General features: G+C 43.2%; 1 protein-coding gene across 2 annotated transcripts; it reads right to left on the minus strand.

The window, feature by feature from the left end:
• Positions 1-227: 227 nt before the first annotated feature.
• Thbs1 (thrombospondin 1) lies at positions 228-15247 on the minus strand. Of its 2 annotated transcripts, none has more exons than XM_051183713.1 (22): positions 15025-15247; positions 14385-14479; positions 13662-14221; positions 12811-12886; positions 12355-12554; positions 12139-12261; positions 11338-11431; positions 10202-10375; positions 9514-9690; positions 9039-9212; positions 8636-8763; positions 8384-8536; positions 7843-8061; positions 7321-7428; positions 6637-6796; positions 6384-6502; positions 4666-4900; positions 4254-4481; positions 3805-4076; positions 3305-3402; positions 3060-3199; positions 228-2355 (listed from the first exon to the last, which is right to left on the minus strand). In XM_051183713.1, the coding sequence occupies exons 1-22, from the start codon at positions 15231-15233 to the stop codon at positions 2348-2350; spliced, it is 3750 nt and encodes a 1249-aa protein (XP_051039670.1). In that variant the 5' UTR covers positions 15234-15247; the 3' UTR covers positions 228-2347. The 2 variants fall into 2 exon arrangements, with proteins under 2 accessions (XP_051039670.1, XP_051039669.1); XM_051183712.1 differs by having other exon boundaries at positions 12355-12557.
• Between the last annotated feature and the right edge of the window lie 56842 nt (positions 15248-72089).

A 72089-nucleotide genomic window follows, 5' to 3' on the forward strand; every position in this document is an offset into this window, starting at 1 on the left:
CATTTGGGTCGTTTATATTTTAAGGGTTTCATGTGGCAGACCCATTCTTTTTTTTTTTTTTTTGTTTCTTCCAGAAATACAGCAAATGTGTTTCTGAGTCTAGTGTCTGTCAGCCATATAGGAACCATGAATGCTATTTCCTGTCATGCTGTATATGTATGATTGGTTAAGAATGGCTTTTGTGATAGCCAGACAGTAAAGAACAGAATAAACATGGACACAGTAAGTATAAATATAAATTTCCATATGTTTTATTGTTGTTCCTTGTACATAAGAAACAGTAATATACAAGTTACACTGTTTTAGAATGTAAAATGGATAAAAATGTGTACAAAAAAGCACATTCCTAGAAAAAAAGGGTATTGGCAAATAGTAAAAACTGGGGAGTAAAAAAAGCAAAAACAAAAAAACCCAAAGAAACAAACTAAAACAAGGAAAACCAACATTTTTTTTTTTCAATTCAGTGTGCAAACATATAAAAATAGAAATACTAACTCTACAGACAGTATTTCCTGATAAATTATTTAAATAGCATATCTACATAGTCTGAGATCTCTATTCCAATGGCAATGAGAAAATAATTTATAAAAATAAAGCAATGGTGTACAAGATGATAGGAAAAAAAAAAAAAACCCAGAACTGAGAAATCATATTTAACACTTCAAAGCTATTTCTTTATTGGGATCGTCTTCAGCAAAGGCTTTTTATGCTATATACAACACTGACTTTTTAGACACGACAGTAGTTTTAAGTTTATTGACGCTTAAACTCTTTCTTCTTGATCCAAAATTCTTTACCCAGTCACACAACAAATGAGGTAATATTTGTATATAAGTTCCACCTTTTTTCTCTTTTGGGAAAATAATAGTAATAATAAAAAAAGAAAGGTGATTATATTTTCTTCTCCCTGGAAATGGTTGCAAGAGGAGGCATGGACTAGCCTTAGAGTGTTGTGGCTTCCTTTACAAGGAGAAACGTGCAAATGGGCAGCCACCTAATTCCACTTGACAAGACAGAGAAAACAAAGTGGAAAAGCCAAAGGGGTCCAAATAATTCATCCCCAGCCCCAAAACGAAGAGCAGCAGCTTCTGTAGGCCTGGTTTTGGAGAGACTTGCTGGTCCACCTCAGCTACCTGCTCGCAAACATTTCCCATATGCAATCTAATTCCAGGTAGAACAGGGTTAATAAATAATCTGTATTTACAATCTTACAGTCATAAAAACTCACTATGAGGATGGTTCAGATAGTTCCACGCTTCCTACTTCAGTAACAATCCTTCAGAAAGGTCCTCCAGAATAGGGAGAAAGATATAAATATATTACATTGCTAAAGCGTTTGTTAAACAAAAAAAAAAAACAAAAAAAAAAAAAAAAAAAAAAAAAAAACAGAAGAGAATTGGAAAACTCCATGGTAACAGGAAAAAAAAAAAAAAAAAAAAAAAAAGAAACAAGGAAAAGGAATGTTTTAGTTAGGTTGATAGAAATTTTGTGCCTTTCTAACCATAAAATAAAGGCGCGCTGCCCCTCCTGCAGAGACAGCTAGAGCTCACTGAGATGGTCTCCTGTGCTGCTGCTACATCTGCACATAGTATGTGCAGAATAAACCAACAGTTCCAGCGTGACTGGCCAAGGGCAGCCAGCATGGCCTTACACTTCTGACCCCCACCCTGGCCACTGTAGGTGATGTGTGAGAAGCACCCAAAGGGAGGAAGTCCCTCCCTTTTCTCACTCAAGTGCCTGTATCAATGGTTGGGTTAACTCCCACAGGTCAGCATAAGGAAATGCAGCAAGTCTTTCTGTCCCCTGAAAATGATTTAGTACCGAACAAGTAACATCTCCTCCATGTTTTCTTCATACAATTGTCCCTTGGGTGTGCACCATCCCTAGCGCTTTGGCTCCTGCTATCCCCACTCCTGAGGATTTCTGTCAGGGGTGGCTGGGTGCTGAGTTCTAGTGGGTCCTTCTCCCTCTGACATGCCTGAAAATGCTTCCGAGAGTGCAGCTCCGAGATGGCCTCACAGGAGCCCTGACTCTGTGAGTAAGGCAGAGTGGAGTGGGCACCTTCCCAGTGGGAAGTAAATAGATGCGTTTGCTTTTTACAAAAGCAAACCAAAGTCATTCTGCATGTTCTTGGAGGATGCGTTCTCAACCATTAAGGGCCGAGGGTGCTGAGTCTGGGATTTGAAGACTGCATTTTTTTGAGGCAGGTCACATGCTCTTAGAAGTCTGCGCTATGCAAGAAGAGAAGCAAGGAAGGCAAGGAGAAATGATGCTGGCAGGGGTTTTCCTCTAGCCCTTGGTTCCAGAAGGTGCAATGCCAGCACTGGTTATGATTGACAGCTGATGCTTAGGAATCTGTCAAATAAACAAAGATGTACATAAATGAAAAGTTGTCAAACAGGCACACATCATCTTAGTATTAATCATCGGGCTAGCAACTCAGGGCTAACTCTCTAGCTTTGACAGGGACAGAATCCTGAGCCCTCCCTCCCCATCCACATCAGCATGTCTCCTGGCATCACCCTTCTTCAGGTCATGCTTAGGCAGCCTTGTTGGTGAGACTTTACTCTTGATGCCTCTGCCTTTGAGCTTGCAGACATCAGTCTCATCAAATATGTACTAAGCACTTATTCTATGCTAGGTCCAATGCTAGACTCCCAGTTTAAGTAATCAAGTGGTGAAGAAAATGGAGGCAATAAAACCAAGGTAATTACTGAAAACTGATACCCTTTCTGCTCTTGATCTTGGGATACCATGAGTCAAACCATAAGCCAAGTGTGAGATATAGAACTTTGAAGTGTTACCAGTAAGTTCTAATGTTTGTAGATATCTGCTACTGTCTGCCTCTGACCTGTGTTCATAGACCACTGGGCAAGCCCATATTCCTGATTATGATTCAGGATGCCATAGATATTACTCCCTGTTTAGTATGGTATCCTCAAAAGCAATATAGAAAGGACTCTCCCTAACATCGTCTTTAAATCAGACCCTCCAGTCACTGTCATCCTTACTGGTCTGTAGACATGGTAACTGTATGTGTTTCACACTGTTGCTCTTACCTCGACATTCATATTTCATGTCTGAGAAGAACACCATTTCTTGAGAGAAGACAAACAGGCCTAGTCTACCACCAGCGTAGGTTTTATCATAGATGGGTCCTGAGTCGGCCATGATTTTCTTTCCTTCATACATCACCACTCTTCACAGAAAAAAAGAAATCTCATTATGAGACTGTTACTTCCTGGTCTGATCCTTTGAGCCTATTTGGTGTGACTACAGTGAAATTTAATCACTAAGAGCTTACCTGATGTAACCTGTCTTTGGTCTGTGGCTGAGACGCCATCTGTAAGCAGTGAAATCCTTCCAGCCTATGTGACGAGGGTCATGCCACAGGGTGCGCACCTGAAGGAAAAGGACCAGAAAAGGTTGAAACATAGCTCCTTCTGAAGACTCACATTTCATTCCACAAGAAACTGCTTTAAAAGGCACCGAGTTGACCTGTATTTGGAGAAGGGGCAGTATGGAGTTTCCCCAAGGTATCTCTCATTTACTGTTCTTTTCAGTGATTATAAAGCAGAGAGAGGACAAGAAAAGTAGGGCTTTGTTTGAAGTGGTTGAAGCCACCTGAGGACTTAAAGGGGACCTGTTGGTCAGAGCCCACTCCCTTCTAGCACACTATAGTTTTGTACCATGGTTGGGGATGTTAGGAACTTGACAGCTAAGACTCCCCAGTGCATACTCTCTCCTGTACCCAACCCCCCAAGGGCCCATCAACTTTCCCTTCTAGATTATGTAGCTTTTTACCTGGCCAGGGGTGTTTCCTGTGTGCCATAGAGCATTCCGCAGGTGTTCACCAGGCCCTGTGGTGGAATTCACAACCTTTACAGACAGGCCCGAATATCCCTGAGCCCTTGTGGGGTTGGTGTCCCAGTAGGACTGGGTAACTTGTTTCCACATCACAACATAGAAGCGGCTGCTGGACTGGTAGCCGAACACAAAGCCAGCATAGTCATCGTCCCTCTCAGTGTTGATGAAGAAGGTACCACTGAAGTCCACGGCATTAAACTCATCATAACCTAGAAAGCAAGGCCAGAGTCAGATTAAAGCCTGTGGCTTTCATGGAGATCTCCACAATGTTCCCACACATCCTTATCTGGGAGCTTATAGGTCCTATCCACAGGTTCAATGGTTATAATTCATATTTGCCTCCTTCTGGTGTATTCTCCTCAGGAACTAAGGAGCTCACTACTCACCTACAGCAAGACCAGGATCACAGTTTACAGTCTGGACAAGTTCTTTGCCCTGATGGCGTACAACCCAGTTAGGGTCGTTTTGGGAGGTTCCTTTGGGGTCTAGAGGAATCATCTGGAACCTGCGGAAATCGGTTTCACTGATGTCAACATTCTCAGGACAGATGTCATCAATGTCTGGCACGTTGTCGTGGTCAAAGTCATCTTTGCAGGCATCGCCTCGGCCATCACCTAAGGTCAAAGAAGGCAGAAGTTCAGTGAAATTCAGAAATTCTATTATGAGTGACTAACAAATTCACCATCTTGTCAAAACTTGGTGTTTGTTACTTAGTCCTCTCAGATGCAATTTCTATTTCTTCTGTCTACACAGCTAAGGTGTCAGTTTTGCTGTTTAGTAGTGACCACAGTGACTCACCATCAGAGTCCTTCTGGTCAGGATTGGGCACCAGCCTGCAGTTGTCCCTGTCATCAGGAATGCCATCGTTGTCATCATCATGGTCACAGGCATCTCCTTTGCCATCTTTATCATGGTCAGCCTGGTTGGCATTAGGCACGTAGGGACAGTTGTCCATATTATTCTGATGGCCATCCTCATCAATGTCCTGATTGTTGTCACAGGTGTCCCCTATGAGGTCTGAGTCAGAGTCCAGCTGGAAGAGAGGCATCAATGGTGGGTGAATCAAATAGTACACACCAGGGTCAAAGGTAGCATCAATGCCCCGGGACAGGGAACATTCACCATGTTGTATATGGATAGTGGGGATCATTTTTACTTCTCTATTACTGCAGAAAAACCATCAAGTTTTAAAGAGGGTTTTGTCATGGTCCTTATTTTTACATGAATATTGAGGAGATAGTTAATTTTATTTTTAAATCACTCAATGGAATGCAGTGCTTATTGCCTATATTTTACATTAAGTGAAATACCCTGATGTACATTTTGTAATTTCCCATTGACATTAACAGCAAATTATTGACAGGTCAACTTCTACTACTTGAATCATGGCAGAGGTCTATCTATGCAGACTGCCAGCATAATACGGATGAGATTAATTACTTTTTTATTTTTGAGGCACTTGGCTTTCTACATCTATTCCATAAAGATTTCATCTGTTGGCCCAGATAAAGTCAAACTCTAAAATTTTTTCAAAACAGATTTTTCCAGAGTGCTTAGCATTCTGTATGTGTGAAGTGCTCAGGGGCTGTTCATATAAAAACTGGATATTTTCTTGCAGGTAGTTATATTCTTTGCTTTTGATATTTTTGTAGGATGTTTGATTTTGCTTATAAAATTTAATCTGAGGAACCAAAAACCCATTCAGTGAGGTTAAATGCTATTTAATTTCTCAAATGTGTGGCAGACCCAAACTCAGAGCAGGGCTCTCAATGCCAAGTGACCAGCAAAGACTACAGGGTACTCAGGGTTTCTTATGATAATGGCTTGAAGTCATCTTGCTTTGAGCATGATTCAAGTTCAACATTAAGAGAAACTTGAATTCTCATTTCTAAAATCCTTAAAAAGTTTTTCTGTTCAAATTTCTGATTGCTAAACCTTTCTGAACCATCATTTTAGGAAAAAGAAAGCTTGCTGTGCATTCCCCCTCTAGAAATGGTGCACCATGACACAAAGGGAAACTCTCTGGTCCTGGGAACATCTGTTGACACCCATCTGCACCACCAGGAGCACCTACAGTTTGCACTGCTGGGAGGAGCCTGTGAGGCTGGGTTCACTGGGAGACTGGGAGAAATCTGACTTTCACCAGCTTTGAGAAGTATTTTAGCTTCCTGATTTCTTACTGGACTCTGCTGCTAGCTATGACACAGGGGGCTTATTTTGCTTCTGGATACTGCCTTCCTCTGTTTTACATGTGTCAGATAAGACCAAAATTGTTGGTCTCAGTTCTTTATGTAGTTTATCTTAATGGTGGCAGCAAGCAAGACTGAGGCCACAGGGTTTCCACACTAAGCTCTAGGAGAGTTTGCCACAGGCTCATATCAGGCATGCATTGCAAATGGGGGCTCCTGGGAACCCCAGTAATGGGAGGGTTTGGAGTCAATTGAACTAACTGTTTTAGAGGCCCAGAAAGGGAGACACAATACCTCACTAAGAGACTCTGGAAGGAGTTCACCTACCTGGTCTGGATTGTGTTCCAGGGGGCAGTTGTCACACTGATCTCCAACCCCATCCATGTCAGTGTCCCTCTGGTCCACATTGTACACATACTGGCAGTTGTCTCGTTCATTGAGGATTCCTATGGAAGGGGTGTAGATGGGACCTGAGTCCTGCAGCCCCATATATCTCAACCAAATCACACATCAAGCCACTAAATAAACTGCGCATGTCTCTGTCTCTTCAGGCCGTCAAGCTAGGGAGGGAATGCCTTACCATCTCCATCGATGTCCACAGCACAGGCATCTCCCTCTCCGTTGTTGTCTGTGTCTGCTTGGTCAGGGTTGTGGTTGTATGGGCAGTTGTCACAGCGATCTCCCACGTCATCTCGGTCATAGTCATACTGGGCTGGGTTGTAATGGAAGGGGCAGTTGTCCTGCAAAGAGGAGAAATGGACATTCTATGATGCTGCCTGGGAGGTCAGCTGATACCTTCAGCTCTATACATAGTGTTATAAGCCCTCAAAGATCTGCAGTAGTTATCTTATATGGGTCAATATACTGAGTATTCATTGTAAGTAAAATAGCAAGACAGGATGACATGATGGATGAAAACTGGATTCTTTTGGTTATAATTAAAAGAGATACTGGATCTCAGCTATCATAAAAATACACTCACTGAGACATTATATCTGAATTGAATCTGGGGAACAGAATGTTATGTGTATTCACTGTAATTTCTCAAGTTGGGGGAGGCTGTGATGAAAAATGAAAATAACAATTCTTTAAGCAGCTTCTGTGTCCTCAAACTATGGGGACACAGTGCCAAGTTCCTGATTATCCCATACATCAGTTTGGTGTTTGTTTTTGCTATCACTCTGCAATACCCTCAGATCCTAGTCTTTTAGTCTGTCATTGTACCACAGCGATGAAGGAGGAACAGAGAGAATTTTGTCCTTACCCTATCGTCTGGGATTTTGTCGTTGTCATCATCGTCATCACAGGCGTCACCAATTCCATCTTTGTCATAGTCTTCCTGCCCTGAGTTGGGAAGGTTGGGGCAGTTGTCCTAAGAAAAGGAGACACACATGGCAGCTGTAGTTAGCATTCCCTTGCTTGTTGGCACATACACGAAGGACCACACTGGGATATCCTGATAGAACGCTTAGGTTTATGGCAAGGTGAAGCCACAGAAGGTATCTTGGGAGGTTAGTTTTGTGGAGTCCATACATGCTGGGACCATAAGTCATACTCCGCAAGGCACCAGTAGAACAGTCTTTTTGAACAGAACAATTGACTCTTTTGACAGATGTCAAAAGAGCCTGTCCCATTTGAGATCTTGGCACGAAATGACTCCATGTTAATGAGAGTCAATGCCCTACTGCATCTGGAAGGTTTAATCTGTTTTATTTGCAGTTTTTCAACACTCAGAATTCCTTGGCACATTCCCGAGAGGGAAGCCCACAAGGGAACTTGGCTGTACCTTTTTGCAGTGGTAAGTTGCGTTGGCCACACACACCAGGTCCTCATTAGGCCAGCCGTCCAGGTCCGTGTCCTCTCCGCAGATGATGCCATTGCCTGCATAGCCAGGCTTGCATTCACAGCGGTACATGGGGTCACTGTAGTGGCCCAGGTAGTTGCACTTGGCATTCTTGTTGCAGTCGTGTGTCCCGTCTGTGCAGGGGTTTCGTGGATTGCACACCTGAGGGTACAGCATCCCAATGCTATCATAGAACGTTCAAGAGTGCCAAGACACCATAGAGCCCAGATCCCTCCCGTCCTGAAGCAGACAGAGGTTTCGTTAGGAGAAAGGTGGTATTCCCCTGTCCCTTTCCATTCTCTCTGAGTATATCCAGGCTACCAGCAAATAATGTTTTACATTGAATTTTCTTGGAACTGCTCAGCTCCTTTCAGCACAGCATTCTCAAACATGTTGGCTGCCCAATGACACATCTAAGACTGTATATTCAGTCCTTTCTGTCAAGGACAGCCCTCCTCTACTCTGGCCTACTTCTCCACTGTACCTGTTTGTTGGCCATGGCATGCTCAACACCTCGGCCAAAGGGCTGTGAGCCAGTGAATCGTGGTGGGCAGGGAAGACAATTGTAGCCAGGGTCTGTGTTCTTACACCGATGCTCTCCGTTGTGATTGAAGCAGGCATCAGGTACTTCTTTGCACTATGGATGAAATGAGAATTTGCTTAACACTTGGCAAATGCCCTGGGTCACATTAGCTGTTTTCTCCATTCTGATAACTTAGAGCCATTGGTGGCTTACCTCATCGACATCTTTGCACTGGATGCCATTTCCACTGTAGCCAGGAGGACATGCACCACATTTCCAGCTACCATCAGGATAGCTAGTACACTTGGCACCAGCAAAGCAGGGATTGGACAGGCATCCATCTGAGATGAGGTAAGAGACAGGTAAATGGTTGGATCTAAGTTGCTGTTACTGCCGTGTGCTACTTAAAAATGATACAGAATAAGACTTTGTAGGGTCTCTGTTACTGGTAATGGCCCACCTACATCTTAGAGTAATCAGACTGCCAGGACCAATCAAACAAAGCTGGACGGCCCCCACCTTCCCCCCCCCCCCCCCCCCCCCCGTGAGTGCTGACTGTGGCATTCTTAAAACAGGCAATTCCCAGGGTCGTTTTGTTCCTGACTTCCCAGCTTACCAATTGGACAGTCCTGCTTGTTGCAAACTTGATTTTCAGTGACATCACCAACACAGTCTTTGCCACCGAACTGGGGTATGGGGTTGTTACAGAGTCGGCTGCGTCTCTGCACTCCTCCTCCACAGGTGACAGAGCAGATATCCCACAGTGACCAGGGACCCCAGCCTCCATTGACTGTAAGAAAACGACAGTTTTCAGGTGCCTTAGCTGTCCCAGAAGCTTGTCCTGAGCTTGTCAGAAATGCCTTCTAACCTGGCCCATGGGGAGAATGTTTAGGAACTGGGGATGGTTGGAATGGTTTTCTTTCTGGTTTTCACCAGAAGAAGCTGCAGAACATGCAGGATTTCTGTATGTTTGTTTCCCTAGTGAGTGATGTCCTATGCTTGACGGTTCACTGAACAGGAGGCCACAGATATGAGGCCACCAGCTGGGTAGAGCTAGCTCCCATGTGTCCCTGGGTCAGGCCCACACTTACTTGGGCAGGCTTCTTTCTTGCAGGCTTTGGTCTCCCGAGCTTCTCCTTCACAGGGCTTCCCATTCATCTGGGGGCTGGGAGAGTTGCAGAGCCGGATCCTTGTGATAACACCATCACCACAGGTCACAGAACAAGATGACCATGGGGACCAGTGACTCCAGCCACCATCCTGCTTAACTGAAAGGCAAATGTGATGGTCACAAATGGTGCTGCCTTGGAGGGGGCAAAAGTCTCAGACATCAATAATTCCAGCAAAGTGATAAATGGCAACTTAAACTAGTGGGCAGTAGAAACTATTGGCACATGCCAGTGTCGATGGAGAAGCTTTTCTAGCACAGAAAAGGTAAAGATGGTATTTAGCTGTCTGTGTGAGCTAATGTCAATTGCCCAACATTTATAGGTTGCTGGCCAAAAACTAAGCTCTAATTCTAATTGTTTCATGTGCATTATCTAGAGAAAATGCCCGATAAAATGTTATCAAGAATGGTTATTACTCCCATGTTATAGATGAGGAGGAGCCTTGGGGAGGGGGAGGGAAGGTCATGCTCAAGAGTGCAGAGGTGAGGAGTGATTGAGATCCAGAGCCCAAGCCTGGACCCTGTGTCCTCAGGCTCTTTGCTATGGAGCTGCTCTTGGCGATGAGCACTGAGAAGTGAGATGGCCACCCCTTGGTGGCCATGGCGCTTACATCTCTTGTCACACTCCTGGATGTGGCAGGTCCTTGTCTGTACTGAAGAGCCCTCACATCTGTTGTTGAGGCTGTCACAGGAGCGACCACGTTGCTGAATTCCATTGCCGCATGTTGCAGAGCAGGAAGTCCACTCAGACCAGGGGGACCAGCCGTCATCAGCAGAGTCACTGGCTGTGGGGAGAAATGGGGTCATTTGTCACCTAATGTCTAGGACAAACTGCTCTTTGGAGGGCTCTGTTTAGGGCCTTTCATTGCCAGAGGTTGCAAAGCAATAGGGTTTCTTTTTGACATCCTTCTTTTTTTTCCATACTCCTAGCTTTATGGAAGTATGGTTAACAAATACATAGGACTAGACCAGGTATAGACCAGGTACTCCCTTGGTCCATTTAGGTAAGTGATTTGAACCTATGATTTTTCACCTCATCACCTGGACTATTGGGTACAAGAAAAGCTCCTACAGGAAGTTTCAGTTTAGGACTGTGTGTGTATGTGTTGTGTGTGTTGTGTGTGTGTGTATGTAAAGAGCAACTGACACCCTGATTTCTTTCTGATCCATGATGAGTCACTTTTATGAGGTGTGCTTTCTGCATTAAAATGTCTCCTCAACAAAGTGATTACACTGGCAACAAGCCCCAGAGGCAGAATGTCACACAGCTATATAGTAGCTGATTTCTTTTATTACCCAGGAGCTTCAACAGATGCTAATCTCTTAGGCCTCCTAGCACTGCAGATAAAACAGGCATCTGTTCAAGCCTTGATCCAATGCCTACACCAGTTTCTATTACTTCTCTGGTGGACAATTTTCTCTAACCAAAAAGTTAATTTCTAAAAGCAAGCTACTGCCATATTCATCTCTTCTCACAGCATAACACCAGAATCTATAAACTCTATCAAGATCATTGCCTATGCCATAATCCAGATAGGTGGTTAAGATTTGGTCACCATGAAGGTTTGGGCTCTGTTCAATAGACCAATAGACTAGCTTCTAGTTACCCAAGTCTGTTTGCAAGAATCTGTCTGGAAATGTCTGATGGAGCTAGAAGGGGCTGGGCTCCAGTGATGTGTTGAGCTGTCAGGATGTCCCCAAACTGAGCTAGCGACTGAAGAATGGTTACTGAATTTTAGGAACTTACGCCAACACCGTGGGCAGCATTCACCATCAGGAACAGTGGCATTGGAGCAGGGCATGATGGGGCAGGACACCTTTTTGCAGATGGTAACTGAATTCTGCAAGGCAAATGAATGAGAGGAAAATATGTTACCAAGCATATTGCAGAGAGGAGCTTGCTGTGATGTTTCCATTATAAGCCATGACTCATGTCTCTGCTGGATCTGCCATCCTCGGCATCACATAGTTGCAGAGTTAATTCTCACTCCATGCTTTGGAATGTTCTTTTTAACTGCTACTCAGGCAGGTGTGGAAGTTACAGAACAACACAGTTGTATAAGGGAAATCAACAAACTGTGTAGCTCGTATCAGTATCTCAAATGTAGACACAACTTTATCATCACATACCGAAGAAAAATGGGAATTTGAACCAGTGGTTTGCATTTAAACTTTACTTTTCCTGATGAGGTGGAGATCTGAATAGTGTTACAAGAACCTCCTTGCCAGAGCTGAATACAAATCAGGGCTGGTCAGAAAAAAATGTTCTAAGCAGGTTTTATGTACCTGACATTCAATACTCAGTCTTTGAACTAAAGCGACTAAATTATTCCAGTGTTTAGTGAGATTTGTTCTCTTAGCTACTCTACCTGCTATATAATTAAGACTTTGATAAACTGACAGTTAAAAAGGAATTTGCAGGTGTCATAATTACATATTAAAGAAAAAAATCACATTGGTACAGGCATTTGGAAATGTGTGTGGTCATTTGAGTATCTCCTGAGACATATGCCACCAATTCTGATTGTAGTTTGTGAGTGTCCCCTACCTGGCAGTGGCACTCAGTGCAGCTGTCTACAGTCCATTCCTCATTGTTCCTGTACTGGACTCCATTGTGGAAGCAGAGGGGAGGCCGCCTCAGCTCACTGGCCAGCTCTCTGTTCTCTTCCGTCTGAAAGGGGAGAAGGCTCATGAGTGTCCAGTCTCCCATGGGACCACCTATGGTGATCCTCAAGGGCAGCAAATGGGAGCAGAGGCCACTGACCACTTTGCGGATGCTGTCCTGGAGTGTGGTCACGATGGTGCGCAGGCCCCTGAGTTCCAGGACCATGCTGGATAGTTCGTCACAAGAGAGGCCGCAGATGGCTTGCAGGTCCTTTGTTTTGTGCCCAATGTAGTTGGTGCGGATAGCAGGGCTGGAACCATTTACCACATTGTTGTCAAGGGTGAGGAGGACGTTGGTAGCTGCTAAGAAATAAGCAATAGGAAGACGTTACCAGCTGATCTCGCCAGCTCCTCTTCAGGTTGTAAAAGACATTTCATTTGGGATGAGGGATGAGTGTGGAGCTGGTGCATGCATGTGTGGAGGACCTTTTGAGGGTCACTTTTGTATACATCAACTATGTTCCCCTGGGATGTTGTGTACAAATAAATGTTGCTTGCATTTCTCAGGGTGTTTTGGTGGAATTTCCCCAAATCTCAGTGACACAGGGGTACTCACAGCTGGAGCAGCCTTTGTTCCTGAGAATGTCTTCTGGGGTGGTTCCAAAGACAAACCTCACATTCTGCAGCACCCCCTGTGGGTAGAGGACACACATTGTAGAATGCTAGCAGTGGGGGTGGGGGGGTGGGGCAGCCTGTCTCATTCAGCCTGGAAGAGCATGTGGTGAGTGCCCGGAAAGTTTAAAAGAACTGTTTTAAGACACCCTGCCAAAATATCACACAGACATACATTGCCAAACAACTTCAAAATCCCAATTGTGTTTTCTGCCAACTTGAGCATTTTACAAAGAATCCAGTTATCTAGTTATCAGACTGCTTGGGGTACACAGGAAATGGAATCTGATCCCAAGTCTGGAGGACAGGATACTCTAATACTCCCCAGTGTCAAAGAGTTAATGTGGGCGTTCAAAGCCACACTTGGGGGAGGGGAGGATGAGAAGAGAAAAAACAAGCTACAGCAGCACAGGCCCGACTGCTACTCCTACCTTGGATCCAGACTGGAAGCACCCAGAACACCCTGCCCAGGGACTCAAATGCTGACAAAGTATCCTTTTCCTGAGAGCATGTAAGTAATGTCTGATACAGGAACAGGCTGAGTATAATAGGGAAAACCGTTTCTTATCTCTCTGGATAGCGTAGGAAGCATGGTTCCCAGGCCCCTGCATCTTCTTATTAGAAGTGTAATTTCTCAGGTCCCTCACCTCACCTACCAAATCTGAAACCCTGAGGTTTGGGGTAGCAGTATGATTTAACCAGCCCTCTGGGGGGTGTCTGATGCCCCCTACGTTTGGGAATACTCTAGTCTACAGACATCTCCACATAGCTCTTGTGACAGGTAAGAAGATTTACCTGAAAATTGTCATTGACATCTCCCTTTGCAACCCGGAGCCTGGCAACACTGGCCAAATCCCTGGTAAATATGTTCTGGATGGGCACATCCAGCTCAGCGCTCTCCATCTTCTCACAGTCAATGTAGAGTTGGGCCCTGTCTTCTTGTACAAACAGAGTGATGCTCTTCCACTGGCCAGTGGCCAGGTGGGCTTCCTCCACTGACACCACTTGCTGCTTCCCTGGCAGGCTCAGACTCAGGTCCAGGGTGCCTGCTTTGCCATTGGAGACCACACTGAAGATCTGGCCAGTATGATCTTTCCGCTCCACAGCCAGGAGTGTGCCCCGAGTCTTCTTCATCTGCCTCAAGGAAGCCAGGAAGATGAAGCCTTTGTCAGCCCACACAGCATCCAGTAGGTCTTGGAACTTGTCATCAGGCACAGCGGGAATCAGGTTGGCATTTTCAATCCGGAAAGCTGGGCTGGACAGGTCAGGGCCCTTCACCAGTCTGCGGCCAGAGCCCTTGCGGGCAGCTCCGATGATTTCAAAGATGTCAAAGACACTGTTGTCTCCCCCAGACTCTGTAAGGTGGGAAAGGACAATCAGCTTTCTAGGCTGGGCTCCAGGGTGTAAGATCCTGGCTGGGAGGGGGCAGAGTGAGAGCTAAGTGATGAAGAGAGAGAGAGAGAGAGAGAGAGAGAGAGAGAGAGAGAGAGAGAGAGAGAGAGAGAATCGGACACTCACCTGGAATACGATTGCTGCCACACACATGCAACAGGAAAAGGACACCTAGTCCCCAGGCCAGCTCCATGGTGGAGCCTTTGTGCCCAGCACTCAGCCTGTAGCAAGAAGCAGAGGTGGTTAGAGTCAGAAACCAGGACAAAAGCAAGGTGGGAGGGCAGGTGTGTGTGTGTGTGTGTGTGTGTGTGTGTGTGTGTGTGTGTGTGTGCATCCGTCCTACTTGTGCTTCAAAGAAAGGCAAAAGGACTTACTTTCCAGAGAGCACCCAGTAAAAACTAAGAGCTCCAGAGGCAGGGGATTGTGTTGTTCCAGGATGAGGGGCATAACGTGATTTGGGGTTTTTCCTTGGGTCCTTTAGACAGGACTACAGAATGTATTTGGGGACATGGACGTTTGCAAGGTCAGAGGCAACCTAAAGACTACTTGAATGAGAAGTTCTTGAGGTGTTCAGGAGGTGTTTGCTATCCCTAAGGCTGGAGAGAACCAGCTCGGAAAAGTTCTTTCAAGCGGTTAGAACTGGGCATAATGAGGGACAGTTAGGGCAAGATCGAAGAGTAGGAAGATAGGGAGTTGCTCGACCATCTGCACCATAGGGGCCTGAGGTGGCTGGCCAGGTGCTTGGCAGCGACAATTGGTGGCTTACCTATGTGCACCCGGGCGCAGCAGCCGGGAGTGGTGGCAAAGGTGCAGCGAAGGACAAGGACACCGAGTCTGGTGGAGACGCTGAGGCGGCCGGTGCGCCCGGAGAGACAGTGGCGGGATCGGGTAGCTGTGTCGGGATTGCTTGCAGGAGTCCAATGAGGCCGGCTGACTCCGGGCAGTGGCTGGCTCGGCAGAGGAGCCCTGGACCATTTAAAGGGACGCTCACATTCTTGGGTATCGTCCTGGCCAATAGGAGTCGGGGCAGGAAGCGGCGGGGGGTGCGGGGTGTGTGTGACGACGACACGGGTTCCTCTCCCCGCCCCCCTTCCCCCCCCCCCCCGCGTGCAGTGAGCTGAAAGTGAAGGGGGAGACGCTGATCGGGTACAGGAGCCCTGGAACTTCTCAGAAAAATAGGTCTCCACCCACGCAGGCTTGGCATACTCAGACTTAGCGCTTAGGCTCTTGCGCCACGGGGGCTGGAAACACCCTGCTTGAGGGTTCCCAGACACGATGCTACTTTGGGGACCACCTGAGACCCTTTAAGGGGGCTTTCACTAAAGCCTGTCTCCTTGAATGCCTCAATGACGGAGAAAGTTGGAGATTGAGAATGTCTGGGTTTAAAAATAAAAGTGAAACGGTTAATGTGTCCGATCTCTTTAATAAAGAAGCTGCCTCTTGGGTCTATTCTGGTGGGGTGGGGGATCTCGCACCATCTGTGCTTTGCGCTCCACTCTTGTCCCGCAAGCCTGCCCTCCGCCTGATCCACTAAGGGTGGCAAGTGCGGAGTAGTCAGCGCCAGCAGCAGGATGGTGTGCCGAGGTCGCCTTTCCACTGCCCCAAGTCCAGAGTTCTCCAGTTCTATTGTGCTTCCTCAGATGGCCGCTTGGGGGCGGTAAATGTATTCTGATTTAGGGGATCTCGGCGGAGAGTTTCTAGTGGCTTCTTAAGGAAGCGAATTCCTTATGCCCAGCTCTCACAAGCCAAAACTGAAATTGTGTCTTGAAATGTTGTTTTGTGCCCACTCGTGTTTCTTAACGTGACTGGTTGGAGAATTTGCTGAACCGTCTGGCACTATTTACAGAACCGGCCCGTAGAATAATAAATTATTCTCCACTTATTATTTTATTCCCCATTTTTCTCCCTAAACGTTCTTTTCATTTCGGTTCCCGAAACCGAGGTCTGGGTTACATTTCTGTTGGTATACACATTTCCATGAGCAGGCTGCTGCCTGATGCTCCCGTCTCTGAAGTCTGGTCTTCATGCCACCGGTCCCAAGCCAAGATGACTCCAGCTTCCTGGAATTCCATTCATCTCTTTAGGAAGGGACGTCAGTGGTGATGCTTCCCCAGCTGTGGTCCTGTGTGAACAGGCTTGGCCCTCAGTTCAGGGACCCAGGTAAAGGCATTACCAAATAAGGATTTCAGCAGAGTCAGGACAGGGGCAGGGCGGGGGACCGTTGGGCTTCCCTCCCCTTATCAGTTATACCTGGCTCGATTCCCAGCTCTCGGAAACACCCACAACTTTATGCTCATCACACAGCAATTTCCACTTTCTTTCCTTGTGTGGGAGTGTTCTGTGACAAGGTGCCCGTGCCGTGTGCATGTACGCATGTACGCAGGAGGGGGCTTGCACAGTGTTACCTAGTTACCCAGGCTACACAGCAAGAGCCTCTTTTAGATAAGTGACTTCAGATAGTCAGAACGAGGAGTAAAACTTTCTACTGGATGATTAGTCAAGTTAGATTCTTGTCCTTGAAGTCACGGGCACTGACTCATCCGCACAATGAAGATTCTGGAATCAGCAGCCATGCTTGTTCTTCACTTCCGGTTCCCTTTGCTCTGTGAAAGGTGCTTATTTAAAATTTCCTGCTTAGCACTCCCCTAGGAACTAACTGTTCCTGGGGGGGGAGGGCAGGTGACAGTGTTGGGATCCTCTTCTCTCTTGATACTGTGCCACAGAGGTGAGTAGAAGAGATAGACGTTAAGATGTTTCTCTCTGTGTATAAACCCATCCACACATCCGTGCAGATGAACAGGAGCAAGCAAGTGCTGCCCCTTCAGGCCATATGCTACCCCTTCTGGCCATGTGCTGCCCAGACTGAGGGGTGTGGACAGCTCACATGCAGCTCAGCAATCCAAGACAGATTTTGACCTCCTCCATGCTTTTCAGACACTGCATCCTGGAAGAGCTTTGTTGTTAGAGAAAGCTGACAGTGGTCTAGGAGATGTTGAATATAAACACAGTCTTTCCCTAAACACAACATGGCAGGCAGTCAGCTGTCCTGGTGAAAACAAGGTTTCAGGGGATGAGGCTCCTAGGCAGCTGTTAGACTTTCACCTGTACCGGATCACCACATCAGAGATCCAGCCTACTCATGGGACACTGTAGAGAATCATGGGGAGAGGAAAGAGTTACCAACTTTCATATGTGGATACAGTGTATGTGTGCATTTGTCTGTGTGCCTCTCCCTCCCCATCTCCTCTGTGTGTGTGTGTCCTCAGTGAATTGATGTAACATGAATAAATAAAAGATCCAGAGCCTGATATTGGGGTTCAAAACTCAAGCTGAATGTCAGAAAAGCAATGCCACCAGCCACTAGCTCTCACCTCTAGCTCAGGCTGAAAGGGCTGCCTCTCCTCAGTGTGCCTAGAGAATGAATGTCTCTCTGAGACCTTGTTTCTGTCTTATATACTTCCCTAATGTTGTGATTAAAGGCATGAGCTATAATTCTTTTTTTGACTGATTCACTCTTGTGATGATCTGGGTGGCCTTGGACTCACAGAGATCTGTTTGTCTATCTCTTAATCTTGAGTCCTAGGATTAAAGGTATGTACCAACATCTTCTAGCTTCTGGCTACTGGGATTAAAGGAGTGTATCACCACAAGCTGATCTCTATAGTTTGAGGCTGTCTGCTTTTCTGAATCCTCAGTCAAGCTTTAATGAATCATAAATACTATATCACTGCAAGTAGAAGCACAAATGGCCCTCCTGCTTCTTTGTCTTACATTTATTATTCTCACTGCTTCTCTGCCCTTCCTGCTAGGTCTCATGGTCCCCTCCCATAGCTCCCTTACTACTGTCTCCCCTTTAAATCTAGATTCTGCATACTAAAGAAAATGTATCATTTGTCTTTGCAAGTCTGTCTTATTCCACTTAACATAATATCTGGTTCTGTCCATTTCCCTGCAAATGTTATAATTTCATTATTTTTAGAGCTGAATAAAATTCCCTTTGTGTACATATACTTCATTTCCTTTTTCCATTTGTCAGTTGATGGACCTCTAGCCTTTTTCCATATCTTAGCTATTAAAAAACATAATTTTGAACTACCAAATCTACCAACTCCACAGGCCAGGCTGCCTCTGGGTGCCTTTATGACACGTGCTTGTTATTTAATATGGTTTGCTCTTGTCTTCTGTTGTTTAGAACCATGATGCCATATCTGAGAGTGACTTCTTTCTTTCCTTCTGCCCCTACTTGACTAGAATCTCTTTTTACTCTGGTAGGGGACAGAAATAAAGACAGGTCACAGATTAAACCCTTCATAGCCTCTTCACCTGCTTTTTAAAATGTTGCTCTTTTTTTTGTTTGTTTAATATAAAACTTTCCAAGTAAGTTGCCTTATTCTCTCTTCTACTGTTGGCCTTAGAGCTGCAGATGGCTTTTACTCTTCAGGCAGACTTATGTGGTGGGAGGCAGTCTGGACTCCCGTTTCTAGTCGCCACGAAGGAAGGACTTCTTTATTTAACATAGCACTGGTCAACTCATTTGTAGAGTGCGATGTTAATATTCTGCCTGCAAATGGGAGTCCTAGGGAGCATCTTGGCTTTGTGCAAGAGTCGCACATTTGGCTGAAAGGTGTGAGTGTGTGTGTGTGTGTGTGTGTGTGTGTGTGTGTGAGAGAGAGAGAGAGAGAGAGAGAGAGAGAGAGAGAGAGAGAAGATGATGTCAAATGTCTTCCCTTATTGCTTTTCACCTTATTCTTTGAGACAAGGTCTTTCTTTGAACATGTGGCTCAGTAACCAGCTAGCCTGACTAGCCAGTAAATCCCTTATATCCTCTTGCTAGGATTATATCTGACTTTTTATGTGGGTCTCGGGGATGCAAATTTAGTCCCTCGTGCTTGCACAGCAAGGGCTTTGCTCACCAAGCCATTTCCCAGGCCAAGTTGAAGGTGACTTTTATTCATGGCCAGTTGGAATGTAAACTTGTCTCGGCACTATGGAAATCAGTAGGGGTGTTCTTTAAAAAACTAAAAATAGACCTACCATTTGAGTGGCTACACTGAACCCAAGCATTTACCCATAGGACTTCAAATCAACATGTGTAGGAGATGTTTACACATCAGCACTCCTTGCAAAACTCCACTGGAGTTACTGGTCTAACCCAAGTGTTCCCAAATAGAGAAAATGTGCTACATATGCACAGTGTCGATTTCTTCAGCCACAAAGAAGAACAAAGTTATGTCATTTATGGGAAACATGGATGCCACCAAAGGTAAGCCGATCAAGCAAGTGAAGGCAGTTTTGGAAAGACAGAGATGTTCTTTCTCATATGTGATTCCTAGGTCTTAGTTCATGCCATATACACAGTCATGTATGTATACATGTCATGAAATTTGAAGTGAAACTGCCTAGGAGAGAAAAGGGGAGAGGGAGGGGAATATGGAAGAAGATACTTGATTCCAACACGCACTTTCGTGAAAATGGCTATGTGCACTACATAGTACCATATGTATACAACCGTATACAACGACTATTTTAAAAAGAAGTATAGCTAAGCTGGCATACCAAGGAGAAGAATGTGAGTTCTCACTTGTTTTTCTTGCTGAGATTGAAAAGGCCTAGATCTTGTGATCCCCACAACAGCAGTGACTTTGGAATTATTCCCTGAGGTGAGGACTACACACTGGGAAGCCCCTGAGGTAAGATGTCAAGTGCTAGGTCGTTAGTCTGCATTCTCAGGACAGGTGTGTTCCTACCCAGTGACTTGGTGACTCACTGGGCTTCCTTCAGAGGTCCCTGATAAAGAAACTCATGGATTTGACTGAAACAGTGAAGTTCCCAGACCTTCCATGATGGAGTTTTGCTTTAGAGGCTGATTGAACACTGCCTCCTTTAAAGACTCGAACTTTCCTAAGGTTCGACTAGCTCCTTCACATCTGAAGTCTTCGCATGTACACTCCAGATTAGGCAATATTTCCAAATTTTCTGGCATTTTTCTTGGAAGAAAACGATGAGTGTCAGTAAAGGAATAAGACAAACAAACATAAAGAACAACCTGACCACCGCTTGGGTTGTGTGAACAATTCTAAAGATTGATTATGACATGGAGATTGGCATCCAAATGAAGTATGGGTGAAGTCCTCTGAAACGTGTGGACAGTGCCCAGATGGCTGAATTTTTGGGCCTGTGTTTACAAGGACATCAATCATCCAGGAGGTCGTTTTTCCCTTTTATTCTTTTTGTAAGACCATGCCAACTTGGATTTTGTAGAACCTGAGCCAAAAGAGCCATCACTGTTTCTAATTTAAGAGTGTATGGTTTTTTAAAAAAAGCTATTTGACTTTACTCTGACACTGATGTAACACGGCTGTTCCGAGGATGAGGAGGATGGGGAGCTTGGCTGTCTCTGGTTGCCCCATCTCTGATTTTCTTCTGTGTTCTTTCCTTTCTCGTTCACCTTTTCCCAGTCTCTCTCATCTCCTCTTTCTCATAATATCTCCTCTGTTTCTTTCCATCTTTCATTCCTCTAGCTCCCTCATCCGTCTGCTTGCACTTCTCCTTAGGATGTAGCCAGGATAAAATACAGTAATAGTTATAAAGAACTGAGTGACCTGGAATCCACTTGCTACAATTCCAAATTCTGACTTTTCCTCAGAATTCTAGCAATTTTCTTCATCCTTCTTTGTGCCAAGATCCTCAAGTAGTGGGCATGTGGATGAGTTCATCCTTCCCCTTTCTCTTGACAGGTGTTCATCCTCTCTGAGATGTAGCACCCAGTGCCATGGCCTTGCTGACTCTAATAGCTTGGGTTTTAGCTTGGGTAGAAGAATAAGTAGGAGTGAACTAGGATATTTACCACCAAGCTGATGAAATCTGAGTTTCAGGGCCCCCCACATGCCAAGACACCAGAGGGACCTTCATGAAGTTTTGCCAGAGTAAGACTTATAAACCAGAGAATTGAAAGGCAATGTTTGTCTGTATTGAGTGACTTCCTGTTCTCTTTCTCATTTGGTCATTAGTGCTAACACGACAGACACACATGTGAGCCTCCGTAAAGAGACATAGCAGAAAGACATTGCCATGTGGTTTGTGGTCACTTCTGTACGAAATGAAGAAATGACTAGCTTTCCTCATATGGGTCTCCCTGATGCCCACCAAAGTCTAAGCTGAAGATGAGAGGTCTGAGGCAGAACACCAATGGTCATGTCGTTCTGCCTGGCTGAATGTGGATGATGGAGGAGAAACCAAGTTTGAAATGCAGACGAGAGACCACAGCCTGGGGAGGAGGGCTACAGAAGTGTGCAGCACCAACACTTATTTATCCCCATTTCTTGTGGTATTGTTTTAGATGATGAAGATTCTTTCTGGGTTCAATAGCTAGAAGGACTGGAATGGATTTTTTAGGAGAAGCAGGGGTTGCTGGGATAAGAGAGTAAAGGAGATTCCTGGCTTTTATAGACTTTTAAAGGGATGCCTAACTACAGATAAGGCTGTGTGAACATACCTGGGGTTTCTACAAGCTAGGCACTTAGCAGGTTAGTGAAAGTGCAGATATGATACAAGGCTATATAGTTCAGAGGTTGCCTTGACTTGGGATGGGAGAGAAGGTGCAGAGGGCCCTGGCCAATCCCCCTTGCCATAGTAGCACATAGGGGCTAGTACTGCTATTTTGTTTTGAGTGTGTTGAGACTTGCCTTGTTTAAAGGAAACATGTAAGGAGTAAGGTTATTCCTCCTGCCACCTAGTCTTGACCTGCCACTGCGCCAGCCCCAATTAATCACAATAGAAACATCCATTTTACCTAATGTTAAATCCATAATTTGATATTTCTTGTGTAAAACAAAACCCTCTACCTCGAATCCTTCTTTGGAGATTGAAGAGGGATAGAGCTTTGGAAGTCTCCTGGAACCATGACTGAGGCAGAGGCGTCAAGCGGTGTTCAGGATAACACGCACAGAACCCCTGTCTTATGCCTTCCTGCAAGTGTTATAGGTGTGGAAATATAGACAATGCCAAGTGATACACACATGTAATCCAGCACTTTGGAGGGAAGCCTAGGCTACAAAGAGAGACCCTGTCTCACAAAGCTTCCAAAATAAATATAAGCAAATATAATCCCTCCAAACCAAACCCAACCAAAAAGAATAAAAATAAAACCAAACCAGACTGTGGTATCAGGAGCATGGTAGACATGGATATTTCTACAAGCATTAGACAATAAGAAAAGCTGTAGGGGAAAAATGTAATTTATCTGGGCTAATAACAACAGGAATTGTTTGCCACCGATACCTAATTACCATGATTACTATGTAACAGAATAATAATTAGGTACGCTGATTAATATCTCAAAGTGTCTTGTCTAAGTATTATTTGGCTATAACCTCACCCATTCTCTGTCTAACTTAATGGAGTGTGACCGCTGAGCCCCAACAAGTAACGTGGTAATTGGTGTGAAATGAAAGGAGTTCTGGCCGTACTGCCTGTGATGAGGATGTGTGACACTGCTCACTACCAATGAGAGCAGATGGGCGCCACACCTTTAGCAGCTCCACTGGACAGTTAGTTACCTTTGGGCTAATTACTTATCAATTTAGGAAGGTGTGGAGGATTGCATAGAGCCTGTGGGACAGGTTATTTCTCCGTTGTTGTATGCCAGCTCTTTTCCTGTTTGTGTGTATACACTTTAAAGGTTATGTGTTTATACACACAGCCACCATTTTTATCTCTTCCAAGCTCACCCAGCCTCTGGCTAAGTGGATCTGATCATTCACCAAGGCCTCACAAGGCAACATCTGTTGTTTTGAGGGTTCCAAGTGCATTTTGGAAGGATTGCTCTTCTTTCTCCCTCTTGCCGTCTGTGTCCAGAAAATGCTTCGAGGCCAGGGAAACAATTAACCAAAGCCAGTAATTACCTTTCTCCTGGTGGGGCATGGTGAACTGAGGCTTCCTGGCTACTGGAATTTGCTGTTGCCTGGTGTCTTCTTCATCGACAGATTTGCTGGTCACCAAGTACCATTTTTCCTGAGCTTGTGAGCTTTTATTAGATCAAAATTTCAGAAGCTTGACTCATGGTATCATGTGTGTGTTCACACACACACACACACACACACACACACACACACACACACACACACACAGAGAGAGAGACACACACACAGACACACAGACACACACACACACACACACACACACACACACACATACATTCTGAAATGCTCTATACTCCTTTCCTAAATATTTCTGTTAGCATAGAGCCTTCAGCCTATTAAGCTTGTAGTAGTCACTTGTGATTGAATGAGCAATCAGTGAATGAATGAATGAATGAATGAACGAACAAATACCCAAGATAACTTGTGTTAATAACACAAGTAAGTCTCAGAGCACCAGTAAACAAAGGAAAATGTTAAATTCTTTCCTGTTTTGATGTTCTTAATTATGGTAACCTATTCCCCTCAAATCAAACTCATCTTGAAACAATTTTAATTTCCAAAGAGAGGTGCCGTAGGAAACAGGGAGTTGAAAACCAGTTATCTGTGAAAATGCATGTAGTTCACTAAACATGCCACATTGGGGGGGGGTGGAGGTTTCCAAAACAATTTGTATTTTCTATGAGTAGTTTAGGTTTTAAACATGCACAAAACTAAAAGGAAGACTGAAACAAACCTCCAAAGAAAAATAAGGCTGAATGGCAAACATAGGAGTGAGTTACCCCAGATGACATCCACAGCAAGCCAGCATCTGTCCACCTGGAGCCAGATGAGACAGGAAGAGATCTAGTTCCCTTAGCCCTATCCTAACCCAGGGGACTTCCTTGGCTACATCTGATATAAAGCCTGGCTGAGTTGTTATCTGAAACAGTGATGAGGTAGCATAAGGTGTGACCTTCTAGTGATTCCCATGGGACTGGGGACCTGCTGAGGTGAAAGGTACCTAGGTGGCACAGCTCTGCTCCTCGGTGTGTGTTCTGCTTCCCCTCCCATATTGCTGGGTCCAAGGAGGAGCAGATCATTGCTCTTTCCTATGTTATAGTCTAAGATAGGTTGATTTAGAAATGACATTTAAATGCCAATGATCCTTACGCTGATAATTGTTTTGGAATGAATTCAAGGGTTATTGATGAACACCCTAAGGAGGCTGGGGGCTAACTCAGTCAGTAAAGTTCTTGCCTTATAAGCATGAGGGCTTGGATTGTTATTATACTTTTAAAAAATACGGCACAGTGGTATTTGCTTTCAACTCCGGGCTTGGGAAGCAGACAGAGGATAATCTTCGGAGACTGATGGCCTGTTGGCCTGGCCTTCTTGGTGAGCTGTAGGCCAGCCAGAGGCTCTGTCACAACAAAGCAGACAGTGCCTGAGGAACAATGCCTAAGCTTGTCTTCTGGTCTACACACACACACACACACACACACACACACACACACACACACACACGTGTGCACCATGCCCACAGGAACTCAAATGAATACGTTGACACTTGCACATGTGCAGGGGAAGCCATGCATACTAACCCATTGATCTCGGAAGAAGGTGTTGATTTAGATGTCCCATTTAGTACTGAGTACTCACAATCACGATTCTTAGCACTTTGGCCTGTTATGAGTCTCTGCACAAACCACTGCCAACTGCATAGAAAAGCTTCTTCAAGCAAGACTGAGAGCAGGCAGCATCTATGGCTACACACACAAATATTTAGAAGGCTAATTGATAACAAGTCCATTTAGCAAAACAGTAGTAGGTTTTGCTGGAGATTTTGCTTTTCATTTTTCTATAGACAGGGTCTTGAATAGGTCAGGTTTGCCTCAAATTCATTATTTAGCCAAGGATGACCTTGAACTTCTGACCCTCTTGCCACAACTTTCCAAGTGCTGTAATTACAGGTATGTGTTATGAGTAGTTTTTCCCTGCCGGTCTTGTCCCTCTGCCATGCCCCAAATAACACACAGAGATGCTGTATTAGATATAAATGCTGTTGGCCAGGTACTAATTTCTTATCGGCTAGCTCTGTCTTAAATATTAGCCCATTTCTATTAATCTAAGTATTTCCATGTGGGTGGTCTTATCTTACTGGAGAGAGGGGCTGGAATTCTGCTCTCTCCATCTTCCATCTTGGATCTCCTCCCTACTACTTCCTCTCTCCTCCTTGTCTCCTAGTCCTGCCTATCTTGCTTTCCTATTGGCCAACAGTGCTTTATTCATTAACCAATATGAGAATCATATTTACAGAATGAGATCTCCCATAAAGTATGTGCCATGATACACAGCTTAAATAAAATGGTTTTAAATATTAATTCTCTTAACTTAGTATGTATTTTGACTACTTATAAATCCAGCTTGTAGACCCGACTATAGATGGTAGAACCTAGGTAGTAATTTGAAATTATAACCATAAATTACCCAACTCAAATCATGCATATGTGAAGGTCATTGCATGTTATGGTTTGAATCTAAAATGGCCTCCGTGGGCTGTTTTACACTCTTGTGCTTACCTGGTGACACTGTTTTCTAAGGCTATGGAACCTTTAGGAGTTGGGCCTAGCCGGCAGAAGGAAGTCCTTGGGCCTTTGAAAGTCATATTATTATCACTGTTGCTTGCCCTGCACTTCTTGGTCTGTTGCGATGGGAACAACTTCTACCATACAACTCTGCTGTCCTGCGTTCTGGGCCTTCACAGGCCAAAAAGTCCTTTAAAGCCATGAGCCAAAGTGAGTTGGTTTTGCCTGATATTGTGGTCACAGGCATACAAAAGTAACCCATACCACTCCACATACCCCCTACAGTAAAGAAGAAAGGCAACTGCTTTATTTTAATATGTTTTAATATGTTTAGGAAAAGCACACAGCCTGAGCCCCTAGCCAGGAGCCTCTAGTACTCATTCATTCACAGGTTACAGGAAGCACAGCTGCAGTGTACCACCGCGATGCTGTTGGTAGAATTGTTTTGTGTTTATATGAATGCTCTGCAAGCCAATCTATATCAGCAGTGACTTCCTAGGCGCTCATTATAAAAAGGCTGAAAATGGAGATACAGGGTCATGTGGGTGTACTCCTTCCTTCCTTCCTTCCTTCCTTCCTTCCTTCCTTCCTTCCTTCCTTTCTTTCTTTCTTTCTTTCTTTCTTTCTTTCTTTCTTTCTTTCTTTCTTCATTACAGATAACTACACTGGTTCCTGAATATCATTCCCATCTAGAATTCACCTTTATGATTTCATGTCTCTGGTATGTCAACCACAGGGAGCCATCATAATGGAAAGCCTGATCTGTTTAGCATGGTGAAATTGAATGACTATTTTGTTCGTGTGTGGTAAATAGTTGATTATATAATATACTGGGTTTTGCAGAGAAACAGAAGTAATTGGGTATATAGACATCTGAGTGGGGATTTGCTATGGAAACTGGCTCTTACCATCGTGGAGACCAAGAAGTTCCATATATCATCTATGAGCTGAAAATCCAAAGAAGCAGATGGTGTCATCTATCCAGAGAGCAGGACCCTAAAAAGCAGGACTGCTGGTGGCAAGGTTTTCAGTCCAAGGCTGATAGCATGAGAGCCTGGTGGTTGTTCGCCTGAGTTCCTGAGTCTGAAGGCTCAAGAGCCTGAAGTTTTGACATTTGGAGGCAGGAGACTGACTGACAGACAGACAGACAGACATACAGACAGACAGACAGAGGAATGAATTGGCCTTCCATCTGTTCCTTCATCCTACTCAAACTGTCAGTGGTTTGGATGATGGGTGAGGGAAGATCTTTGTTCAGTCTACTGATTCAAATGAAATACCTTCACAGACATACTCAGGATTAATGATTTTCCAGCAATGAAATGTCTCTCAACTCAGTATAACTGACACATAATATATAGGAAATGCATTTGATCTCAAACATGGAAAGACTGAGTAATAACTTTGACTTTTGGCAGAACTAGAACTGCTTGGCCACCTGAATTACTCAGGAATGATCGGCATTCCTTGAGCAGCAGCCATCTCTCTTACTTGGTGTCATAAGACCAAACTTTTTAGAGTACAGATTACCCAAATTTTCTGAAATGTGTAAGATCTTCCGGAACTACAACTTCTTAGAGAATATTTGAATTTATACTTAAATTATTAACCATGCCACACACACTTGTGAATCTATATATGGAAATCAATCAAAAGAAAAATCATAGTAAATTTAATTAATGTAGGAGAAGAAGCAATTTATACATTTTTAAAAGCCAACCCTTAAATCAACTTTGATCCTTCTGGAAGGTGAGTATTATCATGTTAGAATCTACTTAATAGCCACATAGTCAATCTGGCCAATTAGGCCAACTCCTGTGCTTTCCAGAAACCTGTCACTAACAACTAAGGAAATCTACATGCTTATATTTATGGGTGTACACATGGATGTGTATGTTTTAGATTGTTGTGGGATATGCTTTGCTATCTGCCATGTTGCCAAGTTGTCCTCCTTTTAGGAAAATGTTAGGACAGAATTTCTAAGCCCTTTTGGAGATAAGCATTAGTTGATTTGGCCAGTAAAATGTGATTGGAAATGGCATGTGTCCTCTCAAAGGGCCATCAGAGCCTGCTGTGACCCACAGTGAATTGTGGCCTCAATGAGAGATGAGTTTTCATTGATCTAAACTTTTGAGGTTTTGGGGTTGCTTACTGAAAGCACCCACCATTCTTATGGCCCCATCCTACCATAACTGATAATAGCACCTGTAGATGTAGCCCTGGCCTGTTTGCCAGTGACTGTGGGCATGATGAGTACCAAGAGGCATTCAGAAAAACAGCTTTTATGATCGAAAGGCATAAGTAGTGCTGATTATAAATCCATCACTAAATCACTGGCTTATTGAGATCTAACAGAATAGAATGATCATCTATCTGGCAGTAGAGGACAGAATTATCAGTACAACTTTTGTGAGAATTTCTTCCATGGGAAACAATAAATTTATTGGGCCTCTGAACAGAGCATGGCCGAGGGAGTCCTGGTAGGAGCAGATTCTCTCTGGAAAGTCTTCTCTCAGCATGGATGATGGTTCCCTCAATAGTCACATAGTCAGAGGCCCCTTCAACTAACCTTTCCTAGCCTATATAATGCAGCCAGGAGAATTCCACACATGTGACGTGCCATCCTGCCAATATTAACCATGTCAGCAATTAAAATTTCATAAGCAGAATGCCATGCCTCATCCAGAAGGAAACATCTGTTGTATTTCTGTTCTCTTCTTCTACAATTACTCTTTTTAAAACAACATATCACACTGCTCTTCCTTCTTTCTCCTTATGATGGTTCTTGTACCTACTGGTTGAGAGATTCCATTATCTCAACATACTTCTAATGCATGTTTCCCCTCATAAGTACCCTTGTTTTGCTCATTAGAGACAGAGAGGTGCTGCTTAGGTTTAGGACATATGTCTGGACATTTTCAATGTCTACTCCCCTCTGTTTCTTGTTTACCAACACATTTTACTCTTTTCTCAGATCTTTGAATACTTTAAACTACTTGTTATCCAGTCCCTTTGAGTTGGAAATGCTCAGGATGTTCGCATACTGCTTTTGTGTTTTGTTTTCAGTCAGTTGTGCAGTAGAGTCTTTGAAGTTATACCATAGCATCCAGTTTTTATTGGAGGATGGTAGATTTTAGATGTGATTGGATGGCTATATGTTACAATTCAGGATAGAGTCTTTTAAAAATATAGATGCCCACACACTTACACTCCCCACAGCAAACTATTCTGAATTAGAGGAGTTTGCTGTTGGGCTATGAGTGTATGTATGATTGTAAAACTACTGTGGAGGCTAAAGGCATTTGCTGTGTAGTAATTCCTCTCACTTGAAATACGTCATCAATGAGGATCACTCCTTAAGACTCAGGAAGTAAACAACTCAGAAGTCTAAGAAAGGTCCTGAAATTTACAAGATTCACAAGGTCTGGACCCCTTCAAGGTTATATAAACAGTAGAGACTGTTGAGGAGGTGAGACTCTTCAACCTGTCAAACTGTCAAGCTTTCTGCAAGTCATATGGAGAAGTCTAGGTTTCCAGATTTTATGAGCTGTCCCTCATGCTAGGGTGGGCTTCCAAATGATGCAGCTACTTTAAGTTGTCCATGCTTCTCTAAGTAACTCTTCACCTTTGGGATATCATTTCTTTTGTCTGTAATTGGTTCCCTATCTGGGTTTAGCATTTGTTTGTGTCTCTCCAAAAATAGTGTTATACAACAACACATTCCAAAGAAGGAATCCCATGTTTCTGAATGTCTAGCCTACACTGGCTGGCCCCAATAAGCTCCAGTGTCCTAGTCTCATGGCACAGATCTTGTCTTCTGTCTTCTGTTAGCTATAAGTGGCAACAGAGTCCATTTAAGCTGGAGCCTGGATATGTGGGGAGGTTGAGGAGTAAGTATGAAAGAAGAACTTTAGACAGAGTTGAGAGCAAGATGATGGGACAGAGGCAGGACAGCAGGCTGGCTTGCTGTGCAGGGAAGACATGGAGAAACGGAGTCTAGTATGGCACTTGAGAGAGAGGGTAGTGGGAGTGCAGGTGAGATGTGGGACAGGATCCAGAGTGCAGTCTTTATCCCACAGATGAAGCGATGGTGGAGGCTAGCCCCTAGGTATTGCTCATAATATCACTCCTATAAATAAATCCTAGTCTTATATTCTCTTTATTATTTTCAGGGCAGATTAATTTTTAGGGAATATGGCTACACTTTGCTTTTTTAAATTCTTCCTTAGGGGCTGTGATGTCAAACATTGCTTTTGAACTTGATGGAACTTAAAATAATCTAGGAGACCAACCTCTCAATGTGTTAAAGAGGTTTAACTGAAGTGGGAAGCCTCACTCTCAATGTTGGCAGCAGCATTCACGGACTGGGATCCCAGACTGAATAAAAAGGGTTTGTGTAGTATGATAAATAAATGACCCAGAGACAGATATTGGGGTTTAAACTTCTAGCTGAAGATCAGGAAAGCCAGCCACTAGTTTTTACCTCCATCACAGGCTGAAAGGGCTGTCCTCTCTTCTGGGTGGCTGGAGAATAAATCTTCCCACCAAGTCTCAGACTGTAACCCCAGACTGCTGCCTCTTCCTTTTATACTTCTCAAATCTTGGGATTAAAAGCATATGACCCCAAGTGCTGAGATCACCTTTATGTAAGCTTTTTCCCTTTATGATTGGATCAATTTTGTGTAGGTCAGTGTGGCATTGAACTAACAGAGATCCATCTGCTTGTGTCTTGAGTCCTGGGATTAAAAGTGTATACCACCATTGCCTGGCTCTATGGTTAGCTGGTATGGCTGCTGGGATTAAAGGTGTGTACCACCATTGCCTGGCTCTATGGCTTGTGGATAGCTTTTCTTTCTGTACCCTCAGGCAAGCTATAATTAATCATAAGTAATATATTACCACAGGTTCGAATATCAGCATTCATCTCCCTGAATCCTGACTGCAGATTCCAGTGACCAGCCAGCTCTCTACTCCTCTGTCTTGATTTCCCTGTCTTGATGGACTCAACTCTCTCAAACTGTGAGTCAAAAGTTCCACTCTCCCCATAATTGATTTTGCTGTGTGTGTGGTCACAAGCAATGAGAAAAGTAACTGTTGGGGCCGATAATCACAAGGATGGCTTCTGCCATGCATGTTGCCCAGGGTCCCACTCAGTATTTCCCTGGGTTTCTGTGTGCTGGACCAGAGGCTGCCTCTCACCTGCCGGCCAAGGCAATCAACAACAGCAAACCAGGAGGCATTCTCTTTTCCTGATGTGGTTTCTGCCTGGAGCGGTTTTGTTTCATTTTTGCCGTGTTTTCTAGGTTCCCCTTAAAAGATGAGGGCCCATAGGATGAGAAATGAAGCGTTTGTTTGTAGTTAGTCTTTCTCCAGATATAATAGGGCAGGCATATATTTCCACATTTTTGGGCCAAGAACATTGAGGCTTAAATGAAGTTAAGTAATTTGCCGACGGCCACAAAATAGCAAGTGGTGGAACTGGGTTGGAAAACCAGGCCTCCCTGGTCCCAAACCTCTGCTTCTTTCATTACCACCCCAGGCTGTCTTTGTGGAAGATTGGCCAGGGGGTGGGGAAGCATTCGCGGTAAGAGTAAGGCTCATTTGCAGTTTTTGATCAGACGTCAGTCCAAGGGCATGTCTGGGAATAAGCTTATGTTCACTGCAGGACTTTGGAGCAGACTGAGAGATTAAGTGCATGCGGTGCCCGAGACATGGGTGCTGAAGGTAGAGGGGGGTGGTTGCAGACTGACTTCACTTGTCTTGCAGTTGCATCCAGAGCATCCTGGACACACTGTTCAGGCTGAGGTGGCAGTGACTGACTCTTGAACTGAGGCTAATTCTTTCTTGAGTGAAGAGGGAAAGCCAGCAGGCATACTTCTGAGGATCTCCTTGAGTTGTTCCTGGTTATTTTGCAGGGTGTTTCTGGTTGGTATTTCCTTTCCTTAGTGCTCCTGGGAAACTGTAAGGGAAGAGTGAACCTACTGCATCTGATGATAGCTCTCCTGGGACAGTCTGACAAATCAAGGGCTTAGTATCCATAGGGGCAGTGTCTACCTATGCATCTCCCTCGTGGATGGGAAATGCTTTAAAAATGTTTAAGTGCTGGAGTGATGCCTCAACAGTTAAGAGCACTTGATGCTCTTGGAGAGAACCTGTGTTGGGTTCCTAGCACCCACAGGCTGGTTCATAACTCTCAATGACTCCCTCCTGGCTTTTGTGGGCACCAGGCACGCACACACTGTACTTACATACATGCAGGCAAAACACTCATACACATAAAATAAAAATAAGTACATCTAAAGTTGTGAGATATATACCAACCAGTCTTTGCTTCCTTGTGCACATTTCTAGGTTAGAGGGACTCCCGGTTCCACAGACTGTGGAGAGAAATTCAGTCTATGACCTACCTTTACTTTTCTCAAGTCATTTACCATTTCAGGGTCCTCTTGTCTTCTTGTGTTCTCTGGCCCATTTCCTGCAGTGTGCCCTTGCATCTTTAACATATGAGTTGCAAACACTGTCCACACATCTCAGGGACTGCCGAGACTTGTGGGTCCTGCTTGGTTTGAGATTCTCCCCCTCCATGGTCCAGGTAGGCCACCCGTGACAGGAAGAGACATGACAGGGACAGTAAGAGACTTACAGTCTTCAATAAAGATGAGGGTACAAAGAAGTCAGAGACAGCTGTCTCTCTAAGAAGCTTAACCTCACCCCTCCTCAGTCTACAGCTTACCAAACAGCCACTGAGTGAGGAACAGGGACCAGAGGCGACAGACTTTGCATAAGTTTTCCCTTTTCAGTCTCCACATTAACCCCTCCAGGTATGGGAAGCATCCCGGGTATGAGCTAGGAAATGGCAACAGGAGCGCATGACTTTTATTCCCTTCTAGAAAGTATGGAAGGTTTGGCTGTAAAACGAGGTCAGCTTCTTCATTGTGGCTGAAAGCGAGAGACTGAACCCAGGACGTTTTAAAAAACAGAACACAGTTTAGCATCACTATTAGTTTATATGAACAGATCTTATTTTTTAAAAGCACCTATTGTCTTAGCACACAGGTGGGGTTTCTCCTCTTTATTAGCTTGGGAAAGGACAGAAATGTCTTTAGTGACTCTGTTTTGTTTGCATTTTTTCTAATTCTTGTCATATAGGTGTGAAGGTTATAGGGTTTTAAGGTGGGGGTGATCAAGCAAATTCCTTCTCACTGAGTTGTCAAAGAAATCAGATATCTTAAGTTGCTAAAGGAAAAACATAAGCAAAGCAAACTGCACATTATGAAGATGCTTATCCTTGGAGGGGTGGAGTTACAGAAGGCAAGATGGCGCCTGTCCTACTTTGCTTTCTGTTGCTATGGTAAACAGCACGGCCCAAAGCCACTTAGGGGGGAAAAGTTTATTTTAGCTTACAGGTTACAGTCCATTATGAAAAAAAGCCAGAGCAGGAGTTCAAGTCAGGATGCTGGGGTTGTAAACTGAAGCAACAGAGCATAGAGGAATGGAATTGGCTTACTTCCATGACTGGCTAAACTTGCTTGCTCAGGCACCCCAGATCCACATGCCCAGGTGACAATCTGATGGAGGCAACTTCTCAACTGAGGGTCCTTTCCCCACGTGTCTCTAGCTTGTGTCCAGTCGACCGAGGTTCTTCAGTGCTCTATTTTAAAATATTTAAGTTACAACTTAGTTCTCCTTCATGTCCAGTCTGTCTAATGTTACATATTCTGTATTTGTAATACAGGAGACTGGGAAATTCATCATCTTTAGTTTGCCTAGAGCTAGGCTAACTGTGAGATAGAGCTTTGGTCAATTAAGCAAAATCTGTCTTCTTGAGTTTTCCCCAGATATTGCCACTGAAGTCATTGAGTTTCTTCTTTATGCGACAGTTTTCTAAGTAAGATGTTCATGAACCTTTTATAATGATGTAGTTTATAACACCCTGGTGTTTTCACTTGAAGTTGTGAAAACATTTTTTTTTTAACATTAAAAGAAATTTGAATTCAATGGCTGCAAAGAGTTACACATTTATTCCTTTCTTATTGAACATTTAGGTTATTTATAATTTTAACTGTGAAATGGCAAAGCAGTAACCCCAAACTGTCTCCATCTCTCTTGTTTCTTCAGACTGTCTTAGAGAGGAGGCTACTAGGTTGAAGTGTATGTACTTTTTAAAATGAGATTTTATGTGTATTCTGTTTATTCATCACAAAACAGTCTATGGTAGAAATCTCAGTGTAAGACTTTATTAGGGGATACCCTAACATCTGTGAGAGGATGAAGATGAGGGTTTGGGTAGAGAAGGCAGGACCAGGATGTTTTGTGACCAAGGCATATTTTTCTTATTTCTGACCATTCACTGTCAAGTATGATGAGGTTTTTTTCTGCTGTTTAGTATCATGAGGTCTTTATCCATTGTTGAGTATGACATTAATTGTGGGATCCTTGTATCTGGTCTTTATTAAGTTCATTCATATTCCTTCTATGCACACTTTTTTTGAGAGTTCTTATCACGAAAGGAGGTTGAATTTTGTCATTGCCTTTTTGCCTCCAGAAAAGTGATCGTGATTCTGTCCTTCATTCTATTACTGAGGTGTGTCCTTGGTTGATTTGCACGTGCCAGTTGGACCCTCCTTGTCCTCTGAATGGCAATTGAACTTGATTGTGGCATATCATTATTTAGTGTGTCATTGAATTTTGTTTGTCAATATTAAGAATTTTTATATCTATGTCACCAGGGATATTAGTCTGTAATTTTCTTTTGTAAGTGTCTTTAGCTAGCTTTGTTGTCAGGGTAACACTGGCCTCAGAAATTGAGCCTCTAAATATTTTCCCCTCTTGGATGTTTTGGAAGAGTTTGATAATGACTGGGGATTGGTCCTAATTCTTTCCATGTTTGTTAGGGTTTCTTCATGATGTCATCTGTGTCTGGGCTTTTCTTTGGGGGAGGCTTTTGATTACTGACTCAATATTCTTGTTTATTATTGATCTAGACAGATGTATTTCTTCAGAGTTGAGCTGTAGCCGATTGTGTATTTCTGGGAGTTTATCTCTTGTAGCTCATCTGGTTAGTAGACACATGCTTGCATCTAGTAGACCCTGTGGTCCCTGTCACTTCCACAGCATCCTTTGTAACATGTCCTTCCTCACTTATACTTCTTTTTTTCTTTGAGCTCTCTCTTTGTTTATTGCTTTATCCAACTACAGATTTGACAGTTCTGTTTACTTTTTAAAAACACCAATCACAAATTTCATTGCGAGAACTTACAAAAACTTTGTACATCCTATGTTCCTTCTTGTGCCTATTATCTGTCCCCATTGTGTCCTCACTCTCACAAAAGGGCCATGATAGTTTCTTGTTTCCCCAGCTATTCAGGTCATTTTGGGTCTTGTGTTCCTCAACACACAGAATCCCTTTTCCTCAAGATATAGCTTCTGGGATAAATGGCCACAGGACCCCTTAGTGAACAGAAACGATGGTTACCTTACATACTTGGTTCTGCAGGGCATCAGACCACTTCTTTAGTCAAAAGAAGGAAGATATAAAACTAGGTAGGTCTAGAAACTTGACAAGTGATCACAGCTCTTCCCTCTTTTATTATCAAATCTTAAATTATTTAAAAAAACATTTGATTATAATTGAATAAAAACCAGGCCATTTTCTGCTCCTAGGTAAGGTTGAGGAGAAGGCTTTTATTGTAGATATATGGAGAAGAACAGAAGATGCATCTGGAAAAGTCTAGGCTGAACATGGCCAGCAGAATAGACCGAGCCATGAAAGAAGAGAGAGATGAGAGGGTGAGAGAATAAGAGAATAGAGAGGGGCAAGAAAGGGGACCAGGAGAGGAAGAAGAACATGGACAAAGGAACTAAGAAAGCATATGGCCAAAATATCTTAGTACTGTAGGAAAGAGAAGCTGGTGGAAGTGAAGCTCAGGGGCTGGGAAGGTTTAGGTGGGGGGCCAGGGGTGAGAAGTGCTGGGAGGAGTCAGGACTCTGGAACAGGTACTTGCACCGCTGGAAGATGCTAGGAGAATGTGGTGGCCAGTGTCAGCTCTGATATGTTAACAGGCATCTCAGTCAGCTATTTGTCCTGGGTTTCCTCTGGACCCAACAATAATGTAGCTACATTATTTTCCCTTCCCTTTCCTCCTCCCAAACCCTCTCACATATACCTTATTGCTCTCCTTCAGATTTATGATCCTTTTACATTAATTGTTGTTACACATACCCACACACCCACACACCCACACCCACCCACCCACACACACCCCTAAGAACAACCTGTTCAGTTCATGTTGCTTGTATTTTGTTTTCAGGACTGACCATTAGGAACTGGACAACCAGTTGGTGTACTTGTCCCTGGGGAAGACTTGCTCCAACTCTCAGCATTTCTTAGCTGCTTCTAGCTCTTTGTGTAGGGTTGAGGTCTCCTGAGATTTCCCCACCCCCACATTGGTATGTCTATCCTGTTGCTTTTGTTCAATTCATGTTTAGGCAGTGAGATTCTATGGGTGTAGCGTCTGACTTTCCTGAGGATGCAATCTTGCAGCAAATTTCTGTTCCTCTAGCTCTTAACAATCTGTCTGACCCTTCCACACCGATCCTAGAGGTTTAGGTGCAGGAGTTGTATTGGAGCTGTATCTGTTGGAACTGGGCTCTCCCATTCTGGATTTTGATTGGCTGTAGTTTTCTATAATGGTCTCTATCTCTTGCAAGAAGCCTTGTTGAGTGGTGAGGACTGCACTTACACCTGAGTATGAGGAAAAATATTTAGGATGTAGTTAAGGATTATGCTGCTTTAGTGAAGCATTCCTGATTTCCCTAGCCCTGGGTAGTCAACGATTCCTTTATTTTCATGTCCAGCCCACCTTGCTGTGGACCATGAAGTTTCTTGTCCCGTTCCTGATCCCTCTTGTTGCCCTCCTGACTTCCCATAGAACATCATTGAATGGTTACTTTTCTAGATTCCACTCTATACCCCAACCTCCTCAGCTCATTCCAGGTCCCCTTTCCTAAGCTGTCATGGTAGTTCTGGCTTGATTTTTTTTTTTTCTTATTTTATGTTCCCTAGTTTCCAAGAGACATCCACTATCTGCCTAGTACTTACAGGTGATGACACCTGTACTGTAGGCTAGAGCCCCTGGGGCAGTAACCTCTTTTCTCACTCATATTTATAATCTATATTTCTTGCTGATATGTGATGGTGCATGCTGGCTGGTACCTGAAGTCCTTTTGGATCTTTTCTCTTCTCATGGCCCACTTAGTTTGTAAGGTGACCCTTTTGGACTAGATCCTGAAGGAGGCTGTGTTTTTTATTTTTTTTTTTCAGCAATGACTCCATGTTATCTTTAAAGAAAGGGGGTATTACTATTGAGCATGGGAGAGTAAATTATTGGAAGCTCAGATGGTGTTGGGGTTCAGGACTTTTCAGTGTATCACTTCAGATTACTCCCATCTAAACTACCCACTACATCCTCAGCTGGAGTTGAAAACTCAATCTTTTCTCACTAAACTGGAGATCAGATCTCAGACAAGTCTGCCATCCCATAGCAAAAGGCCAGTCTCTTTCTGACTGTCACACTTTGACTTCAGCTCACAACTGATAGCCTTAGATTTTTGCTGTCTCTCCTAATTCCCTGATAGTCAGTGCTCAGTAGTTACGGGTTTCTTGGAATGGCTCAAGGACTGAAGACTGCATCCTTTGGTCATTTCCTTCTATTTGATCCCATCCTGCCTCATTACTGATGACTTTTGTAATGTGAGTACTAGTGTATCACATGAGGGCTGTGCATGCTACACTTCTCATGACTAACGAAGTCTCTGTAGCCCATGGACCTGCAGACACATAGCTCCTGAACATCTCGTTAGAATTAGCTTTCTGAGACCACTCCTGATAGCCTGAGTTTCCCAGGAAACACTCCAAAGCAGAGCTTCATTAACATGATAATATCTTTAGAGACTTTCAAAGAATAGAATCTTAGAGGGTATAAGAACATAATTGGACAGGGAGAGTGACCGGATTTTTACAATACATTTCTAACAGTGGCTTAGTTGGTCCATGAGAGCAGACAGTGCCTCATATCTAAGTGATCAAGCAGTTACATTCCTCTGGGTCACACCCTTCACCAAGGCAGCTGCCTTTGCCAAAGATAACTCTTGGTGAGAGTCTCAACTATGAGTTGCTGGAAGATGTGGTAGGCAAAATTATAGCCTCCATAAATGTCTGTGTCCAAATCCTGGAATATGTTTGGTTTTATGATGAAGGAGCATTGAAGTTGTGTCTGTGATTAAAATGGGGAGACTATTCTGGACCATCCAGGTGAACTCAATACAATTACCAGGTCCTGACAAAAAGAAGAGGGAAAGAAGAGCATCTGTGATGCGTTGTGAGAAAGTTTCAACTTCAAAGATGGAATGGGTCCTTGAGCCAAGGAATGCATGAGACTCTCAAAAGCTGGCAAAGGCAAAACCCCCAAAGAAAACAACACAACAAAAACAAAAGAGAAAAATAGGTTCTTCCTAGAAACTCCAGAGTAAGGACTGCAGGCTTATTAACACCTTGATGTTAGTCCCTTAAGACCCATTTCAGACTTAAAGCAAGCAAAAAAAAAAAAAAAAAAAAAAAAAAAAAAAAAAAGACAAACCTCAAAATTTAACATAGTTTTTTTTTCTTAAAAAAAAAAAAAAACACACTTAATCTCGTCTTGGAACATAAATAACTAAATGTGTGGAAGTCTGTTACAGTACCTATCAATGTAGCAGACTGTATGCCTATAGCTAGAGGAGAACTCCCTTGTTTGCTGTGATTGTGGGCATGTGTGTATATGTATGTCTGCATATGTGGGCAATGAATGTGTGTGTAGTGTATGCAGACATATGTACTTGTAAGCTTGTGCAGAGACCAAAGAAAGACGTTGGGCAACTCACTGGCTTGTTCTCTTATGGAACCGGGGGTTAAGCTGGCCACTAGCAACCCCAGGAATCCTCCCCCTTCTGCTCCTGCCCACTGGTGCGGCAGGTACATGGCTTCTTTTTGTTTTCAAGATCTGAACCCTTGTCCTCATGCCCATGCAGCAATTGCTCCTATCTCTACAATGAGATCTGTCCCATGTCATGTCTGTTTATACTGGATGAACAACGCCGCCAGAAACACAGAGCATTATCTGGGCCTAAAACTATTTTGTCTTCTCTTCTTGGTGTGCTTGCCATATTCCCAACACCAAGATTCATTTCAACCAGTTATGGTGAAATTTGGGGATCAGATTTTCCATCCAGGCCTTCAGCTCTGTTTCCCATTGCTCATGCTATGACAGGGGAACACAGTGATCCGAGTTTGTTAGCATTGCTTTGGCCTGGCTTTCCGTTGCTTCTGCGTGTGCTTCACAGATCATCTTTCTGCCTGTTGTCTTTCTTGGCAAACTACTTGTCCTTCATAGCTTTCCTCTGCTGTTCTGAGTGGCGTTTCTCTCATACTAGTGAATGCCATGGGCCAGTTCTTATGGTGCTCAGGTGTTATAAGGGATGTCTCACTTTAAGCCAGAGACCATAAATTTCGTGTCTGAAATGTAAAATCACAGAAATGGAAAACTCAGGCTGTGGATGCTCAGTGGTGGAGTGCCTGCCCAGCAAGTGCTAGGCTTTGGGTTTGATGCCTAGAAGCACTCATGCGCGCGTGTGCGCGCGCGCGCACGCGCACACACACACACACACACACACACACACACACACACACACACAAAGTTAAAAATTCATATAGATTTTGTGTATCCAGTCTTCAGCTTCTCCTATCTATAACCATAGCTCATTACTTACAAACTTCTATTGGGAGAGACAATAAGCAAAGCCACCACTTATTCCCAGCCCTTTACTTTTCCATCCCTGGAGAATATGCCCAAACTCCTTTTCTTAGCATCTTTCTGTGAGAATGAAAGAAGAAACAAAAGGAAGTAAACTGTAAAGAGCATCAACTGTGGTCCCAGTGCTGGGATAAGCACTTGGTTCTGACTTAACTCCATCAGCAGGCTTGGTGCTGTTGTTGCCTTTACACACACAAAGTTGAGTTAGTTATGCTTCTTTATCTCCAAAGTTGGCATCCTTTATTTACTACATTGTTGAGAGACACACGAATGTAGTGAGGTAGTCCTTCTGTAGCACTGACCACGCCCATTGGGGGGTGGAGCGATGGGCGGAGAGGACCTGAGGAAGGAGGTCAGAGGGGGCCAGGAAGGTGCTCTCTCTTGCTGGCGTGACTCGGACAGGAGAGGATCGGGTTGAATTTCCTGGTGTTCATCTGACTAGGTTGTAAGTTATTTCTCCCTGAATAAACATCTATTCGGCCTATTTGTTTATCCTGATCCTTATTTACCGCAATATCTGGTGTCAGAAGCGGGATTTACCTGGGGTTTGCCCCCAGGTGGCAGAAGCCGCCCCCCTCCCCCACCTTCCCCAAAGGGCAGGGTTTAACCAGGTGGACTCACCACAGCTTTGGGACATTTGCCTCTTCCTTACTGCAAAGGAGATCTTTGCCGCTAAAGCAGACCTGAGAAGGCACTTACCGCTTAACATTTTTTTGCCCATTTCCGCACGGGACTTTGCATTTGCGCAGAGCCTCTCGGGGGCACCCACCCGGCGGCACCCACCCGGCGGCACCCGCCCGGCTTGCACGCGTTTCGTCTTGTGTTACAAGTAACTCCAAAAGTCCCCTTTTAACAAAATTCTGCTTGCCATAGTTTGTTAAGAACTCTTTACAGGAACCGGGATCAGACGAGCCTTGGCGGCTAGGCGCTATTTGGTGACACACCTCCAGGCGTAGCTACCACAAGCTGAGATATACAACTAAAAGCATCAAAGTTCCAGGACAGCAGAATTACACCTAAGGTAATTGTAACATCCTTTGCAATTTAAGCTGATATAAAATCTGAGATAAATTGTTCCATAACTATGGCAGATAATTTTACTATGCAGAACTTTAGGAATTATTTTACTTCATATGTAGAAGGGATTTTAGCAGAAGAAACTTATGACTGGACCAATATATACTTTTATTTTGTAATAGCAATGGGTTTCATCATTAACATGATATTCTTAAAGAAATGGTTTGAGATTACAGCAAACAATAAGGAACTTGTACAAACCATGGGAGACTTAGTGACAAAGATTCGAAACATTGAAAATGATGGAATTCAAAACATAGAGACAAAGATTCGAAACATTGAAAATGATAGAATTCAAAGCATAGAAAATATAGAAAGAAAGGTTCAGAATATTGAAGATGGCGTTGGCGAGCTGAAAGGTATAATTTGTTTAATGTCAGATACCTCAATAACCAGAACAGAAACAATGCAATGCATTAACAAACTAGCAGAAACAGCCCACTCCTGGTCGGAGGAAGCTACTAATAAGTTTAAAAAACTGGAACATCAGATAGAAAGACTAGATGACAGAATCTCTTCCATGTCTGAGGATAATGGCAAGCTAGCAGATAGAACATTGTTTCTGGAAGGCAGTTTACACGCCATTCAGATAATATCTAAGGATGATAAGATTAAAAACATGGAATCATTTGTAGTTGGAGAAAGTAAGAAACTGACTGATGCAATGAAGTCTCTAGAAAGTTATTTGATTCAAGAAGTTCAGACACTCAAAGAAACAATGGTGAATAGATTTCAGGCTTTAGAAGACCTTCAGTCTGATACATCAGAAGAAGAACTACAGGTAACAGGGCATGAAAAAGATTTAAAATTTTCCACACCATTTAGGGTCAGGGGGAGCTTTCCCTGTATCTATTCATGAAAAGCCAGCAACGAAGAAACATCCAAAAGGTGTCGTTGCATATCAGTGGGAACCAATACGTATGAAAGATTTAAAAGGTATAAAGGAAGCAGTAGTCTCTTATGGCATGCACTCACCTTATGTGAAGCAATTAGTAGAATCATGGGCATGGAATAACAAGGTAACCCCTAAGGATTGGGATCAATTAATATCAGCTGTCCTTGAAAGCGCCTCTCAAATAGAATGGAGGGCTTTATGGAGAGAGGAAGCAAAAGCTCTTGAACTTCAGGGCTTAAAGAAAGGTTATAAAGCTCCCCAAGATAAAATTCTTGGTGAGGGTCTCTATGCTGACCCAGAAACCCAAGCTGCCTATGATGAACACATCTTGTCTCTATGCAGTACAGCAGCTTTGAATGCTTGGGATAAGGTTCATGAATTAGGAGAGAGGATAGAACCCTATACCAAGATAAAGCAAGGACCTAGAGAACGTTTTAGTATCTTTCTAGAAAGATTATCTAGGGCAGTACAATTAGAGATAGCAGACATAGATGCTAGGCGAATACTCATAGAATCTTTAGCTTATACGAATGCGAATCCTCAATGCAAACAGGTGCTTTGGCCTTTAAAAATGCGATCAGCACCCTTGGATGAATGGGTCCTATATACAGGCAACATTGAGTATAATGACAATAAGACTGAAGCATGGATAGGAGAAGCCATATCTAAAGGTCAGAGAAGATATCAAGATAACAGAGTTCCTTACTATGGTGACTTAGAAGCTTGGGTAGGAGAAGCCATCCCCAAAGGTTTGAAGAGATATCAACATGTCAGATGTTATAACTGTGGTAAGATAGGACATCTAAAAAGAAATTGTAGGCAAAGCTTCCCTAGAAATAACACCCCCAGGAATGAATCAAACAGAAGGCCTCAGCCTCCTGGGTTATGTAGAAGGTGTGGCAAAGGCAGACACTGGACAAATGAGTGTAGATCGACCAGAGACAAGCAAGGAAACCCTTTACCATCGGGAAACTCCTTGGGGGGCCTCTCGAAGGCCCCCACGTCACAGGTGGTTCGAACATTCCCAGTCACAGTGGAAGACAATCTCCCACAGGACAATTAGAAAATTCTGTGCCTATTATAAAAACTCATACTGCTCTGGATGACCTACTAGTGACGGAAGTTGAATCAAACATGACAGAAGGAAATGAAAAACGTATATTTTGGCAAACTGCTATAAATAGTCATAGGCCTAGATTGATAGTTAAGATGAATAATAGACTGAGGGTCTCCTGGACACAGGAGCTGATGTAACTATCATATCTAATAAATCTTGGCCTCAAAGATGGCCCCTGCATGAGGTAAATGTTCAATTCTTAGGGATTGGAACCCTGGCTCAGGTAAAACAAAGCACGAGATGGATTGAATGTATAGGACCAGAAGGACAGAGAGGGAGGTTGAGACCATATGTGGCTGATGTAGTGATAAATTTATGGGGTCGTGATCTATTACAGCAATGGAATACACAGATTAACATTCCTCCTGTATTAGATAGGAACCATAGACGACCTCATGATTGTGGAAAGAATACTGTTAAGTACTATACAAGACAGAGACCAAATATCCAGGCAGTACAAAAACAAAATACAAATGCTGAACAAACAGAGGAACCAAAAGCCCTACCTTTAAAATGGCTAACAGAGGAACCTGTCTGGGTAGGACAATGGCCTATGACCTCTGAGAAGTTAGAAGCTTTAGAAAGCCTGGTTCAGGAACAGCTAAATGCTGGACATATTGAGGAATCAACCAGCCCTTGGAATTCTCCTGTATTTGTGATAAAAAAGAAATCTGGTAAATGGAGAATGCTTACAGACCTGAGAGCCATCAATAAAGTTATCCAGCCAATGGGCTCTCTACAGCCTGGAATGCCCTTGCCTTCTTTGATACCCAAAGAATGGCCTATTATAGTTATTGATTTAAAGGATTGCTTCTTCACTATACCTTTACAAGAACAAGACAAAGAGAAATTTGCCTTCACGGTACCTAATTATAATAATTCTCAACCAGTGAAGAGATATCAATGGAAGGTTTTGCCACAGGGAATGCTAAATAGCCCCACCCTGTGCCAATATTTCGTACAAAAACCGTTAGAAATAATTCGTAAACAGTTTCCACAATCCATAATCTATCATTACATGGATGATATATTGTTAGCTGACTCTAAAGGAGAAATATTAGAAAAAATGTTTGAGAAAGTAAAGGAAGTTTTACCTCGCTGGGGATTACAAATTGCACCTGAAAAAATACAAAAAGGAGAGTCTATCAACTACTTAGGATATAAAATAGGTCTACAGAAAATTAGACCACAAAAAGTACAGATCAGAAGAGATCGCTACCAGACTCTTAATGATCTTCAAAAATTACTAGGAGAGATTTCTCAACTGCAAACCATAATTGGAGTAGAAGGGCATGATTTGAAAAACTTGAAAATGGCCCTAAAAGGAGATAAGGACTTGAATAGTCCACGAATACTATCAGCTGAAGCTGAGAAGGAATTAGAATGGGTAGAAAAGAGGATACTAGAAGCACATGTGGACCGTGTGGATCCAAACCTAGACTGTATTCTGGTTATATTACCATCTAGAGAATATCCTTCAGGGATTTTGATGCAGAGAGAAGATATCATATTAGAATGGATATTCCTACCACATAAACAGAATAAAAAACTGAAAACATATATAGAAAAGATCTCTGACTTGATTATAAAAGGTAAATTAAGACTTCGTCAGCTAATAGGAAGGGACCCAGCAGAAATTATAGTACCTTTAACTAATGAGGAAATTTCTTCCTTATGGAAAGATAACGAATATTGGCAGAGAGCTTGCAGTAACTTTTTGGGAACAATTAGCAACAACTATCCCAAAACTGAGAGAATCAAATTCATAAAGAAAACGATTTGGATTCTTCCACGCATTGTAAGAAAAACACCTATTTCTGGAGTTAATACATTCTACACTGATGCAAACAAATCAGGTAAGGCAGGATATAAATCAGGAAATATTAGCAAAGTGGTTCAAAGCCCTTACAATTCTGTACAAAAGGCAGAATTGTATGCCATTCTCATGGTACTTATGGATTTTAAAGAACCCCTCAATATAGTTACTGACTCTCAATACGCAGAGAGAGTCGTTTTACACATTGAGACTGCAGAATTTATTCCTGACAATACAGAATTAACTTCATTGTTTATACAGTTACAAGATACTATCAGAAAGAGGACTCATCCTATATATATAACACACATCAGATCCCATACGGGTCTGCCAGGTCCTCTAGCACAAGGTAATGATGAAATTGATCGTTTATTGATAGGAAGTGTGCTAGAAGCCTCAGAGTTTCATAAGAAACACCACGTGAACAGTAAAGGTTTAAAAAAGGATTTTTCTATCACTTGGGAACAAGCCAAGGAAATAGTAAGGAAATGTCCTACTTGCTCATTCTATAACCAAACTCCTTTACCACCAGGCAGTAACCCTAAAGGTATAAATAGGAATGAAATATGGCAAATGGATGTGTTTCATTTTGCAGAATTTGGAAAATTAAAATATGTACATCACACTATAGATACATTTTCAGGGTTTCAGTGGGCTACTGCTCTGAGCTCTGAAAAGGCTGATTCTGTTATAACGCACCTTTTAGAGGTAATGGCCATTATGGGCATACCTGCACAAATAAAAACTGACAATGCTCCAGCATATGTCTCCAGCAAATTGAAAGAGTTTTTTGAGTATTACAAGATAAAGCACATAACTGGTATACCACACAATCCTACAGGACAAGCAGTGGTTGAGAGATCCAATCGTACTTTAAAAGAAATGCTCCATAAACAGGCAGGAGGAACCAAAACACCCAAACACAGATTACATAATGCTTTATTAACATTAAACTTTCTTAATGCTGATGAAAAAGGAAAAACAGCTGCAGAAAGACACTGGACAATAGAAAAAACTTCTGAACTAAATCAGCCAGTGTATTTCAAGGATGTACTGACCTCAGAATGGAAAGCAGGATATGTGTTACGTTGGGGTAGGGGTTTTGCATTTGTATCTACAGGAGAAGAAAAACTATGGATACCAACTAAGTTAATCAAGATCCGAGTTGAACAAGAGAAACATCTTAATGAAGAGAAATGACAAGTCATTCAACAAACTAGGTCCTATGAGATGTGCGGAGGCCTCTCAAAGGTAGGGGAAGTGTTCTGTTCTTGTTTTTACAGGAAAACAGAGAAAACCTATCATCAAACAGCCAAAAGACAATGAACATGTAGGTGCCTACAGAAGAGAAGACAGCTCTTCAGAAACAATCACTTAAGGAAGCAGAATCTGACATATGGTAAACAAAAAAAATATTTAATTGTAGTAAACTATTTCTATATAGAAATCTATTTCTCTCTACTATCTAGTATTCCTGAAGTCCCAAATTTTGTAAACCAATGCTGGCTTTGGAGTTGGATTTGGCTTTCCTTCTCTAAATTCAAGCATGTTGTTAAGATTAAATTCATGGTTTCTGCCTTAAATCAAGAAGCCAATTGGTGTAAGGCAGAAGAAAACAAAATCTGGGGACTCATATCTTATGCAATTTTCTCTCTGAAATCCTAATTTTCTCACATACTTTTAATGCTTATTGTTGTCTTTCCCTAATGCATACCTTAAAACTTGAAAATTTTACTTTAATATTGATGTGTAACTTTTCCACAAGGAATAATAACGATTCCTAACAGCAGTCTTTGAACTTTCCGGAAAGAAGATGGGGCCCCACATCATCATTTCCACTTGACTCAACCTGATGCATCGGAACTACAAACATCACCCTAAAACCGGTTTGAGACTGTTTTGCTCGAGACAACTCATGACTAGCTAGCTGTAATGGTGCACCTTTTTATTACACCCTGGCCAGTTTCAAATAGAACTACAGTCAAGAATTTTCTGCCACACAGTGACTAACTACATATGTCACAGCCAGTTCTGTTGAGAAATTTGGTTGCTAAAAATTTTCTTCCTACAGGATCCATTGGAGCAATCATCGTCCCATTTCAGCAGGAAGTAATCTTAATATGACTACGCCCCCTTTCCCTACCCTTGGAATTTTGGGATAATAGTCATCGTCTTTGGGTTGGTTTTAGTTATTTGGGATTGGGTGATGCTTACACTCGGGTTTATCTTTTAGACAGGAATAGGGAATGGTTGGTAAAGGTATGGTTTAGATGGGATATAAGTAGATTAGCCTATTTCCTTGAGAATTTGAGTATGAATGAGATAGTATTTTACAGCTTACATTGTTATGTATTCCTATGTGGTAAGCTATGTAAAATTAAGTTTATATTTTGTTATATTGTGTTAAATGTTTCCACTTATAATATTTTATGCACATTATTTTTTTACCATATTCTATGTATGTATACTTTTCCTGTATTCAAGACATTTTGTATATTGATACAATTTGGGATATTTATCTTGCTGCCCTTTATAATTCTACCTCTTGTCTTGACACTTATACTCTACCTCTATTTTAGGGATTTACATGTAGGTATATGTAAATAGTTATATTGTTTAAGTATTTGTTCCTGCTTTACTCAGGAAAGTTTTAATCAGTCTTTTTAGCTAAGTTCCCGAGTATTACAGATTATCTTCACTCACATTTCCTGTACCTATGAGATTAGTCAGATATAGATGCTTAATCTTCAATCACTTCATAGACATGCAGAACATGGCATTTAAATGTTTTAATATTAGTACTCCATTGACATGAGACACTGTTGCTCCTGACAGCACCGTGCACTTTCCCGAAAATATGTTGGACACTGTTGTTGCTCCTGCTGGAGTTCAATCTCGCCTCAGCTAATGGCCTGTTGGGCATAGAATTGCCCCCACCTTGACCACTGATTTGGACATGCAGTCCTATGTGCTTGCAGGAGACAAATATAGAAGACTGCTTGACCTTGCCAAGTCAGGGTAAGACAGCCATTCTATTTCCCTGCTGTTGTTGTGGTCTGTCAAGTTCTCTTGGCCTTAGCCAAATCTGGGTGTACCAACATCGCTGTGAGACCTAGGGTGACTGTTCAGGTGGCTTGCTGTTTCTGTCCTTGCTGCACCTTTTGGAAGTTGTCCATCCGCATTTCCTGTCTACTCTAGTATTGTTAATTTCCTTCTCAGGTCTTGATGAGGTTGAAGATTAAACTATCACAACTATTATTCTCTCTTCCTAGTTAGATATATTAGGTACTAGACTTACGTTTTCCAGCTTAGGACAACTCTATTGTAAACTCCATTATGCCCTCACCCTAGGACTAGATATGTAGGTCATTTTGTTCTCGATTTTCCTTTTCTTAGAGCACACTTGTTATTCACTGTTTTGTATACAGTTTTGTATTAAGCCTAAATCTTTTCTTTAGACTAAAAGGGGAATTGTAGTGAGGTAGTCCTTCTGTAGCACTGACCACGCCCATTGGGGGGTGGAGCGATGGGCGGAGAGGACCTGAGGAAGGAGGTCGATGGGGGCCAGGAAGGCACTCTCTCTTGCTGGCGTGACTCGGACAGGAGAGGATCGGGTTGAATTTCCTGGTGTTCATCTGTCTAGGTTGTAAGTTATTTCTCCCTGAATAAACATCTATTCGGCCTATTTGTTTATCCTGATCCTTATTTACCGCAATACACGAACCCATCTTTTCTTGGTGAACAACAGTATTTGGCTAAATCCTGGTCACCTCCCCACTGATTCTCAAAACGCCATGAGTCTGTATGTTTCAGAGCCACATCTTATCTGCATCTCAAGCTCTTCTGGGCCCTGCAGGGCATCCTCACATCTGGGCCCTTCAGGACATTCTCATATCTGGGCCCTGCAGTGTATCCTCACATCTGGGCACATCTGGGCCTGAGGTCATCCTCACATCTAGGCCCTGCAGTGTATCCTCACATCTGGGCACATCTGGGCCTGAGGGCATCCTTATATCTGGGCCCAGCAGGGCATCCTCATATCTGGGCCCACAGGGCATCCTCACATTTGGGCCTGAGGGCATCCTTACATCTGGGCAGGGCATTCTCACATCTAGGCCCTGCAGTGTATCCTCACATCTGGGCACATCTGGGCCTGAGGGCATCCTTACATCTGGGCCTGAAGGGTATCCTTTGCAGTGGTCCACACATCTTCTCCTAGAGGACTTAACTTGTAAAGAACGAGGCTCTTACTGATCATATATTTCTGCGAAATAAGAGAAAATAAGTGGCTTGCCTTCTCTTTCACACCTAGGCAGGGTATCTTCAGTTAGCATTGTGGCACCTCTGATTCTGAGTCCCTGTTGCCATTCTAGCAGGCTAACCTTCCATTTTCAAGACGTGCCAGTGTATCTGCTATAGGCTTGATTCTTCCTCCTCAGTAACAAATTAGAAGCGAGGTCTTCCTCTGCCCCCTTAAATCTCCTCCCTCCCTCTCTCCCTCTCTCCCTCCCTCCCTCCCTCCCTCCCTCCCTCCCTCCCTCCCTCCCTCCCTCCCTCCCTCCATCCTTTTCCTGTCCCCTCCTCTCCCACACCTCTTCCTCTCCTGGCAGGTTGCTTGGACAGTTTCTCAGGACCTATACTTTTGCTTCTTGAATGATATCTCCACCCTTCATAGTTCTGATCTTCTTGGCTAATTTCTGACTACAGTAGCGGGATGGCTTTGGCTTTGTCATGCACCCCAGCTTTATATTGCCAAGGGCACCAATAAATCACCATTTACTTTTCTCCCTTCTTATTCCACGCCTCAAATCTCCCTCCCTTAGGCCAGACACTGCACTTTGGAAATTTATGGAAAACAGCTGCCAGCAGGCCAGCTCCTCCAAACAGCTATTGGCTTGTTGTCTACCCAGTAAATAGAAAACTTGGAACCATTTTCCAGAATTTTTCACCTTTCTTACCTTCCAGCCTTTGTAGCCAGGCCAACCTGGGATTCCACTCCAGAATGTGAACACAGGAAATCAGCTTAGGAACCACCTAGGTTTGTTGGTTCCTGGGCATTCTTAGGCTTGGAGACTACTTCTGTCTGGCTCCACTGGCTACAGACCTCTGAGGGCAGAGTGAGGACAGCTCAAAAGCCAGAAGGAAAGCTGTACCCTGTGTCCTGAGCCTGGTGTTAAGACAAAACAGGAAAAGACGCACATCTTTCGGGCCCTGTGTTAACCCTGCACACGAAGGAAGGGCTATGAAGGTTGCACATTCCTGAAGGGCCATTCCCTAGGAACTTACTAAGATTTTTCAGTTGCCTTTCTGTTGGGAAAATTAAAGTTTTTACTTTGGAATATTTGGTGAACATTCAGCTTAAAAGTATTCTTTTTCAGGTCCTTCATGTTTGTCCTTCTGACCTTCTGTCTAAGATAAGGCAACTCTTTCTTAGAGACCATATCACATATGGTTGGTGAAAATAGCATTTTTCTTTGGGGAAAAGGTTATGTTTCATCCCCACAGATTTATTACAGTCCACAACAATTAGGGAAACTGACGAATGACTTTACAGCTCATTATTTCCCCCTGTATCATTTACAAAGGATAACCTATCTGTTTACCAAGGAAGACAATAATATTTTAGGTTGAGGATCTTGGTTCTCCCCTACTTAGAAGGATTTCTGTTCACATAAGCTTTCAGCTAAGCCCTAGGAACCTGGAATGCAGTGGGGCCAGCCAAAATCTTGGGAAAACCCAAAATGTCTCCTGAGATTGCCCACGCTTTTTCCAAGGGAGAGTGGGTCCACAGTCATATGAGCTTCGGGGTCTTTGCTGATATCCAGTGATGAAGGGATCGTGAGGAGTAGATAAAGAAGAGGGGACCTGCTTGTGCCTGATCTATGAAATTTGAAGCAAATAGCGGGAGTCCCAGGATGACACTTTTTGCAAATTTTTATCAGTGGGCGTCTTCAGGAGATGGAAGAATGTTATGAGCAGTTTCCCACTACCCTGGTCCCAGAGCCATGTCAGCCCCAAATTGCATGCAGAAACAGTGTATTAATTATGAATCTGTTGGCTGGTTACTAGCATTTCTTATTGGCTAGTTCTGTCTTAAATATTGTCCCATTTTATCAGTCTAACTGTTTCCACATGGTCATATCTTACCTGGGAGAGGGTCCAGACCTCTTCTCTTATGTCCTACATCTTGACTCCTCTCCATTACATTTCCCAGAATCCTCTTTGTCTCCTAGTCCTGCCTATCTTGTTTCTCTATTGGTCAACAGGGCTTTATTCATTAACCAATAATTGAAACATATTTACAGAATGACATCTCCCATCAGAAGAATGGCTTTTCTACAATTTGACAGGATAGGGAAAATACACAATTCTTAATTTTTTAAATAAAGATTTATTTATTTCACTTTATGTTGTTGAGTCTTTTGCCTCCATGGATGTATACTATGGAGGCCAGAAGAGGGCATCAGATTCCCTGAAACTGGAGTTACACACAATTGTGAGCTACCATGTGGATGCTGGGAACCAAATTCAGGTTCTCTGCAAGAGCAACAAGTACTCTTAACAGCTCAGCCACCTCTCAACTTCTGATAAAACTCTTGTACATACTTATTTGCTTAATTGTTGCCACCACCTTCTCCAGTTAAGCTATAGATTTCTACACCTCCAGGCGCTGCACATTGACAGTGACTTCCAGTTAACATTACATAGTCTTCATTATGTACAGTTAGTAAAAATGTGCAATGGGGGAGGTATAGGACTCAACACAGTCCCTTTATTTGATTGGAGCTCACAAATGAAGAGGTAGATGGGAACCTGTGAGACTACACTCCTGGAAGGAACCTTGAAAATGTTTATATTTGGCATATGGCTCAGATTCTCATCATTACCAAATCTTTTGATATTGCAGTTGCTCTCATTAACACAGTTTAGGAAGGTCCTTGCTATGCAGAGCGTTCTCCAGGCATCGTGGAACATGATGAATAGGGAATTGTACTTGATTTTAGAAAGTTTAAGTACATGCATTATGGAATATTATTTTAACTATATAAAGATGTGTTATATTTGTTTATGCTGTGAATTATTACTTTAACTGTGTAAAGGTATGTTACATTCCCATTTGTTTAACAATGTTAAGATGTGTATTTAATTATGTAATGATGTACTGTATCTGTTTCACTTTGCCTGCCTAAGGCATCTGATTGGTCTAATAAAAAGCTGAATGGATAACAGTTAGGGAGGAGAGGGATAGACAGGGCTGCAGGGCAGAGAGAATAAATAGGAGGAGAAATCTAGGCTTGAGAAAGAGAGGGACATACCTGGGTCAGCCAGGCAGCCACCAGACAACCGGACAAGCAGTGAAAGTAAGATATATAGAAGGAAGAAAGGGGAAAAAAGCCCTGAAGCAAATGGTAGATAAAGAGAAACAGGTTAATTTAAGTTAAAAGAGCCAGCCGGAAATGAGCCTAAGCTAGGCCAAGCATTCAAAACTAATAAGTCTCTGTGTTGTGATTTGGGAGATGACTGGTGGCCCAAAGAAAAATCCTGGTACGGACCTGTGTGTGTGTGTGTTTCCTTGATCAAAAAGCCACCTGGGAATCAGCCAGAGACTAGAATTTAGGGTTCTCATTGCTTCTAAATCTCCAAAGTTACAAATGAAGCAGGACAATAAAGTGGCTCCCGAAATCCAGCTTTGGCCAAGCTCAGATCATGATCTGAACTTCTTTATAAACGTCAGTCTCTTCCAGACATTTTGTCAGCCACTTTTCAGCTTCCCTTTGCCTACATGGTTCCACTGGAATGTGGAAGGTTGTGTTTGATAAGTATTCCAAGCCAAAGATTGCCTTCATCTGAGCCTAGGGGGAAAAAAATGACCTCTGACTTCCCAACAGAGCAACTGAAGTTAGGAAATGCTTATCAGAGATCTCAGTATGTGAGTTCTCCCCTCTGGCTACTGCTCCTTACCTGACATCTATCCCCTCCCCCCCCATATCTACTCTATCATTTTCTTCCTCTATTGGTGTTGTTTTGAATGTGAAATGTTCCCCTTAAGCCAATGGGTTTGAACATTTGGCTTCTAGCCAGTCACACTGTTTGGGAATGCGATATCTTTAGAAGGTGGAATATTGTGAGATTGAGCCTGGAGGTTTTATAGCCCAGCCCCACTTATTGATTATCTGCTTCTGGATTGCTGGTGCAAGGTGACAAGCTGCCATTATGCTCCTGCTCCCGTGGCTTCCTTGCCGTGATGGACTGCATCCCTCTTGAACTGCAAGCCAAAAGAAACTGTTCCCCTTGAGTTGCTTTTGTCAGGGTATTTTTAATCACTGCAACAGAAAAATAGCTAAGATAAAGTGAGTATGCATCTTTCCCTGGTGCTGGCAAAATCCCAAGCAGCTGGATGCAGCCAGTGGAGGCTTTGCTAACATGCCAAAATGCAAGGGTTAGAAAAGGCCCGAGAAAGAACATATTTGCTGAGAGGCTCAGATGCTGAGAGGAGTGGAACCAGAGAAGGAGGCTGAATGTGGGTCTCAAAGGTGCTGCCTGAGAATTGATGCTGTGAGGAGAAGTGATGCTGAAGCCTGTTGTCAGATGGTGGGGATTGTACGGGACAGAGTCAGGCCTGCTAAACTGGGTCCAGTAGGAATGAGGATGAAGACCTGGAAAATTACCTGGTCCAGGCTCTCTGTGTGGTCTATGATCTCCTTCTGGTCCCATAAGATTCTTTGTGCTCTAGACTGTGGTCAGCTCTTGATAGCCAACAATGCAGCTTATTTCAATTTTTCTAATTGTTCTATTTGTTAGGTCAGTCTCTTTGATGACCTCTTTGACAATTGAACTGTGCCATCTTGAGGCTCTATCATAGAACCTGTGATCATGAATGTTGGAATAAGATGAGCAACTCACAATAGCTTCCTTGCAATGCCTCTGCTTTCCCCAGCTCCTGTGGAAGAGAGGACACAGTCTGTACACTCCCATATTCCCAAGGAATGCCCAATGCTATTGGATGTGGCAGGGTCAGGCTACTGGCACAGGGCCTCCATATTTTCTTATGTGTACCATTTGTCACCTGCCACACTGACTCCCAGGTCACCATGTTGACTGTGAGCTTTTGAGTCTTCAGACCTAACTTTCAACTGTGAACATGAATAATAGCAATAAATGCCTGCCCCCCCCCCCCAACAACAATAGAAACAATGCCAACTGCTCTTCATGGATCCATTCTTGGTTCTGTGATTTTATGAGTGTAAATATAATAACAAAGGTGGGATTTATAAAAGTAGTCTCAATGAAAAGGTTTTGCAACCTTCTATTCTGACTGGATCATGCTAACATGCAGCAGGAGGCAAGGAAGGCCAGGGCTTCTCCTGGGATTTCTGCTGGAATTTGGCTCAGCCTCTAGGTCAGAGGTGAAGAAGCAGCTCAGCGTTGTTTGGAGAAAGGAGAACAGGCACCATTGTTAATTCTTGCTGATAATAATGTGGCCTGCGTGGGCAGACATGGCTCATCCATTGGCTGGGGGAGCATGTGTCTCAATGCCTTGGTTGTTCCTCACCTTTGTGTAGAGCGAAGCTTGGCAGGCTAGTGGGAATTAGAAAGTGTGTTAGTCCTGGTAGAAGTTCCTGTTCAAGAAACCTACTTCTGAATGTTAGATTTGGGGCATTGTGAGGCTTGTTAGAAAATCCAAAACTAGTGTTCTATAGCCTGTAGATCACTCCCTCATTTGTCCCTTTAAAGAGACTTTGAGAAATTGTTACTAGATAAGCAAGCTCTTTGCTTTGTGCTCACTTATTTTCCGAATGCTATCAATTATAAGGCAGGCACTGTATTTGCTCAGGCAAGTAAGGACAGACATGCCTGTGGGATTGGAGAACTGCCGATGGTGAAGGAGCTAGGAGGCTGGGAAGCCCTGAATTTTCCAACTGGGATGTCTGTCCTGTGTACTCCAGAACACCTGGGCCCTTAGAGAGAAGGGTTTGAAGTCTGAGACAAACAGCCTTGAGAAGGGCAGGTATGATCTTCCTTGTGGATATAAAGAGAAAAGAGAGAAAGTTCAAAGACCAGGTGCCCAGTCACTCTAGATAGAGGAGGACAGGGAAATCAGCAAAGGCAGGGGGAAGTGAGGGGGGAAGAGTCAGAGAGAGGAAGAGGTCATCTCTGAGCCAGGCTCATAGGGCTCATTTATCTTTGTCACTTAGTGGAATGGAAGTGACAATGGAAGGGATCAAAACCACCCAATCAGTGCAGACCATACATCATCCAGTCTACATGGTTCTTATTTTAGCCCTCCCTGGAATTTTCGACACATTTCTGCTCTGTGGGCATGCCAATCAGGTTTGATTATGAGGAACCATGCCATTAAAGTTTAGGATTGTAGAAGTTATTTCCAGGTTTTGAAATTAAAACCCTCACTTCAATATAGCACTGTAGAGTAGTTAATTAGGATGGTGTCCCTTAGAGAATGTTGAAATTGAGTCCCTCTATTTGATGGATGGGTCAACACAGAGGCTTGGGTCAGGAGGTGACTTGTGTAGGTGGCCTTTTGTCTACCTAAGTGTACCTGGTGGATGAGAGTGTGTACTTTGCAAAAAGCACAGAGGATTCAATCTATTTCTGTCAGTTCTGAGAATCTGTATTTGGGAGATGTCAAGTCTCTTCATAAGTGAAGACACTTTAGTTGACATGCTATGATTAATACTTGATAAGAGGCAACTTAAAGGAGATTTTTTTGTTTTTTTGTTTTGTTTTCATTTGGCCTATAATTTGAGAGAAAGTCCATAATAGCAGAGGCAAGGTGGTGGCAGGAGTGGGAAGTGGCTGGTTTTACTTCATCCACAATCAGAAAATCGAGTGGCTCGGAAGTGGGGCTGGTCTACAGAGTCTCAAGCTACCCCTTGTGTTTGAAAGCTTTTCCAGTCTTCCAAAGTAATGCCACCAGCCGGGGGCCAATTGTTCAAACATATGAGCTTATGGGGAACATTTCTCATTCAAACCACAACAGATGATAAAAGAAGCTAACTTTTCACAGAAAGCCTAAGACTGCTTGGGTTTAAGGCTGAGGAAACCCTAGTCAGAAGCACATTCCCTGAGAAATTAGAGTTATCCTTTGACCCAGAAATAGCTTCATATTCAGAGAGCCCTGGCTGGGGTTCTCATCCTCTTTGGCCTTTTTTTTTTTTTTTTTTCTTTTTGTGATGTAAGCAGAGTCTCTTTGGGGAACTTCCCTGCCTGGGGTTATTCCTCCATAGATGGTGGACGGCTGCCCTTTGTTCTGCCAATGGGTGGTGTCATTGTTGGAGTGGGTCCAGCTTGTGCTCATGCTCATGTGATTAGAGCTTGACCCTGTCCAATCAAATGGCTTCACCTACTAGGCCTGCATCCACAGGAAGGAAAGAAATGTGTGCCTCCTGTGAGAAACTCTAGATTCTCAGCAAGGGATAACAGTGTGCATTGCAAGGCTAGTCATCTGCCTGATTCTCCTTCCATTTCTCTGCCTTTTGCTGTCACACTAGGTTAGACCAAAACTATGTCAGTTCCTGGATGTACCTGGGTCTGCAACCTTCTTCTTCAGACCCCTCACATCTACAGAAAATACCATATCTAAATTCAGTATTCAGCATTGGTTGATTTAAAATCTCTTCAAATTTAATAGATTGTTAAGACTGCTCATTATTGTTTTGTTCAATAACTAGATATTGCATGAATGATCAGAAGTACAGATTCTTAGGCCATTCTTCCCAATAGCACCATTTGGATTTTCTTTTTTCTTTTTTTTTTTTTTTTTTTTAAACCCCTTGATGCCTAGGACACATCCTATGCTGATTAAATCAGAATTTGGGGAGACAACTTGAATGGTGGTTGTTGTCGTTTTTCCTAAACTCACTTAGTGATTCCACTTATGATCAAGCCAGAAAGCATTCTGCTAAAGGAGCATTTCCTAAACTTGAGTCAGTGTAGTTTTGTTGAACTGCAAATTCCTATTCAGCATGTCTATAGGGAGTCAGGGTTCCTTACAACTGTCTCTTGAGTGGTTAGATTTGAGTAGCAAGGTGCTCAAAGTGCCAGAGAGTCTTTGACAGGAAATTGATAGTAAGTTGGGTGCTTGCTGCTAAGTACTAAGGGGGAGGTAGAGCTGGAAAGAGGCATGAAGACAGACAGTTTCCAGGAAGACTATTCCTCTACTGGGCCCAGAAGACTCTCAAAAGGAGAGGTTTGGGGACATATGACAGAGACTAAGGAAAGCCAGCTGCTGATGACAAGTGTACTCATCAGAAATTAAGGTCATAGCCTGGCATGCTGCTCTAGTTTAGAGCAATACTTGCACTTTCCAAGAGAATGCTGGGAGCCCCAGTTGATGAGTGTCCCTGGGCACAGCTTCCCTTTAAAAGCAGGAGAACCAGCAGATAATGCAAGAACGGGAATAAAGGCCCCTGGAAAATGGTGAGAGGCTCCTGTCTCACCAGTGGTCTTTAAATAAACACTGGGATGCTGCTCAGAAAGAGCTCCCAGTGGAAAAAGTCTCTGAGTAGACGCACTTCTTGTGGCAAGAATGTTCTGCCATAATCCACCAAGGACAGGAGAAGAAGGCTGGGCAGGTGAAGGGCTTGGGCAGGGTCATGACTGCTGTATAGAAGCATCCTCCTGGCTGGATTCAGAAGGCACGTGTTGGGAGTGCTCATGTTTCTTTCCATGACCAGTTACATAATGTGTCTGTAGTCTAGGGCAGTGGGGGCCACAGTGCTAGGCCTTAGAGATGCAAAAGGGAAACAAGTCCCAGTTCGTCTTTGAGTGGCTCCCCCAGGATTCGACTGAGACACGGTGTTTGGAGTCAGGTATCACCATTGCACAGTGCCGTCCTGGTAGGCAATGACTGAAGTTAGTTAGGGCTTCCATTGACCATAAGACTGGGATCTGAACACTGTGTCACTGGGAACTTTCTTCTTGTGTCCTTTATTTCTGATTTCCTAGATCCCTGCTCTCCCCCCCCCCCCTTACTCTTCTTTATCTGCCTCTCCTCTTCCGGCTCTTCTTTCCCATCCTAACACTTAGTGACAGTGGGGCAGTAGGCATTCACATTGGGGGGCACCTGACCCTACCTGGGCACCCTTGTGACATCCATTTCTACTGCTTACTAGAGAGACCAGATGGAATTTTTAGCAGCGAGAAGGTTACATAGCTACGGATCCTCAGGGTCATGGTCAAACAGAGCTCTCAGTAGGACATCTGTAGACTCTGGAGAGGGTAGAAGTGCCTTTCAGAGGTGGTGACTCTAAAAGTTAAGCATTTATAGAAAGAAGGTTCAGATGTCGAAGTTACAGCCCACAGTACACACACACACACACACACACACACACACACACACACACACACACACACACACACACACACAGAGAGAGAGAGAGAGAGAGAGAGAGAGAGAGAGAGAGAGTTGTTATTTTCAGTTCTCTATGGCCTCAGAGGTGTGTGCTGGGGGCTGCCTTGGAGGTGAGTGCCCTGGGCACTGTCCTCAGAGCTGAGCTCATAGATGTGACCTCTCTGTCCTTTTGGCTCATTTGCTCCAGGCTTCCATTTGCCTTTTCATAAATGGTGCATCTGTGGCTTGAGAATGAGGGTGCCAACGCTCTTACAGTCACTGCATGCCCTGGGGCTCTCTGCTGAAATTGGCACAAGCTTCACCAGATCTCAATCGCTTCCCTGAAAGCTGGTATGTGTCCCACCCGTGTGCTTTCAGAAAGTCCCTTTATGGTAATGGGTTGGCCAAAGGAAGCCATCTGGAATATGTAGTTGTTTTGTGAGCATCAGGAATCTGCTTGAAAGAGGTACCTGACGAGTTGGGGAATGGCCAATTAAAATCACAGGCAGGAAGGGTGTGCAGGAGGCGAGCATGATGTCCTTGGGGTGGGGGTAGGGATCACAGGAAAGCTCAGTGAGGAATGGAGTGGGGGAGATGCCCAGTGAGTCATGATGTTTCAAATGGGAGGGTGTAGCTACAATGACAATGTCTTCTTCACTGAAATCTGCCCTATCATCTGGACAGTTGTTCCCAGTCTTGGTGTCTTATTCTTGCTCAAACTCTCTCTCTCTCTTTCTTCCTGTGGGGAATAGAGGAGGGTCCCTACAAGGTCTTTGCAACTTATTTTCCCCGTGAAGTACATGTGAGTAGAACTTGGTAATTTAGTATTATTATATACACCTGGCAGGGGAGAACCATGATGACAAAGGTAGTTTTTCCATGGATGAGGTGGCCCCTGTGACAAAGGTAATTTTTCTCAGGTTGAGGTGTCCCCTGTGATTTTCCCCAACTTCTGGAAATTTGTAGTAGTGGGGGACTGTGTTTACATTCTTCCCTGGGGAAACAAGAGCAAAATTTGCACTATTAATTAGATATGCAAAGAAGATACATATCTTTATTTTCTGTGGTGGATCTGTTCTTGTTCCACTGGGGAAAAGCACTTTCCTAGTTAAAGCATCCCAGACTCTTCTGGTTTGAACATAGTTTTGATTTAAAAAATGGTTGAAGTTAGGGAAACATCTTTTCGGTAAATCCCGACATTTCACTTTTATATCCTTATCATCTCTTCTTTCCAAGATGGGGTCCTCCTTAACAGGGTGCGGAGGGGCCTCAGATCCTTGCATGTGGGCTCATCTAAGCCATTTCCATAGGTAATCAACTTCAACGGAAGATGCCAGTGCTCTTCTGGGGTTTGTTCTGTTCTGCTAAAGTAGTAGATGGCCCTGGACCCTTTCTGTGTAGAATATCCTCATGGCATCCAGTTCTCCCATTAACCAAGAGACACAGCTCAAGTCCATTGGCCTGTGACATGAATGTTTGTGTTTCATTTAAAATCAGGTTAAAACTTTAATCCTCTATGTGACATTTTGGAGAGGTAGTGCATCATTGGAAGAATTCAGGTAATGATGAGTCTTACCCCAGGAATTGCTTGTCATAACAATATGGCCCTGTCCCTAAATACCCTGTGAGAGTTCAATGGGACAATGGTAGAGCAGTGAGCCAAGGCTCCAGCAATAAGTAAGTTATTTTCACACCAAGAATACCAGTTGCTCTATCTACTATGTAACTCATGAAAGATCAGAAGTAACCACTTAAAAGTATAGATGGAAAGTTGTACAGGTGGTGTATAATCCTATCACTTGGGAAGTAGAGGCAGGAATATTAGGAGTTCAAGGCCATTCTCAGTTACACAGAGTTTGAGGCCAGCCTTTACATGAGACCTTGTCTCATAAAGAGAGAAGGAGGGAGGGAGAGATTGTTTTAGTAAAAACACCAGTTTAAAACTAGAACTAGGTCACTGCCTCAGGTGGGTAAGGAGTATATTTAATGACTGTTTCTTATATTTACTTATGTCAGAGTTGTGTTGCTGCTCTATCATATGATTACAGCTTTGGAATTCTAATTCTGTTCTTCAGTTGCAGCAAGGCAACTTGCAAACCCTTCTATTTGCCCCAGTTGCTGACTGGATCAAGTTAAAATGCCCAGAACCTAAAGTGAAGCCTCTGAGCAAGAAAATAACCAAACCTCACCACCTCCAAAACCAATAACCAAACCACCACCACCACCACCACCACCAAAACCAATAACCAAACCACCACCACCAAAAACAATAACCAAACCACCACCAAAAACAATAACCAAACTATCATCACCAAAACAAATAACCAAACCACCACCAAAACTAATAACCAAACCATCATCACCACCAAAACAAATAACCAAACCACCATCACCAAAACAAATAACCAAACCACCACCACCAAAACCAATTACCAAATAATCACCACCACCAAAACCAATAACCAAACCATCACCACCAAAACCAATATCCAAAAACCATCATCACCACCAAAACAAATAACCAAACCATCATTACCACCAAAACAACCAAACTACCACCACCACCACTACCAAAATCCAAAGGAACAAAGCTCTACACCAAGGCTTTCTGAATTGCCATGGAGAGAAAGTTGATTGGTTGGCACTTGGTGCACACAAGCCTGGCTTCATGACATCCACAGTTAGTGCCACAGCTTGCATCTCTGCTTTCACCTCCCAAGTCTATCCTTTATGAGATTTTCTTTCATCTTGCTTAGTAGACAAGATTTATTTCTTCAAACTAGGGTGGGTGTACCTTTCAACAACTGCCTTTGTAGAAGTCATCAAAAAACCCCTATTTCACCGAGAGTCCCACCTGGTGTTTTTGTCCTTTGTCCCTCTGCTTTCTTTAAGGAAAGCCTTCCTGGTGGCCTTGCATAGTGAGAAAACCTCTGCCTGCAGGTTCCAGCACTCTCAGCTTAGGCTGCCTCGCCCCACAGCTTGTCTGTTTGGACAGCTGTCTTGTAGATTTGTAAGGCCCTCAGGACACATCTTTGTCTCTCCACATCCAGGGTCTCCTTCTGAAAATGCTAGCCACAGCCATTATTAGTCATTACTGGCATATTCTGAGATAATAATACTTTTGTTTGATGAGAGAGCAAACGGAGTTTATGAAATTTAAAGAATAACCCAACAGGTATGTGACAGGTAGAATCAGATGGCAAGCCCGTTTCAGGCCTTGACTAAGAGTGCAAAATGAATATTCACCTTCTCTATAATAAAGCTATTCATTTGTTTACTGAGACATGGTCTCTCTACAAAGCCCTGGCTGTTCTGGAACTTGCTCTGTAGACCAGGCTGGCCTTCAACTTAGAGATCTGCCTGTTTTTTCTCTGAGTGCTTAGATTAAAGCTGTACACAATTATGGTTCATAATAAAGTTTCTTACTTGCAGCTCAAAATCCATCCACACTGTCATACTTATTGGCCCATAAGGCAAAATGTTTTTTCATTTATTCACTGGAAGGGGACTTAGAACTGAATCTTTTAAAATGAATTTGTAATAACAAATGTTCTGTTGAAAAGCAAGAGATATTTCCTCACAAGCAGTGAAAAAAACTTGTCAGCCCCACCCTTCTGTGTGATCCTACTCACATTGGGCTCGTTTAATCAGATGATCAGATGGAGAAATTTTATTGTGAGGCAAAGAATAAATTTTCTAATGTTTCCTGGGTGTTAGGGGCTTTTGTTATACAAAGTTAAGAATTCAGAAATAAATGCACAGACAACAATGACTTTGTTATCCAAAGTGCAACTTGTATTACAGTGAATTTTTTTCCCCCAAGAATTTGGAGAGCTAAATCATGGAAATACACATTTCTTGATTTTTGCAGCAGCCTTTATTTGATAATGTTGCCAAATATATAACAGAGAACTGTGGAACATCAGAGAAGCAGCAACGTGCCCGTGGAAAGGGCAGCTGCCTGGCCCTGCCTACCCTGTGGTGGAAGGTGGGTATTGGATATACATTCTGACTGTGGTTACTTTGCTGAAGCTAGTGTTTGTGTCCAGGATGTGCCTCCTAGGCATCTCTCTGTCTCTCCCTCTCTGTCTGTCTGCCTGTCTATCTATCTAATCTAATCTCTCTGTTTCTCCCTCTACATCTAACTCTATCTTGGTTCCCAGCCTTTAGAACCACTGGGGAGTGGTACAAGTTTTAGAAGTGAACCTAGTGGAAGGAAGTGGATCAATGGAAGGTTTTTCCAAGGGGGTGAGATATGGGGACCCTGGCTCCTTTTCAGTTCATTTGCTGGCTGCTGTGCCTCATTTCCTTGTCAGGCTCACAATCAATAGAACCGAGGGGCCAGGGACTAAAATTTCTGCATATGTGAGTCAAAACTGTTCTTCTTTTGGAGTTAATTTGCATCCTGTATGTGCTGTAGTAAAGGAAAACTGACTAATGGGGGTTGTGGGAGGCGCTTTAGATAGTCACCCACCTGGCTCTCACCTTCCCCAAGTGCCACTTGGTCTTGTCTAGACCCAGCTTCAAGGAAGAAGTCACTGAGAAAGTGATGAAGTCCCTTGTAAGTATTAGATCTGATAGCTCATACTGCCATCTTATCAGGTCTTGGTGCATGGAGACTGTGAAGCTGTGCTGAGATTGAGAGCTCAGGTACCATAGAAGCCACATGCGATTCATGGCCACGGGAATAGAATTAACTTCATTTTTTAAAGATTTATTTTTATTTTTTAGTGTGTGTGTGTGTGTGTGTGTGTGTGTGTGTGTGTGTGTGTGTGTGCATGTGAGTGCAAGTGCCCATGGAGGTCAGAAGAGGATGCTAGATTCTCTGGAGCTCGAGTTACAGGTGATTATCAGCTGCCCAATGAAGTTGCAAGGAACTGATCTGGGGTCTTATGCAGGAGTAGTACACACTCTAATTGGCTGATTCATATCTCCAGCTTATAGAGTAAAAGTGATCCCAGCTTTAGGTTGACACCACTTTGTAAAGCCACTGTCTTAGGGTTTCTATTGCTGTGAAGAGACACCATGACCATGGCAATTCTTGTAGAAGAAAGCATTTAAAATATAGGAGCTGGCTTACAGTTCAGAGGTTTAGTCCATTGTCATCATGGTGGGAAGTAAGGCATCACACTGGCATACACGGTGCTAAAGAGGTAGCCAAGAGTTCTACATCCGGGTCTGAAGGCAACAGGAAGAGACTGAGACACTGGACCCAGCCTGAACATCTGCTACCTCAGAACCAAGCCCCAGGGGCACACTTCCATCAACACCACACCTACTCCAATAAGGTCACACCTCCTAATAATGCCACTCCCTCTGAGCCTATGGGGGCCATTTTCTTTCTAACCACCACAGCCACTGAGCTGTGTTTGTGCTTCACTTCCTTCGTTTATGAGAACCTGCTTTAGGATAGGAAGCGATGGTCTATTTTTCAAGGAACCACTACACTTGAACTACTACTACCAGAGTGGTAGGATGTCTTGGTGATGGTTTCCCTTGTCAGGTCTACCTTTTCAAAAGACTCATGGTGGCATTGTCATAATATTCAAAGAGCTGTCCTCAAGAGCTTTGCATCCAAAGCCCCATAAGAAAAGCAGTCTGTGCTCTATGGAAGGGTTTTATAAACACATCCCAGGAAGAGACAGTACAGCTCTGTTTCCCTCTGCTCCTGCAGCTGGCCAGGGCCCATGGGTGCTTTATATTTTACACCATGCTGCTTTCAGACTGGAAAACAACAGAAAAAAAAAACCCACAAAACAAAACGAAAAAGCAACCCTGCAATACTGCATAAAAGCTATGGCTCACCCAGGCCTGAAGAGTGGTTTGTAAGCTGCCCAGCCTCATCAGGAGCTGGCAAGGTCGAGTGTTGTTGAAAAATGTCTGTGTTTCATTCTAAGTCTTCATCTCCTGTTTTCTTCCCTGAAGGAAAGTAATGAAACAGGAGAGAGCACATTTATTTATTTTTTCTGACATTCCCTCATCTGCAGAATATTAGCTGTTGGTTTGTTATGGTCCGGCATTGCTACTGGGCCCGGAGAAAGGAAATTGGAGGTATAGGCAGAAATGATTCCTTGATTTAAAAAGACAACAATACAGCCAAACAAAATCTACATGCCAAGCCTCAGGCTGGTTCCTGTTGGACGAGGCTTTGTACACAAGGACCAACATTGCTTGGACTATGAACTGATCTTCTCACTGAAATCTGCATATAGTCAAAAGAAACAGTCATCCATGTGGTGCTTTTTTTTGGTAGTTATGCAACTACCTGAGAGAACCTCTGTTTACTCTGCAGCTAAGCTGAGTGAGCATAAACACTGGAGTCTCAAACCTTGGAGTTTAGCTTGACTCTCCAGCCTCAGCTGGTATAAGCGAGACAGCTGCTTGATTTGTGAGGGTGTGTGTGGATGCTAAACACTGGTGTCTGCTTATGAGATGGAAACTCTCTAAGGATGGGAATGTGTCCCTGGGAATGCATAGCTCTTAGGGTGTATTCCTTCCTGCAGATTTGTACTCTCATTGTCTAGGGTGACTTGTGTCAACTCCTCATCTGTGTCAACTATGCGATGGCCTCTATTCCATTTGTACTGTGAGAGGGATGCTTACTGAATCTTAATTGATTTGGTGCTAAGAGTCTGTCCATCGGTGATTTAGACAGTGGTCAAATGCTCTGTTCTGCCATTGCTGTCACTCTTTGTGTTGGTTAATGGGTAGAAGCAGTTTTCAGATTTTTTAGAATGACAAATACCCATGTGGGTTATTTTATCCAACCTCTCTCATCTGAAAATCATTAGCCGACCATTGGGAAACGTTCTAATCCCTAAAAGGAAGTTTGGTTTTCTTCTTCTGGTTAACCCCCACCCATCCCCAACTCTTACTGAAGTCTGTAGTTAGGATGTACAAAGATGACAAGATGTGTGTAGATGTCTGGCTGTGGGTAGATAGATATGTACCACCCTGTACTCCAGGATTCAGGCTCTCTCTGAGTCAGCGAAATCATATTTTCATACTTAATTTTGTACCTTTTCCCCAAGACTAACTTGGAAAACTTTCAATTCAGCTGTCTACTAGAATGAGTTGTGATTCTGATTGGAAGGGCAAATGACAAAATGGCCACAACTGGATATGTGTGTTTTCCTTTAAATTAAGAAGGAAGATAACGATGCAATGAAGCCAGTTTATTGACCCAGGTTTCTGCTCAGTTTGTGAAAAGACATTTAGCATTGTCAACTCAAGGAAGACCCAGGCCAGAAGTAATGCTTCTGTCTGATAAGCCATGTGGCATCCTGTTGATATGGTTCAAGAAATGCTAAACTTACAGCCTGGTGCTCTGGGTTCTTGTGATGTTTGTCCATTATTAGCTGTGTAAGTAGCAAGTCACAATCTCACTGAGGTGCTGTTTCCTCCCCTGTCAAGTGTGGATAATCATGTTTGTCTGAGTCAACCCTTAGGGTTATTCTGAAAACACAACAGGATACACTGAAGTTCAGTTACATGACAGGGATGTTGGATATGGAATTATACATTAAAGTCAAATCCTATCTCCTTCTAAGTTCAACCCAATGAGTAATTTTCCCCAATTCTGTTATGTGTTGTATTGTCTCTCTGAATGGTAGATAAAGAATTTGGTTCTCATCTAGATGCTGTGTTGTATAAAAAGAAAGTATGTTTTAAACACTAGAGTTTCACTTCAATGATGAGATTGTCCTAAAAAGGCAGATTATGAACAGTGGATCCAAATAGAAGAGAAGCAGTCAACACCATATCCCTCAGGCTCGAGAGAGGACATGGCAGATGGAACCACCTGCTCTGTGAGCCTTGTTAATTTTGTTTGTTTGTAGCTACTGTCATTGCCTTTCTTTATCATCTTGTATGCTTGTGTACTTGAGTTCTCTGGCAAAAGATTTGGAACAAAACAAAACAAAATAAATCAAAGGCCTATACAAATAAGAGGTGAACCTGTAAGGCAAGGGCAAGAGGCAAGAGCAGTACTTAATAAGTTGCCCAGAACAGTAAGTCAGTTTTTGTGCAAAGACTCTACCTGTCAGGGAAGGCAACTTTTTTTGCAGATTTTTCTAGTACTTAAAAGTCTCGTAAGTAGTTAAAAGTCCTATCCACAGCTATTGCTCAGGGAACATCATGGAGGAGGAGGTGGAAAGCAATGGCTACTGAGAGAGGGAGACCTAGCCTTTCCAGGGATGAGCCCCCTTATTGGTTATGCAATAACCTCAAAATCATGTACACACGGAGGACTGGATTTAGAGAAATCTGTCTATCTGAATGAGGATCTTATGTAGTTAAAGAGTAAAATAAAAAAGGGTTCCCTTATCAGTGAATTTGTAGGACTTTCATCCACATGAGTTTGCAGTTGCTAACAAAACAGAGACATCGTAATGCTTAAATATCGATACTTGTCAGGTATTTTTCTTTCTAGGATCTTGTATAACTCAATGTGTTTTGGCAATCCTACATGCTTGCTTTCTGATACATGAACAAATTCATAATGAAGGAAAACCATTAAGACTTTAAACGCCTTGGCACTTGGGTTACAGGAATGAGTGCTTACAAGAGAAAATAAATTCACATGTAAAAATCTGTTTGGTTATAGACTTGATTTAATTTCAATCATGTGATGTCAGTGTGTGGGTTTGTGACTGTTCGTGCTTGTTCCTAAGAAGCTTAGATTGTTGCGTATGCCTGTAGCAGAAACTACAGAAAGTCCTCAAAAACCTGACCTAGGTCCTGGCAATGAACTTGTCATAATTTTGCTTGTCCACATCTCTAACCCAGTACATATCTTACCTCCTCTCCTTACCATCTTGATACCAGATAATAGGGAAGAACTCATGGAAGAGAAAACCCAACTCATGCAAACAATTTGGTGAAGACTTTAGACATTGTACTTGTCTTTAGTTTCAATAAACAAAATTGTTTTGTATGGAAAAAAAGCCATATACACACAAACAACTAAGATGGACTCAATGTTTTAACAATAATAACAAAAGAAAAAGAAGGGTACCTGGAAGGGACTGGAAGAAAGGGGGAAGTGATACCATTCTATTTTAATTAAAATGTATTTAAAAAAATCTCTGTGTTTGGTTGTTACAATGGCAACCCTAGCTCTTCCATTCACCAAGTTCTTTTCTTTTATTATTATTTTTTTTTGTAGTAACTTAATACTATTTGGTTTCATTCCCCTTGGTTATAAAACATATGCTTATTTGAGGGTTGGTAGCTAATCTACTTGAGGCCCTTCATACAGTTTCTGGAATAACATAAATGCTGCAAAATTCTGACCTATTTTCAATTAGAATCCTCACTTATTGCTTTCATCTGTTTCCAATCTCTGCTGGGTTTTTTTTGGTAGTTATTTTATTTATTTATTTATTTATTTGGGCTAGCAGGGTAGACTAAAGCATTTATTACTTAGAACTGACCATGTATTACCATTACCAGCCTACTTTATGCATTGGCAGCAATGAAGAAAGGTAAGCTGTGTTCAGGAGGCACTATGATCCATGTTCAGTGATGACCTTGGATCTCTTGGGTCATGGGACTGGAAGACAATTAGCAGGATGTCCATCCAAAGCAACTGCAGTATTGGGGGGAGTGATTGTGGCCTTCTAATGCCAAGTGGCCTCTGCAGGGCTGGCTTCATCACCCAGACAGCTTTTATTTATGCACAGGTATCCAAGAACTTAAAAAGTGAATTTGTTTCGTCTTTCAAGTCTGCCTTGGCACAAATATGCTTTCCAATACAAAGATATGAAAGTGTGAGTAGATTTTTAAACATTATTTATTTAGAAGTTATCTGCGTATTGTGGATATTGTATTTATAATAATAATAATAATAATAATAATAATAACAATTATTATTATTTTGGTTTTAGGTTATTCATGCCTGGATCCATTTGTACTTTCTTTCAAAGAATGGCAAGGGATGCACCTATTGCTTGATTTTGCAAGCAGAAACTTATAGTGTGAGGATGGTCTGCAAAGAGGCATCATATAACTATGGAAAGGACTCCATGCAACAGCTGGGCCCCAGGTTTCTGGACTTCCCCAACAGAGACACAAGGTGGAATTTCAAACTCTCTCATCGGCCTCAGCTCTATTGAGAGGGTCCCACTTTTATACCATAAATCTACTGAAGAACATCGGAGGTTAGGAACAATGACTGTTACTTGAATGTTCCGGTTGACCTAATGACTAGCTTTCTCCCCATGCACCACCAGATGCAGCTCTCTTGGCTCAACTCCACTCTGCGGGCATAGTTTTGAATGGAAGTCCACAGCCAACCCTGGCTTTGGGCCTTGGTAGCACAGCCAGAGATCAGAGGGGACAAGTGACGGGATGATAGGGAGTCTTTTCTCTCTCTTCTTGGCCCACTCCTCTACTGAGGGCTTTAGATTCTTTAGAGCTGTCTTCTCAGCTATGGCTCTCTTGGCTTAGCAGCAGCTCTGCTCCTTGATCCTCTGCTCTAAGGGGGCAGGCTCCTTTCTGCTAGGGTTAGTACCGGAGTGCTCAGCCATTACTGTGGGTTCCCTTAGTCATCCCTGAAAGTAGTTCCTTCCAAAAGATCTCCTGAATGGGGACTCACCATCTGCTTCCTGCCAGAACCTTGACTGATGCAGTGGTCAAAATAAGCTCTTCCATGGGAGGCACAAGAGAGGCATAGAAGATAAGGAAGCTAATCCTATCTGCTTGCTGCTGCTTTCTGGGTGCCAAGCCCTGTGGGAAATAGCTCAGTAAACCTTTGCTCTGTTTTCATGGGACTACACAATGCTCCAGAAATCATTCTGCTCTCAACAAGATGGCAAAACTGCGTCCTCATGAAAACCTTGTCGTGTTATTACGAGTTCAAACGTGAGGAACTGAATCTCAGAGAGGTTTGATTACTTCCTCAAGGTCTCCAGCACGCAGTTCCAGAGCTGGGATTGAACTCTGGCTGCTTCTAAAGCCCATACCCTGTCCACCAAGACAACAATTGCTTAGGACTGCTCTTTAGTCAGTGGCTGTGTGAATTCCTGGGTGGAACAGTTGGTCTTGTTTATTTTAGAGATGGGAAGGTGGTGTACAGGAACCCCGACTGCTTCATGAGAGAAGGCCATGGTGATGAGCTTGTAGGGAGCTGCATGGTCCAGGCACTGGCAGATGTAGACGATGCTATTCTTGAGAAGGCTGAAAATGAGGAATTCTGATTCTTAGCTTTGGTCCTTCCCAGTTCTGCAACAAGCTGACTTGGACAGCTGCTAGAGACACGACTTTTGTTCAAGTCCAGGAATATTACTCTGCTGTAGTCCAGGCACTTGTGATCCTCAAAGGGAATGTCCCTCACAGGTGAGAATCTTCATGAGGGGGTCACTCTTAGCTGATGCTTCCTGAAGGAACAGGTTAAGTTTCAAGGAGAGAAAACACAAACTTATTGACCTAATGTTTTTAGAATTAGAATTCAAAGTTCGAGTCCCCTTTATCTTTCTGAGAGTTGTTCATCAAATCCTGGAGAAAATGGCCTTGGAGCTGAAGACCCACCATTCTGGAAGGGCTGTTGTTGAACAGCAACAGTGGTCCTGCCCTCCCACAGCCCACAGAGCTCCATAGCACACCCTTCAGGGAACCCACCTGTGACTCATGGACCGCTGAGACTACAGGCTGGCATGAGACCACTGCCCAGTTCTCAGTCAGGACACGGGTACAACCGGGGCACAAGCCATGGTAAAGGGGTTGAGAAGTGTTTGCAATCGTTTTCACCTCAAGAAAAGCTGAATTTTGTCACTGCTATGATTTACTTGTAAAATCCAATGACTCCCAACTAGCCAAGGTTTTTTTTTTTTTTTTTTTTTTTTTTTTTTTTTCCCCCTGCCTCTTTTTTTTTTTCTTCCACAGTTCCTTTGTATTTTTTTTTAACCTCTGTGTCGGCTTCTAGCCATAGAAGTCAATGCTTGAAGGGACTATTTCTTTTTAAGGGTGAATCTTCCTGGGGAAGCATATCAGTCCCTGGCACTTGGGATGTCATCAGGCAATTAGGTGGCTACCTCTGGACACAGAAAGATCCTAACCTCAGAAATTCAAATGACAAAATCATGAGCAAACGAAACTTGGGTTTCTGGAAACTTTGGGGGATTTGATAAATCTCACTAATTCTATCTGTGAGTAGTGTCTGTGCCAAAGAAGGCAGGGTACAGTCAAGCTAATTGCATCAGCAAACTGCAACAACAAAACCTCTTATTCTTTAGTTTTTTTTTTTAAGTAGGTTTATTTAACTACAATGATACATTTTAGAAATGTGCATACAGTAAAAACGCACATTTCTTGGTGTTTATACATTTCTGGCATTTTTGTCTTAGAGATTCATATACAATAAAGCAATTTTCCCAGGAATCCTCAGAAATATAAGAGTATGATTATTTATAACTGTCTTCATAGTCTGTTATTTGGGTAGCTAAGATTCATGTTCAAAGGATGAATTGTACTAAGTTTAGCAAGACCTTCCCCTTTCCATGAAATTAAAAGTGAGATTTTTGAACTCTTTGTCTCTCAGCTTTGCAAAGAACCAGGTAGGGAAGGACTAGGGGAGCCCAGGTTGGATGTCAGGTCATGTAGCTCCTTTCATGGGCTTTTATCCTATAGACCTCTCCCTGTCTTGCAGGAAGCAAAGCAGCTTGCCTTTAACTTTCATTCCATCCCCATGTCTGACCAAGCATACAAGGTTTTCCACAGTGCAGATTGAGAGTTGATGATTGAAGTGAGAGGCTATTGCCAGGAATTTTTATTTGCAGAGAATTCTCTTGAGAAGCTCTTCTCCATCTCCACCCTATCCTGGTATCTATCCCATTATGATTGGCCCAACATCTCTATAATCCAGTCCAAAAAAATGGGTGAGTCTGTCCCCCAAAGGCCTTATAACTTTAAATGAAGTTAGGTTTGGAGCTGAGTGTCTGTCTCCCACACCGCCATCTGGTAGGGATGCATGGTATCCCATGAACAAAGCACCTGTGGGGTATCAGAAGTACTGGGACACTCACCCTGACATTACCTGGCACACATACAGAGCTGGACTCCCTGGAGCTGTGAGCTCAGTGTCCAGGGCAGAAAGAGGTAGACTGTGTGTGTGTGTGTATCTTCTGTCCAAAAAATGGCTGCTCCAGGCCTGACCTTGTGTAGACTTGGTGTTGGGAGAGGTGATGTCACTCTGCTTCCTGCAGCTGCTATAGCCCGAGGAGTTGCTCTCCAAAATCCCTGAGAGGAGTGTCAGCTGAGAGCCAGCGTGTGTGGGCTTCCTGACCAAAGTTAATAGCAACAGAAAAGCCACGAGGAAAATAGCAAGTGAGTTAATGTCAGTGCTGGAGCTACTGGGAAACTGGGCAACCCTGAAGCATAGTTGCATCTTTCCACATACTGGGCTAGTGCCGAAGTCGCTCTTGGGTCTGAGTGGTCAATATAGATCTACTGAATTGTTCTCAGCAATGATTGAATGCTTGAAACACTGCCACTGGGTTAGTTTTAAGTGTGTGTGTGTGTTCACACATGAGTGAGAGCCTGTGCATGCTTGTGTGAGTGGGGGTTACAGATGGAGATTGGGTATCTTATTACTCTCAGTTTCTCACTTGAACCCACATCTCCATTGAACTTGATAGACAAGCTAGCCAGCTTGCTCCAGGGACCCCCTGTCTTTGCCTCCAAGGTGCCTTGAAATGCCCGCCTGACATTTACTTGGTTTCCTGCTGAGATGTCTCTCGAACCCCAGTTTGGAAGTTTCTGTTGTTTTTAGGATGATGACTTGGTTATAAGCAGGGCATATTTCTCTCAACTGGCTAGTTACAGAATCTCAGAAGAAGAGTTTTAGTGTGTGCTAATAAACAAACCCAAGCAAAAGTGTGTTCAAACACATGGAATAGCCACCCAAAACAATAGAAAGCCCTGACATATGACCTATGATTTAGCACATGAGGTTATCTAAAAGCCCAGCACTCCTTGTGTTAATGTAGCACTTGGTTAGTGAGTCTGACTGTGTCTAACACTCTGCTGCATTTTGTAGAGTGCAGTGTTGTTGTGCTCATCTCTAGCATGTCCTATTGCAGTTGGGAGGACAAAGCCACATTACCTTTCCTCTCACAAAGCCCTTTTGTCTTTCCCATTCCTTTAAGTTGTCATTCACTAAGTAGGTAGCAACTGAATCCATTTATCCACCCACTTACTCATTCATATAAAAATGGGACCGTCTGCTGCAGCGACCAGCTCTT

This window comes from Phodopus roborovskii, unplaced genomic scaffold, assembly GCF_943737965.1.
Source record: "Phodopus roborovskii unplaced genomic scaffold, PHOROB, whole genome shotgun sequence".
Taxonomy (NCBI): domain Eukaryota; kingdom Metazoa; phylum Chordata; class Mammalia; order Rodentia; family Cricetidae; genus Phodopus; species Phodopus roborovskii.

Bases quoted from the DNA above. Each gene is read 5' to 3' on its own strand.
- Thbs1 (XM_051183712.1), bottom strand. From the start codon at position 15,233: ATGGTCCAGGGCTCCTCTGCCGAGCCAGCCACTGCCCGGAGTCAGCCG. The intron at 9,691-10,201 runs GTAAGCGCCATG...TTTGCCTTTCAG, and splicing joins CCAGGAGTGTGACAAGAGAT to TTAAGCAGGATGGTGGCTGG. The intron at 6,797-7,320 runs GTAAGGACAAAA...TCCTCTTTGCAG, and splicing joins ACAAAATCCCAGACGATAGG to GACAACTGCCCCTTCCATTA.